This window comes from Nyctibius grandis, chromosome 9 (genome assembly GCF_013368605.1).
Source record: "Nyctibius grandis isolate bNycGra1 chromosome 9, bNycGra1.pri, whole genome shotgun sequence".
NCBI lineage: Eukaryota > Metazoa > Chordata > Aves > Nyctibiiformes > Nyctibiidae > Nyctibius > Nyctibius grandis.
The window spans coordinates 27895496-27967584 of NC_090666.1; the positions used below are offsets into that span (position 1 = coordinate 27895496).

Genomic DNA, 72089 nt, shown 5'->3' on the forward strand with positions numbered 1-72089 from the left:
TCACTGGAAGGCCACACTAACCAGCAAGCTCACAGTGGTTGGCTCACTGCTGTGTTTTATTGAAGACCTGAATGCAAGCAGAAACACAAGGATGTTTCTAAGCCTGAAGCCTCAGCCAGAGCCAATGAAGCTAGAATTTCCATGGAAAGCTTTAGGTTGAGGGAGGGGAGCAGGGTGGAGGGAATAGTATCAGTCACTTATTTAGTGACAAACTCCTGCCTGGCATTGCCTCCTTAAGACATGAGCCAGCTGCAGTCACTTCTACCAGCCTTCAACATCATCAACCCAACTGAAGTGGCTCTATTCGTATTTGAGCAATACTTATTTCAGCTAGCAGATTCAGCTCTCTTTGAGGACAAAGATACGCCTAGTAGGATTTAGCCAGTTAATGCCCACCCATTTCACTGGGTGTCCAAATACCAACTCAAAGTACAGGACAAATATCCTTCCACTACATCTAGGAAGATTAACAAGTAAGCAGACCATCCTCATTTCACAGATATGGGAAAAGAAAGAAGAAAAGGACTGTGGCAAGAACACCACTCTTACCAGCTCAACATATGGCAGAAAGGGCTATCAAGACCTATACCTTCATCATTTATGTTGCAACAATAGGGTTTTTTCCCATCACTTCACACCAGCAAGAAAACCACAATCTTTTTCTTTCCAGGCTGTACTAATGTCAGATCACAAGAGCTTCAGGTGTTACCCAACACTCACACCTAGGTCCTTTAAATGCTCTGTGCCAGTAACACCACCATTACCTGCCTTTTCTCTACGCAGTGAGCTCAAATAGTTACAGAGAGAAGAGAATATCTGACTTGATGCTCCCTGTTTTCCGAGGCTGAGCTTCCATCCCATGAAATATCACAGATTCAGACTGGTGCCCTGTTCTGAGACTGACTCTGTGCCAGAAGATACTCCATGTCTGGCCCAGCAGAAGGGTTCAGATCCACCTTTGTAGCTTCAGGCTTAGGGGCTCCAGATTGTGGTTCTCCACACATGTTGCTTCCACCCTGGATCTTGCGCTGCTGCCTCAAATCATCAGTGGTACAAACAGCACTCACCTCACCCCCTTCACTGCCCAAGGGACCACAGAAGGAGTTATCTGACTTGCTTACTGGACACTATACAGTTTGACTTCCGATAGTCAGCTCTGTGCAGACCCAGGAAGCACTTTGCTCTCAGACCTGTCCTATCTTTAAGGAACCCAGATTTTAACCACTCATATCAGCAGCACAAACACTACAACCTGTTTCACTGAGTACAATTTTTCTAGTGTCTAAGAGTTCAGACAAATGATTTAATGGGTCCTATCTGGCATCAACACACATGAATCTGAAAATCAGATCATTTTAGAGAGTCTTATGCCAGTCAGCACATGCTTTAAGGTGCTTAAAACAGGTCATATTGCAACAAATCCCTGTCACTACATAGCTAAAGACCCAGAGGAAATATTCTTTCTGGCTTACTACTAAATACACATCCGATGAAGGATTAGCACTGAAAAGCTAGCAGAGCTGAGAAAACTTCTCAAAGCACCCACTGGTGATGGCAGCTGACAGCAGGAACAGAAGAGAACAGAAGTCACTAAGGTAATTCAAATGTCTGATGCAGGCACACATGTACTTATTGCTTCAGGTCAGCCATCTCTCTTCAGAGAAGCCCCAGAGTCTCTCATATCCTTTATGCAAGACAGTCTATAGCAAGGATGGAAAAGATTCTGGACTAAAGGTGGTATCTGGGGTGAGTAAGGGTGTAAGTATTTTGGCTGGGAGTTAGTGGGTATGCAAAGGCATGGGAGTTGTGACTCACCAAATGCTTCCCTTCCCCAGCAGTTCCCCACCTTGCAAAGAGCAAACAGTTGGCGCTCAGAAGCAGTAACTCAGTGGCAAGGCATTTGTCAGAAGCATTTCTGAAGCAAGAGCCAAAGCTTGAGCTGCGTGTCAGCCAGAGCGTCTCCTCAGAGCAACTCTGATGGAGCATCACGAGGAACAAAACAACTTTTCCTGAAACTACTGCAAAGGAAGATAGAAAATTCATCCAGCCCTCGATCCAAGAGCGTGTAAAATGCAGAAGGATCATGCTTTCTCTCCACTTCCAAATAAAATCCCCAATACAGATCTGCTGAGTGGTCCTGAGGAACAAATTCAGCAGTAGCCGGGCCTGAGAGATCGCAAGCATTAGAAAACTAGAGTGCAAACTGAGCTGCTCCAGCACAGAATTTATTTCTCCCTGACATCATGGGCTGTACATGCCTTTAGCATAAGACTGGATAGGATCTTTCCCAAGTGCACTAGTGTTTGTCCTGACCTCAGTTCCCCTGCTAGGAAATACATATGCAAAGGGCATGCTGAGTGTGTGCTTCACATACGGCCTAGATTTTAACCACCAAAGTTCACAGCAGAGCCATTCCATCTGCCTGAACTTCAGCCCAGGTACTTTCCTCTTGTGTAGACAACTTAAGGATGAGCACGTCAATATTTTAACCAGTCTGAGCAATATTCAACATCACTGAATGTTTAGAATTGGCACAGGGAACTAAGCCAACAGCACCCCGCACAATGTTGTCAACTTTTGCAATACCTAATATTTTATTCAAGATGCTGCTCTGGCATTCATCTTATTTTGTGAGAAAAAAAAGAGTTTAGCAGTTACAGTTCAGAAAGGCCTTGGGAATGGGAACTAACAAGCCCTAAAAAAAAGATGAAGAAAAAGGAATTTTGTTTTAATTTGTCAGCCTGATGTTCTGACTTATTGTTTCTAAACCACTAGGGACCAACAATATTCCCTTAAGATCTTGTCTGATTAGAAAAGTATCAAAGGCAATGTCAAAGTTACAGTATCAGGAGTCAGCTTTAATTGTTCCTAAGGGGAAACTTCAAGTCTAGGAAGGAAAAAAAAAGTTCCCTGTTAAGTGAGGGAATGATCCCATTAAACATTGGTAACTCTGTAAAGCAGATCATGAAGCAGTGAAGCCAAGCAGTTTGAATGGGGAATGATGGGTGATATGCACTACTTCGCACAATTTGAAATGTACCCAGTTCTCAAAGTCTAGTCAAATACAGACAAGCCGTAAGTGCAATATTCTCTTGCTTGGCTTCAGAAGGAAATACGTATCCACTGTTCTATAAAGAAACAAGATTCCTGCAAAACAAGAGTTCACATCAATGCACAAATACTAAGTTCCATTCTCCTGAGCCACTGGCAAAAGGACTAACCTTCCATGCCCAAACTAACATTTCCCCTACCATGCACTCTTACGGTCCAGCACACAAGTGGGAAAGCCACAGACTCACGGTCAAAACCAGAACCCAGAGATTTATCTGTGGAAATTACCGCTCCCATCACTATGAAATTATCTGGGAATCAATTATTCTTTGGCATACTTTACTCCTGCAAGGCTGGCTGTTGTACAGAGTGAAGTGAGGCTGCACAGCTTTTGCTGCACAAGAGATGGGTCTAAGAAAAGGGAATGGTACCGCTCTCTCCTGAGCCATGAAGCTACAAACTATTGAGGCAATCTTCCTTCCTAGTATTCTGGCAAAGCAAGTGCAAAAGCAATCACAGATGTGTCCTGAGCACAGGGCACTGCTGTGGCTGGCACTACTCTTCGCCAAAATATTACTAATGCAAGTGTGCTGAGCAACCACAAGCCTTTGTTGGTAACTGATTCATGGGTGGGCAGATGCTGGAGGAAACACTCGTCTACATCTATGCAGAGTGGAAAAAGCAACATAAGTGTCATAAGAGCAGGGAAGATCAAACAGGAGTAGAAGTACTTTGATTATTCATTGCTTCTATTTTTTGCCTGCTTTTGTAGTTAAGCTGCTAAAGCCAGAAGATCCCAGAAAAAGAACCTATAGATTTTAGCATCAGTCCTTCTCTTTCCTCCCAACCACTAGCAAAAGGTTTTGCTGAATAACGAAGTATTTATGTATAAAAGAGTTAAAATGCCATTATGACTATTGCTGGAAAGAATACAGCAGCTGGATCTAAATGAAGCATCCTAGGAAATTTGAGGCTGGTTGAGAGACCAGAGAGGGGATGGAGGTGGAGCCCTCCCTTCTTCTCTGATGAAGAGGAAGTCCACATGACATGGGAGACCTCTCAGATTCAAACTCCTCCTCAACTTGATATAAAACTAAACTTCAAGTAGGATTTTGTGTGTCCTAGAAGGGCTGCTCACACACCTGATATTCTGGCTAGGGTCTCTTTCTAAGGCTCCTGGTCCTATACAGTACAAAAATCCCCATACCCCAGGACTATGTTTAACTAGTAGGTTAAAAAGAGCAGTGGCACCTTCTTTCACAAAGTTTGGGCTTTGCTTTTAGCTTAATATACTCTCAAAATGGCTCAGTGATCCATTTTGGGAAGAATTTATTTCAGTTCAGTCACCATACAAAGCCTCTGCACCAGTCATTCACACTATCTGCTGCTTGTGACCAACAGTTTTGCTCACAGTCACAAGGTAGTTAATGGTTTATTGGCCCCCAATATGTATACAAATAGGACCATTAAAATAAATCCCTTTGCCCTGTTTTCTCTGCTGTTCTTACCCCACAGAAAGATCTAGAAAAAAGCAAGCTTGTCAGTGAATTCGTCATAGTATCAGTGACATTGCTAGGAAATTGGCCTAAGACAACTGCCACAGTAACTGGCAATCAGCTCCAGGGGCAGAAGGTTTTATCCTTTCTGTTCTGAAGCCACCGGGTAGATGCCTCACAGTAGACTGGTGTTGCAAGGTTATCAGTTTCTCTTCAAACTAGAGGGTAAGCTTCTCCTGAGCTTCCCACTTCTCCAGAAGCAAAGCAGAGGGTGCACCCAGAGCCAAACAACATATGCTAATGAATTCTTCCATATGCTGAAACTCAGTTTGAAGGAGCTGTTAGGGCTCCTAGAAATAGAAAGCAGAATTACCTGCCTTGGAAAACTTTGCTCTGTGCTCTACACTACAGTTCTGCCCATGTTTGTGAGGACACTTGAGGTCATGAACGGAAAACATCAGTGCGCTTTCTATTCAATTCTGTGAGAAGGGAAAAAGCAATGTTTAAAGCAGACTTTGTGGTAAGAGTATCATGCAATCCCTGTGACAATCTTACCAGGGCAGAATACTTCCAACAGGGTAAGGTGTACAGAATATATTCAGTATATGAACAGCCTGACCAAAGGATTGCCACAACTCTGACTGCAAAACTACTCCATGTGTGTCTCTAAGTTAAGAGTGCTACATGTTCTAAATGGGTTGAAGTTTTAAGTGGTAGCAGATGTTGGCAGTATGCCAATCCAGACCTTTGTTTCATGGATTCCCAGATAACTGCTGCTTTTGTGCTAGCCCTTTTCTAGTAATAACAATAATTAAGTGCCATTTATATAAGGTCTTTCATTCAACAATCCCAAAGGGCTCAATAAATTTAACAAACCATTAATACTCAACAGATGTATCACTTTTTTAAAGAGGCTGCATACATCCCAAGTAATCCTCCCCACTCCCTGAAGTGGTAAGTACCATAATTACCTTCAGTTTGCAGATAGAGAAGCAGCAATGCCAAAGGCTACACTGCACTCAGCTAATAACAAAGGGATTTAAACAGAGTTCCTGGCTTTTAACTCTATTCCCATTGCGAGCAGGGAACCACCCTGCCTCCATAAATGCACATGCCCCAATAACTTCAGCATTTTATCCATAACGCTGAACAGAAAAGCAAGGATGCGTTTCCAGAGTACAAGAAAAATCACACTGGTTAGAGTGAGTCAAGTCCAATCAAATCAACAAGAATTTTTTCACTAGCTCAACTTAAGCTATCTAGAAGTTCATTTAGTGGTCCAAGCAGGACATTGGAGAGAAATCCAATCGTCACCAAGTAACTCTAATCTCGCTCGTACATCCCACCGGGGGGCAGAACAGCAGAACTCCCTCTAATCACACAACACACATCACAGGAGACATTGCTTGGAAGAATCATCCTTGCCAAATAGCAATGCCATCCTCACATCACCTAGATTTCATTTCCTTTAGCTCACAATATATGCAAAGTGCATGCAGGCAGTTGTTCCCAGTGATGAGAACCAACAGCACAAAAATGAAGCAAGCACCTGATGGCCAGCAATACTTCAGATTCAGACAAGGAAGGACTTTGCCATGCCTCACATCCACATCATCTGGCTAGTACAAGCAGAGTGCAAATGCACAAGGATAATACCTATCTATGAGCCAGTGGCCAGAGTACAGCACTACCACCCAGGCTCCCCAGATTAGCTTCTCAGTTATGCAGCTGGCTACTCTTTTGATTTTTCTGCATTGGCAAAGGAGACAGGGTTGTGAAGTGGGCATTCCTACTCATTCACAAGCTTCATTTGTATTGGCCTAAGCAAAACCAGCATCCTCTGAAGCATGAAAGCCTTCTTTGGAAGTCTCCATCCGTGAAGCTATTCCTGACATGAAACCTTCTGACAGACAGTAGCTGGACTTCAAGTATTCCAGTTAGTTAGCTAGTGTATAACTAGGTCATGCTTCCACCTCATCAAAATGGCATCACTCAGGACATCCTACCATTCAGTGTCCAAAAAATCAAGTTCTCTCAACAACTTACCTCCTCATCAGCAAAACCACAGTAGCTGAGCATCCACACCCAGACCACACAAAACACAAGTAGCAGGTTTCAGCTAAGGCACAGGACAACTCACACAATTATCAGCTCTTATGGTGTGCACTAGCAGCAGCAATTCCTTCAGCTGTGCCAGTGCCTTAACATAAAGCAAAGCATTCCTTATTTGTTCTTGTCAAACTGTCTGTTCACCTTTTACTCTTGCAATGCTGCTTCTACCAAAGGCAGTTTGTGGTCTTTTTACATAATTTGAATTATACTGCAGTTGTTCGTATTTGAGACAACGTAAAGAAGCATTTGCAGAAGTCTCAGATAGTTTGAGACCACAGCTCATCTATGGTCACAGTAATACAAACCATAACTGTGTATCTCAGTTCACTATTACAAAAATTATTTTTTTTTTTTTTTGCCTGAGCTTTACCTACTTATGAAGAAAACTGCAGACTTAAAACCACATTGAAATCACTTTGTAACTGACCATGCAATAAAACCTGGTACTTAAGTAGTGCACTTTATGCTGGACACAAAGTGAGAATACTCAAGTCCTCTCCTAAGCTTCCTTGCTTCTAATTATCTGACACTACTTCTCCTGTTAATATGTTACACTCTTGCTCCATACCCGAAACGGGAATTAGAAGTGGGAACCATGGCTATAGAAGTGCTTCCTTCTCTAGTTTCTGCCAAGCATACCTTGGACAATTGATCAGCAATACAAGCATCTGAAAACACAACCACGTGGAGAAATAGCCAAGCTCTTCTCAGCTGAATTAAAGTAGCAGCAAATAAGTAACATGGATTGTATTTAGAAAGTCACAAGACCAGTGCTTGGCCCTGACTGGGGGTGAGGGAGAAGGCCCATCCAAGGTGACGCCCAATTCTTTTCAGCTGAAATAAACTGAATTTCTACCAAGGGGAGCCAGGTTTCATAACCTATAACAGGGAAAGCGTTCACTGGACAAAGATTGTGCGAGTGCATAAGAAAGGCTAGACTGGGGCCCGTTTTTTTCATCATGCAGAAATGTAACAGCTTTTTATTTCATTTTATGACTCAGTGTTCCCAATGGAAAGAGCACACACATCATGGGTTTGGCACTGCACACCACTCAATTTCCTACCAGCCCCATCCTGCAATGAATCCCACACAGTCATATCTTTAACCTCTTCAAGGAAGCGTTTGTGCCAGTGGTGGTCTCCAGTAGCAGCGCAAGGCAGAGATGTGTCAGAGGAAGACTGCTCTCTACTTGCAGTCCATGCAGCATAAACCACCACTGTAAGAAAAACAAATGAGCCCAAGAGACACTCAGGGGAAATTAAAGAAAGGCCTCCTCCTGGCATGAGTCAATGCAGCTCCAAAATAGTTGAAAGAGCTATTCTGTTTTGCATTGGGTAAAAATTGTCCACCATAACCTATTACAGCTCTTCTCCCCACTGATTCATTCCCAACATACTACTGGGCTACACAGACACAAGGATGCCACAGGTAAACTCAGCATGCAGGCTACAGCCAGCCTTCTCTCCCTACCTCAACATGAGCACAATCTAGACTTTTAAACAGAAAATTGCCTTTCATGTTTCTCTGTGTGTTGCAAACATGGCAAAGTATCCCTGAGCTGCTAAACTTCAAGGGTTTCTATTTGGTCCACAATGTGCACCTGGGAGGGCTGCAAAACTGCAAAAATCCTCATGACCTAGTTAAGAAAAAAGTAAATCAAAGGAACCAGATCTAAACCAAATCTCAAAACTTAATGCAAGCCTTTGCTGAGTTAATAACCTTGCCAAGAGATTTTTGGGTCCATACTGTCTTACCTTCTTCCAAATTCTGAGCTCCTTTCCCAGGATCTTTTGGCTAAATCCATCTCACCTATCATCTCAGGTGCATCCTTCCATAGGATCCAAAGCAATTAGGTACACAAAAACATGCCCTATCACATTAAAAAAGCGGGGGGGGGAATATTGGGGAAATGCTCTAAAATATGGGATTTCTTAACATCTCCTTCTGCCTCTTCTTTCCCTTAGTCACATACTTAAGTTGTGAACATACTAAGTGTCAAAGCTCATCCTCAAAGGCCCAATCTCTTTGCCTTTGTCTGCAACTACTACTTTTTACAAATTTTAGTTAATTGGGGCTACCTGAATAAGTGATTTGCCAGGCCAAAATGCTAAAACTATAACACTTCGTATGTGCTGAGGACGCTCATTTCCCCAGTTATTCCTCCTACTGAATGATTTTGCTACTATATATCTGACCACTCCAACGCGTGCATGACAACACCAATGTGGCAGTGGCAAGGGCTGATATCATCTCCACCAACGAACACAGGAGAATACAAACAGCTAAAAAACTATTAGCTTTCAAACATGCATGTTGAAGGATGTCAGAGCAGCATGTCAAATTCTATTACAAATGCTACAGGGACAAGAAGCTGAGTTGTTTAGGGTTTGCCAACTCTATCTGTGACATACAAGGAGTATCCTCAAGTAACTCTGAGTAGAAAGACTTTCTGGAGTCAAGACGTTTGTTTTTGTTTGTTTGGGTTTTTTGTTTGTTTGTTTGTTTTTTGTTTGTTTTTTGTTTGTTTTTAAGTCACCCCTCCCACTGCATGACTGATGCCCAAGGCAGCTGTTACTGGGAAAGACATCATTTGCCACTGTGTTGGATACAACACAACAGGGAAGAAAGTGGTCTTGTGGTGTGCTGTTAAACTGATCAGACTCTGGATATGCCAGTATTTCTGGAGTTCACCTTCCCCCACTTAATATTCTTGGTGCCTATATCTGGGAAATTTACTCATTTAATAGAACTCAAGTTCTGTACTAGGTGCCTAAAGACAGCACGAAATTTAGAGACAAAGGGGAAAACAGCACCACCTTCTCCCTCATACTGAAAAACGGAGAAATAAATTTGAATCGAAGGTTAAACATGTCCTTATCTTTTTCCTTCCCCCTTTCCCTCTGCTGTTTTCTATGCTTTAGGCAGTCTTGTTCTCAGTGGCTTCCAAGCAGAGCCTGCGAAGTTCCTTACCACAGTTCTCCTCTTGCCATCTGGCCAGATGTGCTCTCTAGATGTTGTGCTAGACTTGAGATGGGAATCCTTGTCCTCTCTGAAGTCAGTGGGAGATTTCCCATAGGCTTCAGTGGGAACAGGACTCCATCTTTTGTCTCACATGCTCTCAAAGATGTATTGTTCCTGCTATCTGGTTGGGTCTCAAAATACAAATGGTGAAGCCAACTCCCAATTCCTCTTCTCCCAAGGGAGGGCACAATAAACCACATCTATTACAAACATCATAGCATTAGTAAACATTGGATCATTTTTCTGAAACATTGATGCTGGGTATCCAAATAGCTAAATATATTATATCTTCCTTAATTCCTGCCTAGGAAGAACAGGATTTAGTTTATATCCATGCACAAATCAGGACACTGCCCCTTACACTTTACCTTGACTGTGTTGATGCTTGTTTTCTTAAAAAAGCTTTGAGTTAAGGTTTCTTGACTTTTGTTTATAATAGCCTAGATCACTGTAAAAGAGTCTGGAGAAGATCCATGTTTCTAACGGGACACATCTTACAAAAGTCTGGGAACTCTTAACCACAGGAAAAATGACAAGGCTTCAGAATGACTCATTGTCGATACTTGCAAACATGTTGGAAGAAACTGGGTAACAGACTAATCACTTTAATGTACTTTCCCCATCTTTTGCAGATTCCCATCTGCTCTGCCTCACTTTCTGAAGACCTCAGCATACACATAAGCGTGCTTTTCTGCTTGTAGACAAGCTGCCTAGCTAGGACTGGTGCCACTGTCGCTCCTTTTCTTTACCAGTGTGGCACTGCGAAATCAAAGCAACCTTGGGTCATCTGAGGAGATGAGGATGGCCACCCATCTGGTAGAGGCATCGCAACCAAGGAAACTCAGTGCCTCTTCCAGGACAGGCACTAGAGCACGCTTGGGGTCACAGCTTACGAGCAGGCCTTCCTCTTTGAACTCTCTTAAACATAGCCCCTTGCTAGATGCAGTGCACTCCCACCATAATTGTGTCTTTCTGGCCTCAAGACACAGTAACCTACGGAACAGCTGAAGAGCAGGACACTGGAGCCAGATGCAGGAGCCATCTACCCAGAGCACACTGGCTTGAGATCTACCCTCCAGCTACCCCCTAGTGAATCCACTTGCAATACAAGTGTCTGGTAGCTTTGCATACTTTACCACTTAGTGGCATATGAGTTAAAGCTTATAGATGAATATTGGAAATGAGAAAGGGTGTTTTTCAGTGCTGATGAATACAGAGAAGCAGACACAATTGTAGATGCAGATACGTACGTTATTAGCTGGTCTTCAAGACTTTCTTTGGAGATACTGCTAACAGGAAACACCTTGCCCTCAAAGGAATTCACCAGACATCCTACACTTCCTGAGGCTTTCCCACCTTCTTCAGACAGATCAGCTACAGCAGTGACCTTCCTACAGTCTGGTATTCCGAGTACTAACTATGGAAGGTGGATAAACTTAAAATAAACTGGAAATTCTTTCTAAACAGCTTTTTCTTGAGGCTATAAGAACATTTTTGCAAATGCTGCAGGTCACATTCTAGTGAAGAATCAGTTATTGCTTCATTAAAAGCTCTTCAGATACCAACAAAGACCTGAAAATTGGGTAAGTACAAGTTACAGTAAGAATTTTCTAAAAGGGAAAAAATTTCTCTCTGAGCCTAACCAGAGTCCCACATCCTTCCTAGCTTGTCAGCTCTGGAGCAGTGTCTCATAGGGGGATCACTCACCCTGAAATGTTTTTTGGTTTTGTTTGTTTGTTTTTTTTCCTAAACAAAGTAAAGCAGTGCCTCTGGTTATTAAAAAAAAAAGAGCATTGGGGTAACAATTTATACCCTTCTATGGGAAAAAACAGGGACATGATTAATTTCCCAGTGGACTAAACCAAGTATTAAGAATCTGATCATCTGTCACTTCTAATGAGGAGAAAATGCCAACAGTGAAACTAAGTTTCAGAGTCAATATTACTGCTCATCTTTGCAGCAGCTGGAAGAAAAAAAAAAAACATTTTACTTGCCACAGCAGAGCCCACAGTGCCCTTGTTTTGAAGTGTTAATTAGTCAGTTCTACTAACCTCCTCCACATTGTAAAATCCCATATCTTGATCCAAATCAACTTGCACTGAAGTCAGAAGACTCGTAAGCGACTACAGTGGGAACTGGATGAAACCCTTAAGAGATAAACTTAATGGGAAATGATTTTTAAAGAGAGACCTCTTGCCCCCAAGGCAAGACAGTCCCAGGGAACTACAGAAACACATTGTTCTTTTTAAGCCTTTTGCTGAGGCCAAAAGATTTAAAACAAACATGGATCTAAGACAGTAAAGGAAAGACTTCCATTCCTCCCCCAGACATTAGCTCAGTTAAAATATCCTACTGACTTTTTGCTATCATGGCAGAGTATTTCCAGATTCAGCTAATAGCACAGAAGAAATGAAAACTTGTATTTCACAGCATGTCTGGGAATGAAATCCCTAATGCTCTACGTGAATCGGTTATTCACAAAAAGGGTTTCAAACCTCTCAAACATCTACTTGGCACTTGCATTACATTGTGGGGAACTATCTTCGCTTCAGAAAAATTGAAAGACTTCTAAGCTTATGAGAACAAAAAAAAAAATGGAAGGTTTCCATGAACACAGTGACAACAAAATCTCCAAGTAAATATTAAAGGATCTCTCAAAACGGAAGTAAAAGCCATGTGAGCATGCAGATCCAAGAACACAAATCTTTCCCATTTCTCAAGAAAAACAAGTGTTCAACATACTAACTCTGAACAAGGCAAGCATGTGAAGCTGCTCTCCAAAGAAGTCCAGAAAGAATGCACATTAACTCTACTGATCTGAATCTCAAAGCATATAATAAATTCTCACAGGACCCTGCCTTTCTAGCTGCACAGGAACAGGGAGAATCTGAGCAAATAACATTTCCCAATGCTAACACAGAGGAGAAAAATCTCTACACAGAACTAGATTGCTCTGAATGTAGCCAAGCTAGGTCTTGTTTCTATAAATTAACTGCATTCCCAGAACCACACTATAATCCACTGATTTGCTGTTCAGTCTTTTTCTATTCTACACCATGTTTTCACTTCTCATTTGAAGTCAGATCTCCCTCCGTTTCCTCAAGCTGGGCATGGTTTTCTTTTACATCAACATCTCGCAGTGTGAATGCACATGCTGCAGGATGGATGAGGACTCAAAGATGTGGATGCCCCTAAAGATTTCTCACAGGGAAGAATAAGTTGGGTCCTTGCAGTAAACTTGCCATCATCCAACTGAGGGTTCAGAACTAACTTCTTGCTTAGACAAATATCTGGGTACCTGTTCTCCAGAGCTGAATATAACCACTCCAAAAAAGACTGCTTGAGGGAACAGGCAGAATTTTGAACAAAACAATAGATTAAATTCATTCCCTCCCTGTCCATGAGTATATAGACTCTCTTGTCATGATTTTCCTTTTCAGGTTCACCAACTCTACCACGACTTTTCTCCTTTAGCAGCATCCAGATTGAAACCATGAACTCCCTACCACCATGAAATTTCTTCTGATTCTAATCTTGCTATCTTGGCTCTTATACATTGGAGCTGCTCCAGAAAATGTCTTGACAGCTTGCAACTCGCACCTGGGCCTTTTCTGAGCATCCTTTCCATCCATGTCTGCACATCCAGGAACAAGATTAGAAAAGGGTCTGCTGAAGTGCTTATACTCGCGTTATGATCACTAAGCACGTTGTGTCAGGAAAGAGTCCAAAAAGACTCCCTGACAGCTTGTCTTCACAGATATTTAGCAAGAGAGATTTTGGCTGCTGCTATCAATCCTCCCAGTCCACACAAGAATCACTGCTTGTGTGACAAAGAGCCACAACAGAACCTGCTCCTACACCCTGCTCATACATTAAGCAGGAATAAGCACTAGACTTGATGGCAAAAAAATGAAGCCTTAACTATAAAACTACTGACTGCAATGATCAAAAAAGACCAACTTCAATCATTAGCAGGAAAGGGAAAATGAGTAGTGAGTGTACATTCTCATTTCCACAAGCACATGGGTAAACATCTGTTAAGACTACGCTCAGAAACATCCAGTATAAGCCAGTACTTGAGGAAACCAAATTTAGAACATAACCTTCTGAACAACAGTTTTAGTGATAGTGGTGTGATATCACCCAAAGATACTTTTTTTAATATTGGAGCAATATTCATTTACAGGTGTGATACCATGGCATTTGCCAGTCATCTGTGGTTTCTGATTATGCGAGCACATACGCTCACTCAGATCTCAAAGGTAAGACAAGAGTGATGCTGTATCCTGAGGAGATATAAACTGCTTGAGATCAAAAAAAAAAAAATCATACAGCCAAGAGCAAAAAGTGCAAAAAGCCCCATGAACTACATTTGATCTCTAGCCTGCTTCCAGCTATTACATCTGGTTGTTCCCTTGGCTACTAGGCTAAGCTAAACAAACATTCACTGATCTCATCCTCAGGTAAATACTCAAAACTCACAGCTTTGGTTTTTGTTTTAAAAGCCAACTTACTCGTGACTCAACTGACTAGACCAAACTTAGTGAGGCTGCAGATCTCACATCTTCAGGTTACCAGATGTCCTCCAACAGAAATAGCACTGTTGCCCAAGTTCTTCATCCTTTACTCTGTCGGCTCCCATTGAGCACTCAGGAGGGAAGGACCTTCAACAACTGCAGAGAACCTAAACTTCATTCCACCTCTCCTTTCTTCACCTTTCAGCTCTTACTCCTTTGAAAAGGAAGCAGGTGGTAATAAACTTTGCAAGCCATGGTTTGCATCACTCTGCCACACCATGCTGTACACGCATTGCCTCATCACAGCTTAAAAATAACCCATCCCCACCCTGAGATGTCTGCATATGTACTCTGCAAATTCAAGGAAATGCTGCTTAAAGGTAACATTGATTCAAGGGAAAGCCTGAAGTACCCTTGAAAGAGCAGCAGACTAGCTGATGTTATTTATAGCACTTAGCTGGCACACATCTGCAACCTCCCACAAATCAAGGAAAGGGACACCCTCTGTGGAAGGGGTAGCATGCTGCAGAAAGACACGAGAGAGCAGTTAAGGCACATAACTCAATGTCCATTTGCTTCACGCACATAGCCAGACTCTCCAAGGCCATCTGGGAGTGATCCATTAAGGCAGGTCGTTAACCACTCCACAGCTAGCCCTTGTGTGACGAGGAAACAGCATGTTGTCACCACCTAACAAAAAATGGGCACAGGTGAAAGCCTCAAGAGGGTACTCAGAAAGCTGTTGGTAACACTACCTGTCACTGCACTGGGGCCTGTGGATTTCTTTGCAGAGCATACAGGCTCACAAGCTACCAGAAGAGTGCTGATATTTTTCCTTTCCCCAGGCTTTGGAGTCACAGGCACTGATCCATAGGGCAATTTGAAAGGATACCATTTAGTGCAACCCTACCAGGTTTTATTTCTCAGCCAAGAACAACTTTTTCAGTCTTTTGCAACAAGCACTGAAGATCATACATCTCTCAGATTCACAAATCCAGACTGAAGTTTGCCGAGTTCTGAAAGCCTTGGCTGAACTATGGCACTTGGGCAGCTCAGGAAGATTGTAAGAGCTACCTGTTTTGCATTATTGTAACCCCCAAATCAACCTAAACTAGGCACTTTTTGTTTGCAGATGTTTTTCAATCACAAATTCTATTAACAATAAAAGCTCTGAAGGGATGAAATTTGACTTAGTGTTACAAAAGCACTCCAAACTAGGTGTATTGCAAAGACATTAATCTTCTCTCTCTGGTACAAAGGTATCTGACTGGCCAATAAAGTACATCTCTCCCCTCTTCTTCCCTGGCTGCTAACAGAAAGTCTCATAGATATTCTTTATGCACTCCATAACCAAAGCTGTGCAAAACTACAGGTGCTGCCTTCAACTGCATCAAATTTCAGCCTAGGCCTCTCACCTTCCAGAGATCAGCAAATCAAATCTCCCTCCCCAGGTCAGAGACTTCCTACAAACTGCTCATAGTAACAAGCTATCTTTACTTCCATCCTCTTCTTCCCTGATGGCTGGCTGATTTCAGTGTCTAATTTTAAACTCCAAGTTGGGGCCAAAGTGCTAGTTAGTAGATACTACAGTGATGATACGTGTGTCTTAAGGTAGACAAACATCCCTGACTAAACTTTGGGGAAAATTAAACCATCCAGTAATCACATAAGGTGAGTGCATCCCTCTCTAGGCAGCAAGGATGCATCTGAACTGAAATACAGATCAAAACAACCACCTGCCAACAGGCTTATCCATGTTAATAACCCTACAAGATTTATTCTCCAAATCTGAGTCCTAAAACTTTCACTCACTTCTAGTACTGCTGGTGGTCTTATCAGCTTTTCTGGCACATGCCTCAAGGCAGTAAGATAAACCCCCATTCTTGTTGAATGAGAAACAAGTTCTGAAAGAGCACAATCACCTCCTCACTTAATCCTGCTTCAGGCAACTTCAGACCATCAACTAGCTGATAGTCTAGTTTCAAAATTATGCATCATCTACCCAGCCCTCAGGTCATTCCTACTGCAATCTCCAAGCCAGCCTTTGTACATTAAAAAAGTAAAACTCTTCCTCTTTTCTGTTCCCAAAGGTGTGCTCACCCCCAGCATCCAAAGAAATCTCACAATCAATTAACAGCTCAGCTGTGCTCTGTTAAATCCTTAAACCAGCTGAGAGACCTGGACAGGCAGGCAAAAAGCATGGAAGAATGAGTCTAGATAACCCCCCCCTCAGATGATTAGCATTTCAGAAGGATGTCCCATGGAAATCAGCTATTGCAAAATCAAGTAACAACTGGACAAGCAACACGTGGTTTGGATGAGTCACTGAGCAGCAGGGGAAAAGATCAAAATTTTCTGGCGTATCAGACAATTCTTTCCACTCCCAATTCTACTCCCACATGCTTCCTCACTTTTTATAAAATGTTAATTGGAACCTAAGCAGCCCAGGAGTCAACTACACTATGCTAGACACTAAATGCTGTACACACATGTTACAAAATGGCTCATTCCCAGGACACATATGGTAAAAAAGAGGAGAGGGGGAAAGCAATAGAAAGGAGAAACTGGTAACCCCTGACAAACAGCCCAAAAACTTGTGTGTTAAAAGGTTAAATAATTTCCTGTGCTCACAGAGTTTTCCCCAATGCTAGGACTTTGTAACAGAGACACTCCAAATCTTTGGATGGTATCCAAGCAATTCCCTTTGACCTAAATTTTCCTCTCCAAATATCCAAAGTAGCATACAAAAGGTTCTCACACTGACTGTACTTGAAGATACACAAAATAATCTGCAGTAATGAGACTGGGCTGGAAATCTAAACCAAGAGAAGACCTTCAGCATGGATCCAAACTGGTAACAGAAGTAGGATCTTCCCTCATAAGACATTTTTCTTGTAATCAAATCAGCTAGTATTTTAACATGAAAGCAAAATTTGCTCTTCAGGACCTCATGGGAGCATCTACTAATCCTGAGCTTTACTCACCAGATGTTAAAGGGCCATGAACCTGTGAGGGCTGCGGGAGGCAAACAAAATGCTGAGTTAAGGCGTGCCACGCAAATCAGGGAGCATTCATGTCCTTTGGGTCTGAATGTTCTACACTAAGCTTTTCATCCACTGACTTGAACATATAGCAAGATAATGCTTTTTGCCCAAAATTTAGAAAATAACCTCTATTCTGCTTCGAAAACAAAGGAAGTTCTCAGATCTGACAGAATGTGCACACTTCATTATATACAATATCCCCACGGACATTAGAAATTCACAACTCATATTTCAATACCAGTTCTTTCATAATTACACCGAAAAATTCACAGGCCCTCACTCACATCATCCAAGTAAAATGTCAAACAACGCTTGGAGGTCAGCAAAAGATGAGAAAATGAACATACTACCTGTGAGAAAGGGACTTAAAGTTAGGAACATACAAAATACCACACTGGGTCAGAACAAAGGTCAATGTAGCCCAATAACCTGCCTAGCATGGTGGCAACTGGAGATGTTATTTAGGCCTGGCTCTTCTCAATAATCCTTTCTTTCCTCAAGACTCCTCTAGCATCCACTAGAACAAGGATGTTAGAAGGCATATCTCTGCCTATTCTTTTTATTATCTGTTCACAGATCTGTTACCTGTGAATTTGTAACCCCTTTGAGAATACACAGATACGTTCTGCCTCTACCTCCTTCTGCAGTAACAAGTTCCAGAAGCTCACTATATGCTATAGAGATGTATGCTCCTTCGTCTGCTTTAAACCACTGTCCAAGTGTGCCCTACCTCTAGAATTGTGGGATTTGCCAAATAAGCTTTGCATTCAGCTTATCCACTGCCTTTGTGATTTTGTAAGTCTCAGACATACCTCCTCTACCCACTCTCTCTTGAGGGTCCCAGCATTTTCATTCTCTACCTAGAAGTTAGCTGCTCTATCCCTTTTGTTATCTTACAGGTACTTTTCTGCATTTTCTCTAACTCTATTCTCGTTCTTGAGACATGGAAGTCAGAACTATAATACTCAAGTGAATTTTTGTGCAAGTGCACTGAAGTTTTACATAACAAGAAAATCACTCCCTCTTGTTCTTGTTCCCCTCCTTGATGATATTTAGCACTATTGGCTTTTGTTACTGTTGCACATTGATAATGATTTTGGACAGCTGTCAGTCAAGACTCTCCTAACCTCCTTCCAGAGCTGTAAATGCCAGTTTCAAGTTCAGCATCATGTAAACACACTTGCAGATTATTTTGCCCCTGGATGCACTGTCCTACCTTTACCTACAGTGCACTGAAACTCACCTGCTACCACTTTGTCCACTCAGTCAGTTTTGGGAGATCCTTCCAGTTTTTCTTGCCATCAGTGCTGCAATGACTACCTAAAAGAGCTTCCTACCATCAACAAACTGGGAGATTGTTCCACATGTCCTCCTCTGGGATATCAATAAAAAACATTCAATGCATTAGTCCCAGCATTTATTCCTTGGCCCCCAAAACTGATTCATATTCACTGCAAGAGTAGCCAGTGAGCCTTACCCATTGCTTGCTACCCTTTAACCAGCTTTCAGACCTTAAAGGACCTTTCCTGTGATCCTGCACCAATATTATTTCCTCAGTGTTTGGTGTGGGACATCAAATCTATTACATTCACTAGGCCCCCTTTTATCCACATGCCTGAAGACACACTGGTAAGAGTTCCAGCCCACGACACAAGATTTTTTTACAGAAGCCATAGTGGTTCTTTCCAGACTGTTCTATCTATATGTTCAGTCGTTCATCATCTTTACCACTAATATTTATTCCTAGCAAGATGTCCAACAGTTCGTAGTTCCCAGGCTCTCTCTACAGACCTTTACTTGAAAGAGTTACACTGACAACCTATCAGGGCCCCCAGCACAGTAACTGTTGGCAAAGTTAGTCACCATTTGCCTGCAACTTTCCATTTTAGTATCAGAGTTCCTTTAGGACTCTGACAAATACTGTGGTCTTGGCAGCTTTCTGGTATCTTACTTGCATATAGAGTCTAATGTTTCCTGTATATTTACTGTAAATTGATCCAGGAACCCTGAGCTACCCACTGTGAAGAACATGTTGGAGTTGGAATCTGCAGCAAAGACAGATGCAAAATCATTCAGCATCTTGTCATTTTCCCCATTGTCAAGGACAATTTCTACCAATTCCCTTGCTGACTTCCCACTTGCAATACATGTAAGTAACTGAGCCATCAGTTTGAGCACCCTTTGCAAAATACTCCTTGATCCTGGTTTCACACTTTTCATTTCCTGTTTACATTTGATCTTCCATGTTTTACAGGCTTTTCTACTCTCCTTGTTTGCACAACTTTCTACTTTAAGTGCCAACCTTTTCCCCAAAACACCTCTTCAGTTCTCCTATGGAGGCACTGCAGGGGTGTTAGGCTTCTGCTTGCAGTGAGGCATGTTTTACCTGGGCTTCTAAAGCAGTAGGTGTAAGTCTCCAGGTTGTACATAGGCATTGTAGGCATCTTGCTTTGATTGTTCCTTTTGCAGTTTTTTTGGGTTTAAACTGCCTCTTTTTTTTTTGCCTCACTCCCTTTCTTAAAATAGAATTTTCATATAGAGAATTTGGCCTGCTCTCTCCAACCACATGTGAAACCTAATCATATTGTACTTGTCCCACGTTTATTCATAAAAGTCTAAAACCAGATCCCAATTAGCAGAGGAAAGCACAGTGTGCCATCTTCCTGTCTGAGTTTGTAAAGCCCAGGATTTCTGTAAGAGCTGGTATGCTCTACCTCAGACAGGCTCAAGTCCATATGAAAAGACAAAGCAATAAAACAGGTTTCATACCTCAACCGTCTGTCAGATTTTAAACACTTACAAGAGTGTGCCCTACCTTGTGAATCAGAGGCCAAGTCCTGCTCTCAGTGCAGTCAGTGATCTACAAGTCTTGTCACCTCAGATGGATTCTCACATACTTTACACCAATCTGGTCTTTGATGGGCTGTTACAATACAAAGTAAGATGCTAGTCATGATTCAGCACTGCTTGTTCTGTCACTTATCCTAGCATAACAGAAGGCTCACATGGAAGAAACAAACTGGGTTCCTACTTTTAAAAATCTTCATTCCTTCCCAGTCTCATATTTTTATTACGTGAGCACACATCCAAGAGAAAGATATCCGCATTTACTGCAATGCTTCAGAATTGATAGTAAGCATTCTAATTACTAATGCTTAACGTGTTCTCTGACTTTATTTACATTGAGTTGTGCCACACAGCCCTAGCATCCCACCTGAAGTTCTTTGCTGTGGAAGCACAGAAGAATCTAGCATTTAATAATCAATCCTAAATTCAGGAAACTAGGAATGCACATTACTTTCAGTTTAAAACAGTTTAAAAAAGTTGCAAACTTTACAAGCTAATTGGTATGACCTGAGAAGGTAAAATATTTCTAAGTTTGCTTCTCATCAAACCAGCAACTCATTTGCCTTTCACTTGTCACAGTTCATTCGGAGTCAATTGCAAAACCATATTTTGTTTGACACTAGACAGAGGCAAAAGTTCGTTGGTTTGGGGTTGGGTTTTTTTTGTTTGTTTTAAATAAGCATCCACAGATAGCCAGGTGAAACTACAAAACCTCAGTGCACTGAATTGTCTGAGGTGGACAATAACTCACATAATTTCCCAGTGCACCAGCTCCAAAATATAAAACCACAAGGCCCATCATCAGCATTCAGCAGTATTTCTCAGATTTAAGACAGCTGCAAAGTACAGTAGACTATTACTTCAATACTTAGGTACTTTGAGTCATCCTGGTAGAATAACAATTTACTTTGTTTCCATTGCTTCTGACAAATATTCTGTATTACAACAAATAAACCTAGGCTCTGATTTTAGCTTTCTTAAGTGGACTGCAGGAAGCTTGCCAATCATTTACTACATTACAAAAAAGTTCCAATAGATTACTTATTAGAAGATTAGCATTTAAGTGCATTGAAACAGATTTGTGATGTCAACTGTGACCTGAAGAGGAAAACTTGACTGCAGACTTTTACACTGACTTGCAAGCCCTACTCTTCACAAGGTTAAACCGATTTAATCTTGTGAGCCCTTTCTTTTTACTTTTATATTTTAGTCACTCTTGGACTTTATCAAACACATAAATAAATACTTTCAGGCACCTTACAAAGGCTTTGGGACTGCTTCTCTCAATGCAGGAAGCCAGGCTCTGTGCAGCAGATGCTTTGAATTGCTTGTGGCTCTGGAACTGCAAGGGCCAAGGCAGCCAGCCCAGAGAGTCCTTCCTAGAAGTAAGAAAACACCAACATGCTGCCTAGATGATGGCCCAGCCAACTCTAGCAGTGTAGCACACAGGCAGAACAAACCACCCACCCAAGATCTTTTTCCAGATTTCCCCTACTGTCTTACACAGGGTTTTATTGCACATACAACAGGTTACTGGAATACAGACTTAATGACACCACTATTAGCTCCCTCCTTGCCTAGGCAGAACTCTTATGACTAACTTGAATAATCAATCTGCAGCATTCACTTTGGAATGTCCTGCAAGATATTTACAGTGAGAGGAAAGAAGCTAACGAGGTGTACAAAGCACAGTGGTTTCTATCTTGTGCCTGCTACTACTGTAGCCAGTCACCTGAATAAATGCAGGCCACTAGAAGAATAATTAGCACCAGACTGAGCTGATGCCTTTTTCACCCTTAAAAGGAGCTTCTCAAATGCTCAGAAACTGGACTGGTCAGTTTACGCACATACTTTACAGATCAGCAAAGCAGAAAAACCTCCATTGGGTTTCAGAATGAATACAGATTACTAAACCAAGGAATATTATCTAAGCATGGTACCTGCAGCAGGATCAATCAAAATGCTACAGCAACACCATTACCCTTCTCTCTTGCAATGTCTGGTGAGATGTTTTTCTATATGTGCATTCTGCTTTCATTTTCTTACCTGAGTTACTGACAGCTCTGATCAGATCCTGGAAAATCTGCTAGGCATTGTTATTAAAGCCTATGGAAGGTTTCCACGAGGATCTTCAGCAGGGAGGCATACTCTACTGTTCTGCCTCCATACCCAGTTTCTACTTTTTTAGCCACCTTTGAGCTGAAACAGCTTTCTCTACAGAGACTGAAACTGCAGGTAAGCTAGCATCACTGACCTATATAGGAGAGGCTAATAAAATGCAAAGAAACAATGTCCAACTACATGAGTGATGCAGATGAAAACAGAAAACAGTAAACTGAAACAAATTTCTTTTTTCAAATCCTTCATGAACCTCTGCTCCCAACTGAATTCTCAATGGTTTCTTAACCCAAAGGTTCTCCCACTCCAGCACAGTGCCAGCACTGTGGATGGAAAAGCGTTTGGAAGAACTCCAAAACCCACACCAGTTGCTTCAATTAAAAAAGCAAATACAACCACAAAAATACTTACTCTTTTGTTGAATTGAAAGCACAGGGTTAAAGCAGCCCGAATAAGTATTCAAATGCTGAAAGATCTCACTTTAGGAAATAATTTACACAACCTGTTTACCAAGGCAGGGCTCTGGACAGGGAAGCAGAAAGCTATGCTAAGCTTGCCAGAGCAGTGACATGTAAACTGAAATCCTTTAACACATATCACATCTAATAAATGGACGAACCTTTCCGATCAGCAGATTTTTGTTATTGACCCCTTTGAGACTGTAACATTTTAGCACAAGATAGGCCCAAGCCAAAACACAAAAAAAACTTTTCTACAACTATGTCTGATTTTGGCTTCTGTAATGCCATGTGTCACAAAGTCGTTTACAGTTTTCCGTAGTATTAAAGTACACTCAACTGAAGACCATAATATGAGTTAGAGCAAGCCTAAAAATAGCTACCGTACTGAGACTTCCCACTGCCTTCAAGAGAACTGAACTCTCCTATCTTTTCTATCAAGCTCATCTTACATCTTTGCTTGCTAGGTTAACCACAGCTCTGTGGACAGATTTCCCTCTACGTTTCAGAGACTGGTTAAGTTGTCTTCATCTAATTAAACAAACTATGCTATACATAACATCTGTCTTTCTGCCTAGCGACCCTCTGCTGATATGGAAAAGCTGCATTTGTCTTCAGTCATTAAATCCAATTGTGAATTTCATTAGTGACCTATTGTAAAAATTAGATCAGGAAGTCTGGAGTTAAACAGAAGCACATCATTTCATAGTACTCGGAGATGGTCCTCATTCCCATTTTAAGGATCCATGGCACAGTGCAGCTCAGGAGCCAAATCAATCATGACAATGTATCACACAATCCCCACAAAGAACTACAACAAACTTGCCACTGGATGTAAATTTCCCATTTATAGGTACTGTGAACCAGCTGATAGTCCGCTGCAGAATAAAAATCATTCACTAATTTTAAGAACATGTTGGAAAAATAAAAATTTGACTTTATTAGCTCCATACATGCCAAACAAGTCCATTAAAGGTCTCACAACAGTTACCAACAACATTCCTCAAAGCCGTTTGTACCAAGCTGTATCATTGGCAGTAGATTAAGACCTGTTCCAGTGTTACTTCAAATTAACACCAATAAAGCAACTTGTCCCATTTCCATTTCCCAGACATGAAGCACAGCATTCCATTTGGCTGTAATACCCCTACTACTCCAACATTTAATACCTCTAGCTCCCTTACCAAGTCTCGAACTCAGCCAGCTCCTCACCCGCCCATTTAAAACCTAAAAAGCCCAAGAGTGTCTAGACAGGGGAATCAGGCACTGTTTTCGTTAGTAAAAGGGAGAAATACTAAAAATACACAGAAGAGTATTTGAGAAAGTGTGGTTCGGTTTTGTAGGCAGCTTCAAATGTACTAACTTTTTTTCTACAAAGATTCAACAAATGCAGATTAAGTGGTCTACTTCATATACAATAGATTTTTCCCAAACTACACAAACAAGTAGACTAAAGGGGAAAGGACTGGCTGTGGGTAAAGTAGCAGGTAGTCAGTTTTCATAGTGGAGAAGGCTACCATAAATTACTGTGATACCTGTTACATTCAACACTGATAAAAGTTCTTTCGGTTAGCGACGCAACAATGCCAAGATTATAAAGTTATTCAAAAGGCCAAAAGCAAGCCTAATGACAAAGACCAGAAGTGTCTTACAACACTGAAATGTCACCCACCGTTTCACTGCCCATTTGTTATCCATGCATGCACTGCACTAACCAGAGGTGAAAACCCTGAATAAGGACATGCAATGATCCACACCAACCTAGTTACCACTGCTGATCAAAGATACTCAAAGTCATTGCCATTACTGCACTGAGAACAGCGCAGTGCTTAAGAGATGTTAGAACAGAGCCAATCTTAGAAAGGATCAGGAACAAACAGAAAATATTTTGCTGTTGTTACAAGCCATGCTATGTCCACTACATGACTAGTAAGAGTGGCAACAAGCAACCCATCTGAAAAAGGATATTTGTGAACCAGAAACCACAATAAAGGGCAATGAGGATGAAAAGGATCTGAAATAGCTTCGATTCCAAAGAAGTACAAACAAAAAAGCATGGCTGGGAGCACAGTACTCTTAACTCTTAACTTAAGTTATGAGTTAACGCCATACCCAAAGCTAAAACCCAGCTTAAATTTTACAGCAGACCAGAGATGTCAAAATTATAAGCTTGTTAGAGCTGGACAGAGAAGAGTCAAACTTACTATATTTGACATAGATTTGATACTAGATTTGAGACAGATTACCAGTGTTCACATTGCTCCTCTCCTATCAACATTTATTAAGTGCAAGTGGCTAGTAATCCTTTAAACATGTCTAATGTTCATTGCTGCAAGCAGGGTTGTCCTTGTGTGCTACAAACAACTGTAGAGTTGCACAATACGTACCCAGAAGGGGAAATTTTCACTTAGCTCTTCGAGTACTTTACACCTTTGAATATTTTAAGACATCTGAATGATACCAGTGTTTTTTTTTAATATAAAACCATACAATTGCTGTACCCAAAGCTGTTCAAAATACCTGTCTAGGCATAATGTATCGCACTAATCTTTAACTAGCCCTATCCAAATCATACCAATAAGAATTCATTAAAAACTAGCCAAACCAGAACAACTGCACTCTAAGGAAAATTAAAAAATCAAGTACACAAGGTCAGTGTAAACATGTTCTTTAATATCACCGAAGATAAATTTAGAAACCAAGTCTTAGGTGGGTTTCAAATAAATAATCATTTTGAGTAAGTGTTTACATATAAAAGGAGCTCTCAAAGCAGCAGTGCACAGTTTATAATTCCTCCCTGCTAACACATCCCAACAAGAGAATGTACAGTAGGTAGTGCACACTGGAAAAAACAATCACAACATATGGCACACTTGCCATCTTTGATGAAACCACTGAATATGATGTTGAAAAGAGGGGAGACGCAAATGAAGGCATGCACTGCCCTTTAAAGCACCGCTGTTTTCCCATAGCCTTTTTACCAGCATAATACAAATACGAAGCCTGGGAATACAAGTCATCTTTCTGCTTCCAAAATCCACTCTCAAAGATTAACACAGCAGTGCTCCAATATAGAAAATGTATTCCTCAAACTGACATTGCAGCATAACATACCATCCCCATCCCAACTGGTCTCTACTCAGGGACACCTACTCTAATTTTTAAATTCCTCTCCAATAACTGCAGAGGTAATCCAGAAAGCTTAGACAGGTAAGAATTGTTGTTTCTTGTAGATCCTGACTCAGTGTACTGAAAAGAACCAAGACATGACAGGCCTCAAGAAGGTGTATGGTTACCCAGCAAAATATCTGGTGTCCTATGCCACCCAAATAAAACTTTACTTCCAAAAGTAAAAATTCTCCCTTAAAGTGAAGATTTGCCTTTCTTAAACGACTCCCAATTATTCCCCTGTAAAAATATGCCCAATGTCAAATTTCTCACACCAAAACAAGAAGCAAGACCAACAAGAAAAAGAGATCAATTTAAAATATGCTAATATACTTGCAAAAGAGATACTGTAAATTGTTCTCTTCTTTAAGTTAGAGTTTTATCAAAACATTTTCTCTCTGCAGATATGGGTAGGGCAGTCTTCCACACTTTGTACTTTAAGTTCAACATGCAATTGGTCTGTGATAAGCACTGCAGTACTCACCATAAAAGTACTCACTCACTACTAGCATAAATTCCTCACAGTTAACCTACTTCATTACTCATTTTTTCCTTCTCCATTTTAATATACCTGAAAAAAGTTCTACCTCTCTCTGCTAGGAGTCATTAAAAAAAACTTACTCTGTAATACTGCTGTGTACCTACTGAATAAATATTACAGGATTTAAAGGACTGTTTCAGTTGCTAGCTTGGCTTTGGCAAAACACGAATTGGGCTAACAGACACTGTATACTTCACACATGTGAGTAGGGGATGCTGCAACATTTAACAGATATGAAACAAAATAAATCTCAGGTTTCTAAAACTGTCAGTACACAGGATTCCCAAGTTGTTCTGAATACAGGAGCAGGGCAATCAATTTTCAAGGAAAGCCACATAGTCAGTCAATCTGGCCAACTGCTGTTCATTCGGAATTGGTGGAACAGGAGCAGGTTCTACAAAGATAAAACAAATGCATCATTAATGAAATTAAGAAAGCAAATCCATCCACAATACCATCCATCACAACAGTAAAGAATAAAATAAATGCATCAGACTGTTAAACAGTCTTATATGGGCATATCTTAACTGTATCTCCTACCTACACAGCTTTAGCTGACATTACTTTTCTGTTACCTGCAACATTAAGTGGTCCAAGAGTTACTAACAGCAAAGACAGCTGTAACAAGTTCCAGTTGTCAACAGTCTCCAAATCTTTTTCTGCATACACTGGCATCTGAATAATGAAGACTACAGTACTTTCACTTGACAAAAAAAGCTCCTGGAGCTCTTTAGTTGCTCCTTTCCTTAAAAGTTGCCATACTGAAGATACCAACAAATCTACTGGGTTATTTGACTCAAAACACAGCAAAGTACTGCACAGGTTGCAGGAGAATGCAGGGCACATGCAGATCCTTATATAAATGCGGGCTAACCTGAGAGCACAGTTTAACAACAGGCTGGAAGACAAGTGACTAGATCCAGGGAGATAAGTTAGCAATTAAAAAACAGAAATAAAAAATAGCAGGAAAATTTGCATTTACTCTTCCTGAAAAGTTAACAGACTTCAGGATAAAGTTAAAGCAGACATACTGCTTAGGGCTGAAAGTATGTGATAGAGGAGGCTGACACGCAAAAGAATGTTTTCAAAAAGCAAGACCTGAGCTCTTAAAATTGGTTTGGACTTACACTTGTAAATTTAAGAAACTTTTGGCAACTGTGTTAGACACAACAATCCATCAATTCAGATCTGCTGTCACTATCTTGTGAACAACAGAGACAGTCTTTTGAGAATCAGCATGACATAACATATTACACCTCAGTCTATAGTTAAGCTCTGAGGAAATCAGAAGATTGTTTCCTTCTACAGGGAAGACTTCAGAAGTCCCATATCACACAAAAGCAACAAAACCTACTCAGAGCTGCTTTGTGAAGAAATTGCCTGTCAGTCAGAAGTTTTCACTAAAATTCTTTGTTTTAGAGGGGCTGCATACCCCTGCTTTGGAATCTGCTCCCTTCTTCAGCTACGGAAGTAGGAATCTCAGGCACTCCTTCAAATGTGAGGGGAAGAGAACACAGAGGAAGAAACATGTTTACACAGCACCTGATTGGGGTTTGTTTGGGCTTTTTTTTTTTTTGAGTGTGGAATGATGACATTCATTTGTCTAGGGCTCAGTTCCTATTTTGTGGTGCTGGTGAAATTGTGTTTTTATTAATTACTCAAGTTCAAGTAGATTACATATAAACAGGAAGTACCTGATGAAGGAATAAATCTGTTAAAGGAAGCTTCCAGCACACCTGAAGAAAAACACAACAGAAGTTAGCCCAGTGGACCAGTTTTAAACAGTTCTATACATCAAGCCAAAACTGGATAAAAAGGTAATTAAATTAAGCCTGTTCAATTACTTGTTCTACATCATAGCTAAAAAGCAGAATACCCAAGGCTTAGCTGGTTAGACTGGCAGCTTCAAAATAGATTACAACCTCCTGTCTCTTTTTTTTGCCTCTGAAATAGTTCTTACACTCGCTTTTGGAAAAGAACCACATGTAAATAGCTCTCAGTACTTGTAAGCACTGCCTATTTTGCAACCCGTTGGTGAAAAAACTGATCACACACAAAAGCTCAGGACTCTGGTCAGTTATGTGCCCCAAGGGATAAATTTCAACACCCTGCCTGGTACATGTTTGTTATAATGTTCTGGGCTCTGAACACCTAAAAGTTCTACCCATACAAACAATCTGTTTTTTCTTTTAGCCTAATAGATGTTGCCCTTTTAGATATGCTATGATTTGGCTCCTTCCAGAGCTGCATCGTGTAGTTTAAGAGCAGTCACTTCATCTCTTCCTTCATAGCTTAACATTTATTTTTTCCTCAGCCAGCCATAGATACTGCTTTAGCAAAAAAAAAAACCCAAGTATTTTTGCAGGCCGAGCTTTGCAGGAACAGATATTCTGTTATCAACATCATGACAGTGAAGAAAAGATCCAGTATAATAAGTTTTAAAAAGCCAAGGAAATTATACCAACAACTTGAGCTCCTCAGAACACAAAGACCCACTAGATCCCTGCCCAAAGAAGTTCTACTTCTGAAAAAAATCTCAGGTTCAAAACGGTATATTTTTGCTCATCTTTATTAGATTAAGACATGTCATTTGAGGTCATACAACTTATGTTCCACTGAGTCAGAGCCAGCAGCAGAGGAGGAGCAGGAGAAATCACAGCATATCCTGTCTGCTTTTGTTTAAAAAGTTAATTTGAGGATGTCTTTTAATCCAAACTTCTTGTAACCCCAAATCAAACCCACTACTTTGTACTTCCTACATTTTAAAAACATTCCCCGTTTTACAGTGGCATAATTCCCCACAAAAATATCTAAAAGAATACTGTGCAAAATTTTAATTAAAAACTAACACCTAATTACTAGAAAATGCTAAGCTCATTGTCTAATGAAATAACAGCTCCACCTACCTGGCTTTTTAGGCATTACCATATGAGTTGAAAAGTCCGCTTGCCAGCCCTGTTCTAATACACCTGAAAAGGCATTTTTACATTTGTAAGAACAAGTATCTTATATGATTGCTAGAAATGCAAAATAAAGATGCACACAACAGTTGAAAAGCATCTCAGTATCTCCCTGTATGCCACAACTTGAAAACTATTTCCTGTAAGCATTTAGACATTTAGTTCAACAAATAAGCTCATGAAAGTAACAGCAGCACACAAAACTAGGTTAGCCACTACCTTCAGTCTTCCCTCATTGCAGAATTGCTTTAACACTTCTACATATAGAAGGGGAGTATAACCAATGGTAACTAGTGGCAAATAATAAAATCAAACACTGATCCAGAACCAAGACATTTATCTCTATTCACTGCCTCATCATTTCTCTTTATAATAGCCTCAGAGTTTGTATGCATGTGTCTATTTACCATCACTTACAGCTCTCTGATCTCTCATCTGTAGGAATACTATTCAGTGAAAAAAATGCAAAAGTACCTTTCACAGCTTCTTCTACAGGAAGCCCGACAAAGGCTGCAAAATCATCTGCAACTATTGAGGTATATGCCTGAGAAACCAGTCCAAAGGCTCGTCTCCTAGTTGCATCTAAGAAGAGATACACACTGTAAGCAAACAGTAGACTAATCTCCATAACTAGGAAATCTGAGGAAATTTTTCCAATTGAACACATTTGGAAAGCCACTACCACCCTTAAAGCTAGCACTTTAGAAGTTCCCCCTCCCTTCTCACAATTCACTGAAGTACCACAGTCAGCAGCCAGAGACAACAGCTTGCTCTATGCCAGGACAAAACCCCTCAGAGACCACATTTATCTTCCAAACGCAATTCACAGCATCTTAGGTACTACCACCAGTATGTAACCCAGTTTAGGAAACTCTGCTTCCGATGGCATTCTCCATTTGCAATAAACTTGTGTAAAATAGTTCAGAATCAGAAAAAAAATCATGAAAAAAGTAGTTAGTCAAACTATTCATGCCTTTTTAACCACATCTGCTTTGATACCAAGGCATCTGCAAATCAGTTGTTCCTAAAGCTACAGAGAATGTTATTGCAAAATACCTTGGAAGGCTTTTTAGCAGTCTGTACTGCCCTCTAGTAGTAAAACTTTGCATGTTACTATTGTACAGTCTATAACTTTGTCTGAAGCCACATTTAAAGGAAGAACTTTTTCATAAATATCACAAGGTTTTGAATTGCCAAGCAAGTGCCCTAGATTACTGGTTAACAGTCCAATAAAACTGGATAATTAATGGTCTATTTTGCTATTACAGAACAAAACAGACTGCATACAAAATTCCAATATGAAAGAATATACATCACCCACACAATCCTAATAAAAACATTTCAGTTTGTTTTGACAAGTTTTTGTATTGTCTATTTGTGTTTGAGTACACAGAAATAATTTAAGGCAACACAATTCCATGCTACGTACAGAAGTCCAATTTGTACCTCTAAGCGCTTCCATAATTGGTTGTATAGTCTCGGACCACTGATGTGCACTGATGGTTGTATAGATTCCTGGAAAGTCTCTCTGCCAGATTCTTTGTCCTACTGACCAAACTGCACCAAGTTCAACATTTGCCTGTTGCAACAAAAAAACCCTACAGTTAATCCAGAATTGCTTATCCTCTACAGTCACCATTCTGTACAAACCCATTTCCACGCCCCTCCTTTTCCCATTGCTACAGTATATCACAATCCCTGTCAGACAAGCATGGGGAAATCTTGTTCTAGCAGGTATCATTGCTGCAAGTTCCCTGATCCATCCTCTTGCCAAAACTTTATCACCCATGTAGGCAAAGTCTGCTCACATGTCAGTTATACCGATCCAGGCTGACATACCAGCTAGAACTATCATGGAGGACAGTTTGCACTCAGGCTACTGACTGGAGTTGCAAAAGGACAGGCACAGCTTATTTCCTGCTTAGAAATATGCTTGCCTCTTCAGTAGAGGCTTTACATAAAGTACAGAAGCTGTCTGCACAGTGAAAGCAATTTTCAACTGGAAATTTCATCTTGCAACCTTGACAGTAGGTCACACTTAATATGGTGCCATACTCAGTACAACTGCTCTCCCACTACTGGTTTTAAGGGCTACTTCAAACTGTGTGGCACACTGTCATTTGGTCAACTGGACTCCAGAACAGCCTGTTAGAACAGCAACCAATCACCAAACCACGTAACAAAGTAGTATTTCCAACTGTAAGAACTGATTTGTTTCTGAAGTTAAAACTCTTACTAAGCAGGAGATTCATCAACACACACACATGAGAAAATACTATGCTTTGAGATGTAACTTTCCAAAAATAATTCATGCAATGAGTTTCCCCCACTAACAATGTTGTTTCACATGAAATGCAAGTTACACCAAAAAAGCCAGATTGATTAATCAGAGAATATTGCCATGCAACAAATACAGCAAGTTTCAGAGAAAGCCCAAGTAAAATTTGGTCCAGATGATTGTTGACTCAACTGATATAATTAATTTTCTTTCTCTTTCAAGAAAAAAAAAAACAAACAACATTTCAGAACCATCTGACAGGTCTCATCTTGACCATGAGATTTCTTAATACAAGACTACAGAACACTTGTTTCCTTGTAAAATGTATAATCTCAAACCAAAAAACTAACAACAGTAAAGTCTGGAAGCATTTCTGGTACTATATTTACCTAAATCCTCAAAATGCATCTTTGATTCAAATGCAGTGCAAAACAAACTGCCTTCAGAAAGTTAATCAGTTTGAAGGTGCATCTTATCCGAAGTCACTTTTCACTGCACAAGGTATTCTGCACCCTCATATGGAATGCAGCCCCATCCCAGAGTCAGATCTATTGCTTTCCTCCAGCTGACTACTCTATCACAAGGCTTTCTACTAAAAAGTCTCCAGATTTACAGAATTCTATTGCACCAGATTATTGGGGAAGGAAAAGAGGTAACAGATGAGCAACTACGAGATCTTAAAGACCAATATGCCATCTGCTGGGCAAGCAGCTCACATCACAGAACTGAGCCCAAGGCTACTCACTAAACAGAATCCTTGGGGGGAAAAGTCATTATTTGCAAGCTTGTATCTCACCGGTTTAGTATCAAATGGCATTTTACAAAGTACTTACAGATTTGATAGCAGGAGGGATTCTCTTCCAAAGATACCGCGCATTATTCCTAAAAAATTAAGTCAAAAATACTCCTCAGTAACCAAATGTTTGCTACAAGGAGACACCACAAGGTTTGTTGAGATACTATAATTAACACAGTCTCAGTGCTTTAAAACATTCTTTCTATGTCTACTGAAATAGAAAAACAAAGTTACTCTCAAGTATACAACATGACCTCCATAATGCAACCAATAATTCATTAACTGCCTCATTTAACACCACTTTAGGAAAGGTCTTTCACTTATAAACACAATTTTAAAATATTTTTATTTTACCTATTAATAGTACAAAAATACTTTCTTCATGTGCCCACACTCCACTTTGCATACCAAAGATTTAGACAGTTTTGTGAACGTTCTTCCCAACCCAGCTTTGTCACATATGTTCTGGAGATTTGGACACACTGAAATATTTAGTCATTGATCTTCAGAGCACAGAAATTAAATTGAAATGGTTACAAATTCTCAGAAGGATTTGAAACACAAAATAGAGAAAAAGACTCACTGCTTTTCATTAAAGCACAATTCTAAAACTCCACAATTCTAAAACGCCAAATGAATTTGAACCAAGGATATCTGCATTAAACCTAATACTCAGTATCAGCATTCAAGGAATTTGCCCTGAAAGAATATACACTTATAATGCAAGAAAACACTCAAATCCTCAAATCCCCACACCAATGCTTACTTTGGCTTGATAATCAAACATGGCAGTGTAACTTACACTGCCTGAATAAATAATAAGCAATTTCTCAATAAAACCCTAAACATAGTGAATCAAGTTCACACAGAGACATGATAATGTCAGTTGAATTTGGTCGGTTCACCAGACCAAATTCGAAGGATTACTGCTTCATGCAGATTTAGCTCATTCAAGCCAACATTTTCAACATGAACAGTTTTGAGTTATCCTGCTGTAATTAGACACAAGGAGTTTTCCTGACAGAACAAGAAGTGAGACTTAATTCCATTATTTTTTTAAAAAAAACCAGCACGGTCTACATGGATTTTGGTAGTCACACAACCAATTACTAATATTCTAGCAACTACAGCTCAAACTAATAGTGACAAACTCAGTATCTGAAGTTAAAGATTAATACAAGCCACTTACATGTCATTATGCAACAGGTATAAAGCTAGAAGTTGACCATAAACAAGGGGTGTTGCAATTCCTCCAGGGGCCTAAAAAACAAGTACAAATAACTTGGTTATATATTTTAAGAGCAAGATCCCTTACAAAATCCAGCAGGTAGCCATGCTTAATGAAATCTGAACATTTCAAGACAGCTGATGCTTTTCACATCACGTAATAGGTCTGGACAAGTTGTCAGAGTCACAATGTTATAGTAATATGGTTGTATCTTACGATGAAGAGTTAACTTGCACATGCCAGAAATTTTACTTAGAAAACTCAGTTTGCTTTGCTGCATGAACAAAGTAAGGTTACATCTTTCATTACTCTATAATGTTCTAGCTCATGCTCATGCAAGTGGGAACCATCTTGCTTTACATTTCCTCACAAGCAGCTGGTTTTAGGTCTCACGATTTCATCTGTCTTGAGCTGAACTTAAGTTCAATTCAGGGCACTCCACCAGAGTAAAGTTTCTCCACTCACTTGAACTGCCCTTCTTAAAAATCCAAACTAAGCTTTGACACTTGCCACACTTCAGCAGACCTCACAAATCATACAAGTAGAGAAAAATTAATTACAATAAAGTTATAAAACTTTGAAAGTCTACAATCCTTTGAAAGCTGAAAAGATTTCCAATAAGGTTTTAGCAATGTATCAAAGGGTAGAGTAGCAAGCACTCACATGAAGCCAATCATGCAGCTATTTGATTTAGTTACAGGTGTGATTTATAGGCTCATCTAAGCCAAAAGCAGGTGATTAGCTGTGTCATCAAGCAGATATCATCATCCCCAGCCACTCTTACACTGTTTCCAGGGCTCACCACCTACATACAGAAACAATAGTTTCTGCAACTGTTCCTTGGATTATGCCCAGTAAAACAAAGCCAGATCAATTAATACCACCTGTTTGAACTGTACAAGTTCACCTTTGGTGTTCCTCTGTACTAAAAAGAAAATTCTTAGTTTGCCAGGAGACTAGCGGAACAGAAGGCAAAGCTAACTCCCACCAAAACAACTAGATTTACAACCTACAGTCTTACTGAAGGAAGCTCTGTGGTTGCATCCAGCCTGCAAAAATATCAGCCTACATATCAACTCATGATCTGAATCACAAAGGCTGTCAGCAGATAGGAGTGTGCCCACAGGAATCTTGACGTAGATGCAGACATACACAGTAAGTAACTTACCAGCTTTGTCAAAGCATTTGGGAACTGTTTACCAGGGGTGCATCTGTTGCCATTTATTCTAGGAGACTCTGCTGACAGACACAGCAGAAACCTCGGGCAGAGCAAGCACAGTAAGTTCAGTGGCTTTGTAACAGCTCTCAGAGACCCAATGAGGTCTAACACCACACACTCTGCAGCAGGGAAGTGAGGAAGATACATTAAAACTTCCTGAGACAGCTACAGAAGCAAAACCCAAAGCCTGCTGGGCTCCATCCCTGCCACTCTTCCCTAATACACACCTTAGCAGTAAGGGCTGTACACATGTTCCTTTCAAGCCTATGCTCCTCTAAAGGACAGGAGTACAAAGCAAGTACTAAACAGCTACCAGCAGGAAGGGTTACCCACATGGTACAAGGGCACTCTTCTGCTTCTCTATGTTCACATGCCCATCACTTGAGGCAGCAGGTAGCTCATACTTTCAGCACAACCACCTCCCTCCAGCTCTGTAACACTCTTCTACAGAACTCAGGGCATACCAAGAGCATCATGCTGAGAACATGAGGGGCACCTGGGTTCAGCACAGAAATACTGCACAGAAACATCAGCTGAAGCTTGATGATGCACACCCATAAGTAGGGACCCCTTCCATTTAAGGATTATATTTTCCACTGCAAAGCTGTGTGGTTTGTCAACACCAAAGCTCTGCTGGGGCAAGCGATCACACCCTGGAACAGCTCTCTCCCCCTTCAACTGCTAGGGTAGCGAGATCTAAAAATCAGAATCACTAAAGAGCGCACGAGAGGGGAAAATTCAAAATTTTCCCTTCTTTCAAATGGCTACAGTAGGATGCACAAGCTTCACATTTAGAAAAGCTCTGGAAACTCTGCTAGACAAGAAAGGGTCTAGGGATATCACCGAGGAAGATCTTTTAGCATTAACATGGTGGCACTTAAATTTACCACAGGCCGGAGTCTGGCACACTAACAGCGCACACAAACTTGAAAACTCCTCAATCAACAGAATTTAAAACAGCACGGAGTAAGCGTCCAGTGTGAGCTCCTATAATAAGTGCACCACTGATCTAAGAGCAATGCTCTGAGCCCGGTTCAGTCCTCCGCTCCCCTTTCTCAACCACGTGAAACACATGGAGACGTATGAACTTCTCTCTCGCACCTCTCCCTCCAAAAAGACCCTAATAATTACACTAAAATGCACTTATTAGCCTGTTTGCGAGTTTTTGAAACGCGTTTTGGCGGGATTTTGCACAAGCGGCAAGTTCAAACACCAAACCCTCACCAACACACGCAGAGAGCCACGAATACCCTTCCTTGCAGGATCAGGTTAGGCTCTCAAAACAGCACCATCAGGCAATAGTCTCCGACCCACACTGCACCCCGCAGCGCCTGGAAACGCTTGTGCCCACAACCACCAGCGCTGCGGAGCGGCACCGAGCCCCGAAGCCACGCCGGGGCACACGGGGCCTCAGCCAGGCCCCTAGCACCCCCGGGCCCGTCCCAATAGCGCGCCACCCCACCGCGGTACCTCAAGCTCCTGGGTCTCGCACTGCTCCAGGAGCTTCTTGAAGCTGAAGGAGCTCTCGGCCATCACCGCCACCGGCATCTTCCCCTCACGGCGCCCCGCCGCCGCCAGCCACCACCGCCTCCCCTCAGGAGGCGGCCACGCCTATGACGCCACTTCCGTCCCGAGAGCATGCACTTCCGCCCGCGGCCTAGAGAAGGCGAGGTCCCTCTAGCCCCGCTCTTTAATGCTCTGGAGGATTGCGGGGGCGGGGACTCAGGGCCGCCGGAACAGGAGGGGCGTGGCCAAGGGTTGAGGGCGTGGCCAAGGGGGCGGGGCCAGGAGCGCGGCGGGGCGGGGGGCGCGCTGGGCAGACACGAGTGTTTTACATTGTGCATTTTTCCCCCCATTATTTCTGTATGTTTGTGTGTAATAAACAGATTTATGTTTAGTTTTTTATTTGTATATATCGCTTGTTGCGTGACGTACAAGATACATGCTCCACATCCTTTATTACACATTACATACACAATATAACGTAGCGTCTGTATGCATACATATATCCCATAAAATAGCACGTATGTCAAACTAACTATGCTAAAATGGCGCATAACAGCATATACGCTATTTTATAGGGAGGAACATCCCTCCACTGCAGCCTTGCCATGGCGCTGGTTCCCACCCAGCATGGTCCCGTCTGCAGGTCCCATCCCAGTACCGGGACCCCCCCAGTCCTGCCCGCCTTTCCCCAGAGTCGGGCTCAGGAGCCATATTTATGACTTCATCTCTTTTTTTTTTTAACTTATTTATGCCTGAAGGACAGGGTTTGAACACGTTTGCGGCAGGGAGCGTGGCCCCGGTTTGAGGCAAGCTTGTGCACGAACTGGTAGAAAATGGTGGGATTGTCACCAGATCTTTGCAATTACCGGGGCCACAGGTGGAAACTTTTTCTTAGGGTAAAATTAACCTGGCGGCTGCTTTTTCTGCAAACCCTTGCTTTCCGACACAACGAATTTGCTTTCCACCATCATCCGCAGCCCCACATTCTTTACCCCAGCACTCCCCCTCCACCTTCCATCCCCAGCACTGCCCCAAAAGCCCTCCCCAAAACCATTTATTCTTCATATTCAGCCAGGGACCCCTCCAGCCCTTTACAAGAGAGTTTCCACCTGTCCCAGCCATGCTCAAGAGCTGCACCACCTCATTGCAAAATCAGGGTCCCCCAATGCAAACCTGACCCAGCTGTGACAGGGTGCTCCTCGCTGGCGTTGCTGCTGCCGGCACCGATGTGAGGGCTGCCCAGCAGTGTTCCACGTGCTTTTGGGTTGAAAAAAAGGAAAGAATAAGGATGCTCAGCTCCTCGATGCTTTGGCATTAGGGAAGGCTGGTATAAAGCTTGGCCCCTTTGCTGGGGAGTCTCTGTGCTCTGGGAGAGGTCTTGGCTATAGAAAAATAAAAATAAAAATAGGTGTTTGTGTTTGCTTTTGGATTTGCCCGGAGGAGAGCATCTTGGCGGAGGGCTCCAGGCGATGGCACTGCTGCTCCACCGGCTCAGGCATTGCTTTTCCCAGCAGCCAACCTTGCATCCCGCTCCTGTCCCCACCAGCCACGTCCATCCCGATGGCTTTTTGTTGCCCCCAGCTCCACGCTGGTGTCTCTTTGACTTTCAGACATCTGAGAGGAACATTGTCCTCACCTTTTGCTCCCGTTCCCAATTACCTTTTTGGGAGGCGAGGAGGGGAGCAAAGCGGTCAGCAGCTTGTGACGGTGCCGGCAGGAGACCTTCCCTTAGCACCGGTGGGGCTGGGGTCAGACCATCCTGGATTGCCACCATGGAACACGTTGATTTGGGAAGGCTTCATCTCGTGGTGGGATGTCATGGGGTTGCAATCCTCCATCCCAATGTGATCCCCCTTCCCTGTACTGGGTGGAAAGGCACGAGCCGGTTCCCGGCATCGCCAGCCGTGCTGGGCCGGGGCAGAACCGCAGTCTCTGTGCATGCTCCTTCTCTCTGTGGGGCAATCGTTTCATTTTGGGGAAAAAAAAACAGTAAAAATGGGGCAGATGAGAGGTTTCCGCAAGAGGGCACTAACTGCTTTAAAAAGTCCAAGAAAACTGGAGGAGGGCCTTGCCTGCCCCCAAACATCCCACTGTCCCTTCCACGTGAGAAATTCTTTCCACTTTGGGGCAGTTAGGCATTTTTAATTTTTTTTTTTCAGGATTTCATTGAGCTTTTGGGACAACAAAGGAAGCGTTGCTTTCCAGTTTGGTTAGCTGAGCCTCCCAAAGCCACCAAAGCAATGTCTCTGTGTGGGGGCAGCCGGAGAAGCTGTTTCCTCTCTCTTTTATCATTCTTCCCTCCATCCCGCCCCACTCGCCTTTGTTTAACACCCCAGGGGACGTCTCCCTGCAAGCTGGGGGTGCTGTGCTCACCGCACTCCGTGCACGCTCTGGCTCAGCCAGCATCATGCATCAAACCAAGCTCCACATTTTGGTCATCATGGGGGATGCACTTCCCTGTGGGGTCTCCTACCAAGCTAAAGAAATCCCTCCACTGCTGGAAACTTGCTCTGTGCCACCAATTTCAGTGCCCCACGTTGGCTTACCACCGTATTTTATTTCCTCCATGTGCATGAGCTGCGAATCCTGTGGTTGCAAGAGCCAGGGATGCTGCCAGAGCAGCTCAGAGGGGTCTTCAGACCCCTTCCTTGCCCAAGAAGAAAAGAGGAAACCAAGCATCATGACTGGGAGGTCAAACCCCTTGAGCGAGATGCTCTAACGGCCTCTCTCGCCTTCCTGTCTTGAGCAAGAGCGATTTCCACACCCCCCACCAATACAGCCCAGGGGCAGAAGCTGGTTGCAGATGGCAGGGCATGGGGATGTCCAAAGAGCCCAAATATTTGCTGTGGGAGAGGCTGGGGCTGGTTAATAGGTGAGCACAGCTCCCAGGTCCCCAGCTGGAGCAAGGCAAGGTGGCACAGCCATACCTGGAGGGGTGTCACCGGCGGGCTGGTTTCGGCGTTAGGAGCTAAATTCAGTAAGAAAATTAGACTGTGGAAGTTTGCGTTTTGGTCACGGGCCGAGAAGTCTGAGTATATTTTAATTCTGAAAAATTAAAAGTGTTATTAAATTAAAAAAATTAAAAGAGACTCAGCTTACAACAAAACCAGCCCTTTGCAAAGAAGAAAACTTCTGGGTACCTGGGCAAATCATGGCTGCTTGCTCCAACAGAGACCAGATCCCCATCCCAAAGACGGCACGGAGCCACTCTGTCCATCCCACCTGCAGTCCCATTTGTGTGGATTTACAAAGCCCGGAGCATGGCAGGCTTCAGGACCAGAAAGAGTACATAAAAACACTATGCCAGCACCCCGACATCATTGCATCATCCCCTTCTCAGCAATTTTCCTGCAGAAACCATCAAGCTACATGGCTCAGGCTGCTGCCCCGTTGCCCTGCCAGCACCCTTTCCATCCCATGGAGAATGGCTTCAACAAGAGAAAAGTTTCTTGAAAAATGCTGAATTCAGCCCAAACCTGCCCTTTTGCATGCACGTGCTGCATCCTCCCTCTTTTTCCTCTTTTCCAAAGCTGTTTAAGCCTGTGATAACATTTTCAACAAGAAGATATGCGAAGGGAATATGCTTTTTTTTTTTTTCATCTTTTAGGCTTTTTGCATCACAAAAATAAAATACAGCAGATCTGGTGTATTTCCAGGATTATTATAAATCTGGGAGGTTTGGATGCTGTTCCTGGGGTTGTCTGGAGCTGGTGCAGGATGAGCTTGGCCCCTGTACGGTGGCATCACCCAGCACCTCCAGACTGTGACCGAATGGCTGAGCTAGCATCCTGGGATATCATTGTGCCATTTATGTTACTCTGGAGCTTCCCTTCAACTCAGGCACCAAAAGAAGAGGCCAGACACAGAAAACAGCCGAGCACATTGAAAAATCTGTCCTGCTGGCAAAGCCAACCAGGTTAAATTAATGGCAAAACTCGTTGGCTTGAAAGGATCCTGATTTTTCTTTGGCCCACAGGATTGAAAAGCACTTTAAGACGTGGCTGCCAGCTGTTGCAGAAGTATAAAGTGAATTTAATGTGATTTTTATTCAGCTCCCGGTGGCGGTGGCATGAAAATCTCAGCAACTCATTTGTGCCTTGTATGAATTTTAATGCAGTGACAGTCTGCTAGAGAGAGTCCAGCACAGAGCCATGAAGATGATTAAGGGGGTGGAACATCTCCCTTATGAGGAGAGGCTGAGGGAGCTGGGTCTCTTTAGCTTGGAGAAGAGGAGACTGAGGGGTGACCTCATTAATGTTTATAAATATGTAAAGGGCAAGTGTCATGAGGATGGAGCCAGGCTCTTCTCAGTGACATCCCTTGACAGGACAAGGGGCAATGGGTGCAAGCTGGAACACAGGAGGTTCCGCATAAATATGAGGAAAAACTTCTTTATGGTGAGGGTGACTGAACACTGGAACAGGCTGCCCAGAGAGGTTGTGGAGTCTCCTTCTCTGGAGACATTCAAAACCCGCCTGGACGCGTTCCTGTGTGATATGGTCTAGGTGATCCTGCTCCGGCAGGGGGATTGGACTAGATGATCTTTCGAGGTCCCTTCCAATCCCTAACATTCTGTAATTCTGTGACAGAAATGGATGCTGGTTCTGCCACCCTGGACAGTCCCAACGAGCCATCGGTTGTTTTCAAAGCAATACCAAGGCATTTCCCAAGAAAGACTAGCAGAGCTGTTGTGACCAGGCTTTATTTTCCCAGTCGTTTCCCTGTGCTGCCTTGTGATCTGGAGGTACCCTCTGCAAAGACGATTACAAGAGGTTTCCCTTTCTCATCTGCTTCAAAAGCTTTGCAGGGGAACAAAAGAATCATGACGGGGAAAATAAGATGTAATGCAGTGATATGGAACAATAGGAAAGTTAATTTAATGTGAAAGTTAAAGAAAACGGTGGTAAAGGGTCAAGTTGAACCTCTCCACACCCTTCCCGATCCCCTCAGCACCCTGACTTATATTAGCTCTGAGCAAAGGCTGTTATCTAAATACATTATTTCCTTCCACGACATCAAAGCTCGTTTTACACCAGCCATCAAAGGGGACTAACGCCTCGGTTCTAGGAGTTGCACCCAGCAGAAAGGAAAGGGCTGAGCGCCTGATGGGAAATTATCATTTCTTTTTCCCCAAACAATTTTTTTTATTATTATTTCATTTTGACAGGGGCGTTGGTTTCGACTCCAATAAACAAGCAGCTTTTGGGGGGAATTACTTTTTTTTTTTTTGCCTCCCTCCTCCTTGTTTTATCAACTCCAACCTGAGGTCTCAGTTATATGGTGGTATAATTAAAAGAAAAAATCCCTAAATCAGGGAGGCTGGGGAGCTTGGAAGATGCATAGGAGACTACAGAGACCGTAGCAAAGTGACCGGTGTGTTATGAGGTGCTGAGGGTTGTCCTTGCCTGTTGAGCTGCGTGTCCTTCTGCTGCCGCTCCAGAGCAAATCTCCCCCTGTGAGCTGAGATCTGCGGGTCGGCTGAGCCCCTTTCTGCCCACCCTGAACTCCTCCATCCACCTCCTCTTTTTTTTCCTGGGAATAAGCAAGAGCAATGGCTTCTGCCAGCGGCTCTGGAGGCACAGATTGCCCTTCCTTAACCTGACAAGGGGAAAAGAGACGCTGTGTGTATTTAAACTAAACTTTGTTTTTATGACTTTCTAGGCATGTCTATGCATTTTCCTGTTTTTCCTTTGTTCTGTGGGATCCTCAGCCAAGTTTCTGTCCCCTCCCTGGCTCCCGGGCCAGTGCTTCTTGTTCTCCGCATACTTTAATCCTCTACGGCGAAGACCTTCGCTATCTTTGAGCAACGTAACAGCTCTTCTCCACACTGCATCTCCCACCATGCTGCTCCCTTGCTTGGAAATCCCTGAAATCCTCCAGATATTGGGGGGGATGAATTGCGGGGGGATCCCCAGTGCAGTGTAGGGTGTTTGGGGGGATCAACCATCCAGCATGGGACATGGAGTGGGAAGATCCCAGGTAGTGGGATGGAGTGGAGTGTCCTTGGTCAAATATGGGGCATTTAGGGGATGGAGCAGGGGGGTTCCAACATGGATTTTTTGGGGGTCTGAATAGAGGGTCCCTCCTGCAGAAGGGAGCATTTGGGGGATGGAGGGGAGGACCCTGGTCCAGCTGGAGCATTTGAGGGATGGAGCATCCCTGTGCAGGAGCCCCTCAGCAGGCTGCAGCCCCTCTCCTCCCGATGCCCTTATGAGCAGGATGGGATGCACAGGGCATCCCAGGAGTCCTGCTCACACTGTGAGCTCAGGGGCTTCCTCGAGGCCTCCTTTGGCCTCCCACCTTGGGCTGGGGCTGGCCAGGGGCACATGTCTGCCCCAAGCTGCCCCATGGCATCGGCCACCCACGAGGTGGGATGAGCCTCCAGTGCCAGGGAGGGAGATGATCCTGCGGAAACCTCCCTGCCCCGCTCAGCATCCCCCATCCTAACAGGAGCATGATGCATTGCCGTGCCTCCCAGGGCACGCTTTTAAAGCTGTTAATCTCCTGTAATCGCACGCGTGTTAAAAAACACCTGTTCCCCCCGCAAAGCCACCAGGATACCAGGCGAGTGTTTGGGTGAGTGTAATAAAAGACGCAGTTAGAAAGGTGGGCTTTGATCTCCGGGAGGTAAGGAGTTCAGGCAGCTGTGCCAAAACCTCTCCCGCAGTCACTCCTACTTTGGTAACATCCTAACAAAGATGATCTTGTGTCCCCGACGCCTCGTTACGGTCCTTCTTCCCAGCCCATGGCCACCTGTCCTTCCCCCCCACCAAAGCCTTTGGGGTCCCTTCCCCATCGCTGCTAGCAGAGGGGCACGAATTGGATTTCATGGCCCCCGATGCTTGCCGAGAGCTGCCGGGCTTTGCTCTTGATGACTCAAAGCCCCCTCTGCAATGGCCTCTTTGTTCCCGCATCTCTGCCTGCCAACAGCTGGCTCCTCCATCCAGCTGTGCCTCCCGCACTGGGATGCAGGTGAGGCAGTGGGGAGGCAGCCGGGACGCTGGTCGCTCTGCGCATCCCTATCCGCACCCCAAGGGAGGGATGCTTCCCATTCTGTGCAGGGAGAAGATCCCCAGCTCTATCCCATCCGCATCCCGTGCAAGAATGCTGTCAGCTAAAGGAGGTGGAGGATTAAAGCTGCTTCTGATGAGATGCTTTTGTGGAAGAGGAAACGTGTTGCTTGTTTCCTCTTTGATTCCCAAGGATCACCTCAAATCTGCGTCCTGTTAACAGGAGCAAAAAGCCAGAACATGGTACCGTAACTTCCAGGGGTTGTAGGAATCGCTAGATCAGACCCTGGGTATCTCTGGGTATCGCAGAATCACAGAATGGTTGGGGTTGGAAGGGACCTCTGGACGTCATCTAGTCCAACCCCCTGCCAAAGCAGGGTCACCCAGAGCACATTGCACAGGGTCGTGTCCAGGTGGGTTTTGAGTATCTCCAGAGAAGGAGACTCATATTGAGATGGAACTACTCATGTTTCAGTTTGTGCCCGTTGCCCCTTCTCCTGTTGCTGAGCACCACTGAGAAGAGTCTGGTCCCACCCTCTTGACACCCACCCCTAAGGTATTTGTAAGCATTGATAAGATCCCCCCCTCAGTCTTCTTTTCTCCAGGCTAAACAGACCCAGCTCCCTCAGCTTCTCCTCGTAAGAGAGATGCTCCAGTCAAGGAGCAAGGGTGAGATCCTGACACCTTGCTGCACCCAGCAGTTTGCTGTCCACTTTCAATATTAGCTTTTCCCTCACAGCCTTTCCAAGGTTATATAGTTATATCACAGCCCCCTGGACTCTTGGCCCTCCCCTAAACACCCCAGGCTGTCACCACAGGGTCCTGGGGCAAACCCTGCCTTGCAGCTGGGCCACTGTGGGGACCATGCATCATGCCAAAGACTTTTTATTCCCCTATTATCTATACTGTGTCAGCATCCAAGGATATGCTGTCCCGGGCTGCAAGCACTTGCTCTGTCAAAGCCTGCGGCGAGAAAATAGAGCAGAAATTAAAGTCTTATTTAGCGTGTTATCAGCAGAGTTGGGGCACTTGTGGCCCAACTTCTGTTCTGCAAGCTGAGAGCTGGAGAGGGACACGGCAGGACAAGAGATTTGATTCTTCATCCAAAAAGACTTTCTCTGGCTTTACATCAGCATCAGTAAAGCAGAATTTAGCTTTGGGGGAAGGTTGTGGATTTCTGTGGTGGCTTTCAGCCTGAGCCAATCCCTTTGGTGGCCACTGTGTTCCTCAAAGAACCAGAGGACAGCAGCCCAAAGCCAAGCTCATGCCACCAGCCTGCCTTTAGGGCAGGAGAAGACACGCTTGTCTGTCCCCATGCCTGTCTGGGAAAGCCTCAGCTTTTGTCTCTGCCTCAGCAACACACCTGGGTCTGTTAAACCTCAAATAACCCAAGCACTCAAGATTGCATCGTGCTGGAAATTCTTGCCTTGGCAGGAGCACAAACCCCAACCTCACAAGTCCTTTCCATCCCTAATTTCCACGGGTCTTTGTCAGCAGGACGGCAAGGGGAAGTACTTCTTAAAACAAGGACAGGGGGGAAAAAAACCCAAAACTCTTCTGGTCTTTTGCCATGTATTTCCTATAAATACTGGAATAAGGCAGGTCTGAAAAGGAAGAGAGATGGATATAAAACAAGAGGGGGAAAAAAAAAAAACAACTTGGAAAAGAACTCAAGGATGCCACACAGAATAAATATTACACAGCGCAGGCAGGCACGCCCCAGGCTTTCGGTCCGAGCCCCTGCGATGGAGAGGTCGCTTCCCATCGCTCGGTGGCTTCCTGCACTGGGAGGAGATGATGTCCCCAGCGAGATGTTCCCGGCACTCCCCTCCCATCTCCAAAGGCAAGGTCGTGAAAAGCCCACACACCTCAAAGCCCATAATTTTGCAGTATCTTAGCTTCAAGCCTGGATGTGCGTGGTGGGAGGTCCTCCTTCTGTTCCCTGGCACCTGCGCTGGTCTAGAGAGTGTCCTGCCCCATTTCCTTGCTGGTGGGGATCTATCACCTCCATGTGGATGTGGGGATGGGGATCAGAGCTGCCGTGCTTCACATCTCCAAAGGGACAAGTGGCAGGGGAAGGGTTGGGGCCACCAGACCCTTGCAGCTCCCCACCACCCTCTCGCATGGTTTGCTCAGATTGTCCCTAAAGTTTGCTTCAGCCAGCACATCCCAGGTAAAAGCCCCAAAACCATTCTCTTTTTTTTTCCTTTTATTTTCATGGAAAAAACCCAGAAGAAAGAGAATCCAAGAAGGAAAGACCAAGACACCTTCCACTCATTGGAAAAAACATTTCTTACCACGATCCAACATGATTTTCACTGGGCACCTGGTGCAGAAGAAAGGTGGGATCTCCTCCCTACGCGTCCCAGCCACACACCCTTACTCGAGGTGATGCTCCTTGCTGGCTGTGGGAGGAGAGCAGAAGTTTTTCATTAGAGAATTTTGGCATTTATAACAAACTTCATACATTTTTATAAATATTTGGTATCTCAAGGAGGGCAAACACGCTCTGGGAGAGGTTTTGTTTAGCTGAAAAGCAAGTCTTCCATCAACCGCCGGGGATCTTTGCCCATTACAAGGGATGGGAGGTGTGAGTGAAAAAATTTCCGTGAACCATCCCACTCTTCGGGGCCATGTTTTTTGTGCTGAGCTGGGAATTTTTCCTTGTGCTCTGCAATATCCTCTGCAATATCTCGGGCAAGGGCAAATCTCCCCCTTGAAACTGGAAATGCTGTTGATTTCTGTGGACATGTCTTTATCTGTGGCACAGCTGGGTTCTATTCTTTATTAATTTCTCCTTGGAAGGACAGGCCAGCCAGCTGGTCCTGGGTGAGATCAGGATTTTGTGTAAAATGTTTTCTTGGGAAAAAAAAAAAAAGACTGAGAGTGAAAGGAAAAGGTGCAGACACAGAGACCACGAGCTGGGCAGACCCTGCACCAGGGGATGTGCACCAGGACCAAAGCCACCTTGGCAGGGCTGGAGATGCTGCTCTACAAGCTGCTGCTGTTGCTGCAGGAACATCCTTTGATGTGGGAGCATCATTGATGCCAGTGATGCAGGACCATCCCTCCACCTCCTCTTGATGTTTCCTTGGGATCTTAGGTTTTTGCCCAGGGCTCTGAAGCAGGCAAAAACAATCTCTAAAACAAGTCACTTGAGGAGCGTAAAACCTGAGCCTTAAAGAGAAGGCTGAGCCAGAATACGTGCAATTCATCCATGGACTAAGCATCATGAGATGCATCTACTCATACATGGACTAAGCATCATCAGATCTATCATTAGATGCAGATGAGGAGCAAAGGGATTAAAAGCAGTTAAATATAGGTCTTTAAGGGTGCATTTCCCATCATTAGACAGACATGAGCCTGCTAGTGCTGCGGGACGCCCCGCAGGAGCCGTTCACAGAGAGCTGGCAAGGGGGGCAGTGAGCCGTAGCCAGCATAATTCCCCTTGTAAATCTGCCTCTGGGTTGGAAAGGATAAGGCTGGACATAGCCAGCTGGAAAAAAAATCCCTGGAGCATTGAGTAAAAGCTCGCTAGGCAATTAGCATCACTCGTACACATCATCTGCACTGACATAGCCCGGTCCAGGTGCATGGCACTGCCTTGGGGCGAAATTGGCTCCTGCCATCACCACCCTTTGATGGAGGGGAAACTGAGGCACAGCCACTGGCTCACCTTGGTCCAAAGTCAGGACTTTGCTTTTCTTAATAATTTCCAAATCAGCCTTACAGGAGAACGTGTGTACGGGATTTTGGGAATACCGACCCCGGTCCTGCTCTCTGCTTCTTGCTGGAAACTGCTCCTTTTACATCAGTAATGTGACAGCTGTGTGGGGAGATGGGCTTTTAGCACAGGCTGGGCCACCAAACATAAAAGGAATACCATAATCAAGGAAGGAAAGTCAGTTGTTTAAGAGACTGAAGCAATATCAGTCTTGAAATAATTTTCTAAAAAAATTATTTTGAAAAATAATCTAAAAAAAATATCTAAAAAAAAGACATGCACACACCATAAATGAGGAACTGGAAGCATTTATGACAGTAACAGCATCAGGAGTATAATCGTTTGATCAATTTTCCTCGAATGGTTTCCAGACTAATGGCTGGAGCAAGAGACCAATAAACATGATCCCTAAATTTGCCTTTCATTTCTGCCTCTGAAGTGGCACATAACATCACATGAGCCCTGCAGAAAGGCCCAACCTCCAGAAAAACTCAATGTCAAAGTCCACCCGCCCTCGGCAAAACCAGCTAACGCCACCCCAGCCTCCACTTTGTCACAGGGGACGTCTCCCAGCCGTCATCGGGGACAGCTGAGAAACGAAACCCTTTCTTCACCTGCCAACTGGTGCGAGCAGAATTACCTTTCGATTGCAAGCATGTCTGCTGAGGGTTTGGGGTTTTTTTTTGTATTTTTTGGCTTCTAAGAGCTTCCAGAGAGCAATGCCAGCGGAAAAATAGCCACACACAATGAAACAGAAAGTTGTTCTGCTTCCCCTCCTTTGTATAAGTTTAGCAAATTATTACTAAATCCCCACATCCCCACCTTCTTTGTTTTGCCACTGCGATATGGTTTAGCCTAGCAATACCATACCCATTGCACCTTAATTCCGACAAAGCCTGCTCAGAGATGGCAACAAAGCCACTACCGTTAAAGACATGAGCGCTCCCTGACAGGGATTGCTTTCTGCACCTCCTGTCCCGCTCTCCTCCCTCTTTGCGCCCTTTCCTTCATAGTTACTGGCACTTAAATGCTCTGAACAGGGAATTTCTTTACGAAAAAGGTGTTCAAAACTAGGCTGAAACCACCCTACGAGTGCACCCATCCTTTCCAGAGAGCTGGGGGGAGCGCAGCAGGGAGGACCAGCCCCACCGCTGCTCAGGATGGGACCCTCCGGGAGCTCTTCTCAGGGTGGGGATATTTTGGGATGCACCCAGCATCTCCATAGTTCACTTAACTATGTAAGTTAAGCCGTGGAGTTATTTATTCTGTGCTTTTATTAGCCATTTATTTACATTATGTGGCATTCCTCACGCACACGAGCTGCTGGCGAGCAGAGGAGGCAGCTATTTATTTTGGAGCCTTGTCCGATTTACTAACCACGGAGCAGGGTCCCACAAAAAGGCTGGTGAGTGGAGCAGAGCCAGCCCACGAGTTCTGACAACACGGCCATTATAAGGTCCTACGCATCCCTCCCCCATAAACTCGCACTCCGGATGATCGAGACGGACGTGGTTTGTGAGCAAAGCTGATTTAGGTGGGTCTTTTTTTAATGTAAGGCATAGAGCTGGTGACCCCGCACCACCGGTCCCCATCGCATCCCTTCCCACAGGGAATGCAAAGCTGGGGGAGAAGAGGTGCAGGCACATCTCAGCGGTGGCCATCCCTCAGGAGGGATCCGGCTGTAGGCACATGGAAAACACTGCCTTAGGGATGGAAAAGAAGAGTCGAGCCCATGTTTGCGTTTGTCTGGCACCATAGGATGTCAGGTTTCCCTTGACGTGCCTCAGTTTCCCCCTCTGTGAAGCACGGTGGTTCTGCTTTGCACAGAGCCCCGTAGACAAAAAGACACAATGCAAATGCTCACCAAATGCTCAGCAGCACCGTCGGCTCTGGTAGAAACTTGCTGCTGTTTCATCCCATTCGCAAATACTCATCATTTTGCTTTCTGAGGACAAAACAAAGATTTAGGAATGGTTTTACAGGATGCATTTCCCTCTGTGGCACCCCAAAGTGCTTTAGGGAGCCCCACAACACCAAACATCTGGGTGCAGCAACAAATAATAAGAAACAACAGTATGTTCATTGTTTAGCAGCCTTTTATAATCCGCCCAATGATTTTTAAATAAACTGGATGGAAAATAATGGAAATTTCAGGCCCTGGAACCCATTACTCCTGCATGCCAAGCCCGATGCCACTAAGTGCAACGAGGACCCTGAAGTTAATGAAATTCCTGCCTGAACAAACTTTTATCATGCTGTTTAGTAAAATGACTCGTGCATCATAAAAGCAACATCACTCAAGCTGTTAAAACGTCTTCTGTGGAAAGCAAGGCAAAGGAGCAGGAGGAATATATGTGTTAAATTACATATAACCAGTAATATATATCTAAAATATATCTTTATTAGGTTACTGGAGGTTGTTGAGTTTAAAGCACGGGGGCGAACTGATCAACTGCTGTGCCAGCAATTGAAGCCTCCTGTTTGAATGGGAGGCTGAAAAATTTTAACTGATTTTCATACAAAATACCCATCCATCATCCCACCACGCCTGGAAAGGCTCCATTTCTAGAGCAGTTCTCCGTAAAAAAATGTTTCATTGACAGTCAAATGAACAAATAACCAAATCACTTCAAAGTCCCCAAAGGAGCATTTTTTTGAAGAACGCATTTTAGATGACAGCATCCGCCTCATTTCTAAAATTCCTAATAATCTTCCCGTTCTAACCAAAGATCTGTTTTGCACAAGAGGAGCTTTGGAGAGAAAAATGTTTCCAGCCGGCCCTAATTAAGTTCTGCTTTGTCCTGATGAAGCACATTTCTACAGCTGGATTTTCAAAGCCCTTGTTATCTGCCCCAGGTTCCCTCCAAATGGCTGGAAAAGACCCTCCGAGGGCTGCTGAGCCCTGATTGCTTTTGGAAGCCCTCACAGATGATACATATTGATTATTGACAGGACATCATGTCCTGCTCTTTCCCAGGGGACACATGGGATCAATTTATCCTTTTTCTGCTGGATAGGAGTTGTACAGGCTGGGAGCGTTAAACTCAGTTTATTCCACCTCCCCACCCTCCCTTTAAAGGTTTTTAAAGAATTTAGCTGGAATTTATTTTCAAGGTCACTTCTGCACAGTGCCTGTGAGTAATCTACCCTGGCTGGATGGATAACTTTGGGGGTCATTTATCATTTTCCCCTCTTATATATAGAGCTGATTACAGACATGCATCCAGAGCCAAGGGCTGCCTTGAAGTCAACAAGGCGGTGCCAGTTTACACTCACAGAGGAGGCGAGGAAGAAGACATAACCCCAACACATTTCCAGAAGGACTAATTGATGCCAGGAGCCTTCTGCAGTGAAAGGGCATAGCAGGAGGTGGACAACACCCAGCATCACCTGGCTTTAAGCATGCCCCTAACCCTTAATGAAGCATGGGGGATTTAGACCCATGCCCACGTGCTCTTTGAATACAGGTGAGCCTGTGCAAGCCTGGATCCAGGCTCAGAAGAGATGTAAAAGCACTTGCTGCATGGGTAAGATTGAAGTGAGGGTGTCCAGGAGCCTGGAGATGGTACAAGAAACTGTCATCTCCCTGACATAGTTTTCATCAGGGTGCTAGCAAGCTTGAGGGCACCTGGGTTAGGCAATGGGATGGTATTTTGTGTGAGATGGGGTTAAAAAATTTCTAGATTTCAAGCTGGGATAGAGACCCCCACTCCTTCGCAAACACCCCCAAAACCTGGCTGTCGCCCACACATCTCCCTTCCCTGTGAAACCGCTGCATTTCTTGGGAAGAAAACCATTTCCCCTGGAGAACGGTGGTCTGCTGTTGAGCAGCAAATGCACAGGAAGTATTTTGGACTGCAGGCTTAAGGGAGGTTTCTTGGAAGAAATCACTTTTTCTCCTTCTGCTCTACTGACATAAGCCTGGAGGACTTGCTGCGGTTTCCCCCCACCACCACTTAGCATCATTGGATTTGTCACTTCCAAGCCTGTGCCTTGGAAGATCCCAACTCTGCACACTCCCGGATCCAGCTCCATCCCATCTGTGGGTTATTCAGGTCTCTGGGTGCCCCAGCAATGCCCCATTACTCTTCACATCCATCCTACAGCTCAAAAAATATGAGCTGTTGAGCACAGGCAGAGGGAAAAACACCAGGAGAAGGGTGGTCAGTTGATGTCTTTAACACCTGCAGAGGCTTCAGCCTGGAGGACAGGTGGAGGGATGAACACCTTGTGCCATTCCCAGGTGGAGGGGAGGATGGAGCATGCCTAAGATCAGAGCACAGCCATCTCCCAACAAGTCCTGCTCCCCACGCAGGCGTCTCTCCAACACATCGTAATTTTTGCCATGGGCTTAAGCCACCGGCAGGTCTTTTTACAGTCTTCTCCATCACCTCTGAAACTACCTGAGGCTGATATTGAGCAGTCCTCTTTAGAGAATAATCTTAAAAGTGAGAGGAAGGTCTCTCAGATGATGGGAGATCGTCATCTCCCAGATGATGTCTGTCCAAAAAAAAAGAAGAAAAAAAGATGGGCAGATGCCTCCTCCAGCACTTCTGGAGGAGACTGCTCTCATGGGTGGTGGCAATCCCAGGAGCCCTCACTTCACACCTAAATCCAGCACCTTCTTCATCAGGGAAGAGGGAGAAAATATAATCCCATGGTGAGTCCTTAACGGGGCTGACACACCAGATCCTTTTGGGGATGGATGGATGGACCCTAATCACCTGCTGTGCATCCTCCTGCTAGTCTTGGCTCTCTGTGCAGATGTGGGCACCTCTGGGTGTACCTGCATAGGGCTCATGTCCCGGTGAGGAGTGCCCTCTGGGATAAAATGTCCCAGGTGTCCCTTCTTTGCACCAAGGAGCAGTCCTGCTGCCCCAAGACCTGTCCTGCTGCTTACTGGTGCCAAGGGACAACATTTCCCCTCCTCTAGCTCAGTGGTACCACCTGAGTCCACCTCAAACACTGACCACACGTAGGTATAAAACCTCACAAAACAGACGGCTGAGCACAAACCTGGAAATACAGTTGCAAAAACCCCTCCACAACCATATGCAAAACTAACCCAAACCATCAGCACATACATGAAACTTTTCTCCACTCCCAGCTGTCTCCTAAGGTTTCTGAGTCCCATCTCCCTGTCCCCCAGTGCTGCCTACGTGAACCGACCCCATCCCTGGGTTTCTGTTCCCTGCTTCTCCCTAGCACTTATTGAACTTAAATAAAGCCTGGAGCCCCCTCCTGCGATTTCCCTTCTCATCAAGAGCTGTGCCTGTCCTGGAAAGGCAAACAGGGCCACTTTTTGTGTGCCCAGCCCTCCTCAGCTGTGCAGAGCTGACTTGCAGCCCCAGCCATCAGACACACTGCAGCAAAGGAGCTGACTCTGTAGGACTTTGCAAGACATTATCTCACAGGGGGTTGTTTTGCCTTGTTCCCTTTTAAAAACAGAGAGCACATGTGGCATTTAATGAAACAGATGGCTGGCTTGGCACTTGGACCACTTCGTCCTCACTGTTGCCCCCCGGCATGTGGGCTTGCAGCAGTGTTGGGGGTTCACGACCTCACAGATGGTCTGGGTAAATGCGGTCCAGGGAAGCAAGAGGGAGGGATGGATGGACGAATGGGATAAACACTCCAGGTCCTCCCTGCCTCACACATGGTGGCCAAGCATTCGGTACTCCATGAATCTGGGCAGAAAAAAGGTCTTAATCTCACAAGGACTTGTAGGTGAAGCAGGCACCATGCTGCACCTTTATTTTACATGAAGGTAGGAGTTTCAGCTGGGATGTTTCATACCTGCACTGAAAGTCATCAGTGTCCAGACACTGGAAGAGTCTCCAGAGAGGGCAGAGGAGGTGGTGAAGGTACTCATGGTGGTCCCAGAGAGCATCAGGTTCATGGATGGGAACCTCCTCTGCTTTTCTCCTCCATTCTCCCTTTGCTGTTGAGCTTGTTCTCCCATAGCAAGCACATCCGACTGCAGCCAGGCAAAGATCCATCCTCAGACCAGATGTCCAGGGCTTCCCAGCCTGACCCTGGGCTGTGCCAAGCAGCTCTCTGTGCTGGCTCCAGGGCAGGTGTGCTCAGACAAAACCACTGACCCTACACTCTCCCTGCAGTCCCCAGCAAGCAGGACCTGGTGTTCCCCAAACAGCATGTTCCCTGGGCCAGGGTCATCCCTGGTTTGTCCCAATCCAGCCCAGATTCATGAGGCAGGTCCAGAAAGAGGGGTCAGCACGGGAAGCAGCTGAGTGGGCTTGTTTCCAGACCAGCGCAGCTGGGGAAAAGTTTATTTTGCTAAGCTGCTACTGTCCCAAGGTTATTAAAGGCACGCTTGGTGCATTAGCCCCTATTTAAGCCATGCTGGATGGGCCAAGCATCACGGCGAAGACAGGAGGAAACGCTTTTTTATTTTTGCTAAGCGAGCCTCAAAAAGATGTGCTGCCCCTTTGCCCCGAGGACTGCCGCATCTTAGACCCGTCACCACATCCTTGCCCCTGTCACCGATCCCAGCAACCCGAGCAGCTGACTGCAGGGGCTGTGCCCTGCTGTGTGGATGGCTCAGCCCCGTGTCCCCGGGAAGGGGCAGCCCCACGAGTGCCATGCTGGGAAATTCACAGCAGCAGCCTCCACAGGTGGGATTCCAGCCCCTGGCACCACTGTGTACTGGCCCACAGACTAAAAGCACGCATCAGGCTTTAATTAATGTAACTCGATCCCAGCAGGCTCCGGCGCATCAGGAAACGGCATCTCCTCCCTTCCCACCCCCTTCCCGCAGAGTGATTTACAGTGGGTCTGAGCAAAACACGATCCACCCTGGGAAACCCCTTTACCGGCTGCAGCATCCCTCAGGCTCACAGCTGACCCCAGCAGCGGCCGAGACCTTGCAGAGGCATCGCACTCGTGGCACTGGGAAGGAGATGAGTTTGTTTGCTCCGGGCTTCCTTATCTGCTGCTGGCAGCTGGAAGTTCCTGGTGCTGGGGCCACCGTGGTACATGGTCTTGTGGCTGCCGTCACAAGCCTCCTCAGACATTTTTTATGTACTTTTAATGTCTGTGTTAGGACATGCTGGAGTAGCTCACCCTTAGCCCAAACTTTTGCAAAATAAAAAAAAAAAAAAATCAAGATTTTTAGTGGCCTATATTTATAAGCCCTGTGCATAGGGCTGATGCTGCCTTCATCCAGAGGAACACTTGGTTCTCTCCTCAAATATGCTTGTACAAACCCTTGGGTACCTTATTAACTGTGAAAAAGATTAATAACAAAGAGCAGGTATCAGCCCAAAAGGCCAGCCAGATGCCCTCTCTGATAACCCCTGTATTATCTGCGGTTTAATCAGCCTATTTACCAAGTCAAGCACCTCCTACAGCCTACCCCAAAGTAACACCAAGAGTGAGTACAACCCCTTATCTCCATGTAGCACATACTTTTAATCCTTATTTCTCAAGTATCTTCAAGTGCATGTGTTCTCCTGCCCTCCACGGTCCTGCAGCTTTTGTATTAGCTAAGGGCTGAACAAAACACATCAACCACGCTCAGATCCAGAAGCAAACCACCATACAAGGTCAGATACTGCAAGAACAGTTCTTCAGATGATGGATACCTTTGAACCAGGATGGTGATGCAGGCAGACAAGCAGATAGATAATAATATTTATGGAGCCACAAGCTTTTGAGAGGAAGAAAATGAATGCTGGCTGACATAATACATCTTAGACTGTCCGCATCATGCAAGGAGAGCAAATCCCGCTGCAAAGGGGGCCTACAGGAAAGCTGGAGAGGGACTTTTTACAATGGCATGTAGCGATAGGACAAGGGATAATGGTTTTAAACTGAAAGAGGGTGGATTTAGATTAGATATGAGGAAGAAATTCTTTCCAGTGAGGGTGGTGAGACACTGGCACAGGTTGCCCAGAGAAGCTGTGGGTGCCCCCGCCCTGACAGTGGTTCAAGGACAGGTTGGATGGGGCTTGGAGCAACCTGGTCTAGTGGAAGGTGTCCCTGCCAGTGGCAGGGCGGTTGGAACTAGATGATCTTTAAGGTCTCTTCCAATCCAAACCATTCTGTGATTCTATGAAAAAAAGCGGCTATAACCATGCGACAGCAGCCATTCCCCCGTCATTTCCAAGGGTAACCCTGAGAAAAGCCCCTCAGGTAAGTATATCCACTGCCAGAAATGGATAGCTGGATACGTGTAAATATGTGCTGGGATTACAGGTAAGTCTCTCTGTCTATATATAATAGTTTCATAAATCACTTTGTTTTCTTGCTCTTGCTGCCCTCTCCGTGTTCATTCATTGCCTTGTTTCCCTCTCACTTTCTGCCTGCAGTGGGGCTCCAGCACCACCTTTACCAACACAATAATTAGGAAGCCTTTTCTTTGATAAGAATTTAGACATATTAAGTATTTTACCATTGCTGCTTCAGTATATAATATTCCCTTTTTGACTACATTCCTAAAAAAAAAAAAAAAAAAAAAAAAGAGTAGTCAAAATCAAGCACTGCAGGTGGGTGGGAGACAGCATCTGTCATGGCTGGTGTAACATGCCGGTCCCATCCTGGATGCGGGGAAAAAAGGATTGCAGGAGCTGGCCGGAGGCCCAGCTCCAAATGTAACTTGGGAATCAACTTGAGAAACTCCTGTAAATGAAATTCAGGGAAGAAGGCTGCCTCTGAGTCAGGCCTGGCAGAGAGGAATCTACCTCCAAATGGGGCTTTTTCTCCCCCGTGTTTTCCTTCTGGCATCCTTCTAATATGACAGCAATTAAAAGCCCTGAAGAATGGATGGAAACAATTTGGAAGAGGTCTCTATTAGATTTGCTCTCATTAGCACTGCAGGCTATTTTTTCAGCTGCTAATTGACAGCTGCCTTCCACATGCAGTGGCAAAAAACAGAAGCCCTGAGGCATTATACCAGGGTAATTTTAACCAGGGTCATCTCGTCAGGCATTCGAAGGAGCACAAGAAGGGAGACAGTCATACAAGCCCACCATGGCCAAGCTGATGTCGATCATCTCCGATTTCAGGGATGCCGTGCCCTGGCAAAGCAGTGAGATGGGGTGTGTGGGGGGACTCAGGGCATGCCAGGTCCTCCCACCGCTTGTAGGACCATGCTTGGGGGCATCATGTGTGTCCACAGCAAAGACAGGATGCCCCCTCAGCACCCAGAGGGTTTTAGAGCCTGGATATTCTATAGCTGCCATGAAAGCACCAAGCATCACTCCAGGCATTTGCCTGGCTCCCCTGGGGCTGTCAGGGCAAGTTGTATCGTGGTGACAAGAGCTGTGACCACTCTCTGGACTTGCCCTGCCTTGCAAAAAATGCAGGAGACCTCCAAAGCCAAAGGTTTTCACATACAAAGCAGCCCCGAGGGCAATTGCTGCATCCAGGCAAGTCCTTTGAGCTCTGGACCTTGCAGCAGTAGTACCCTGCCTGGCCCCACCACCCCATGGCCATGAAACCTTCCCCTACTCTGCAGCAAGGGCACAGCACTTTGCCAAAAGAGTGCCCACCCAGCAGCACTGTACGGTAAGGTAGAAAGCATTTCTGAAGTAGCCCAGCTTTTTTTTGGTCACCTGAAAAAGAAGTTAAATTCTTGTGCTGAAAGTCAGAGTCAGCTAGAAACATAGTTTTACCAAGAGAGTGGTGGAAGGACGCCTACATTACTAAGCACTGCCACCATTTCTCAGTGAGATGAAGGAGGAGAGAAAAAGGATTAGCCCTTTCTGGCATGCCTTTTGCCCACTGGTGTGCTCTCTGTGGGTGTCATGGATGATCTTCCCCATTCTGAGAAAAACATAGGACTACACTGAATACAGCCAAGGGATGAATTGCCATAAATTTTTGTGAGGGATGCTTACTTTGCACTGAAAATTCACATAGGTGGGTTAGCCAGCAGAGCTGGACCTGACGGGGAGATGGAGGCACCTGGATGTATGTCCAGACTCTGGGATGCCACACAGTGAGCAAGTGGGTGGTAACACGAGAGGTTTGCTCAGCAGATTTACACAGCAACAGCCTTGGAAATGACTGGAAAGCCAGGAAACGGAAAAATGACTGTATGCCAAGGTGGGCATTGCATTTGTTTAAACTGATCACTCATGAACTGTTGGTTTTCCTTTAGCAGCACTTCCCCAGCACCCAACCCAGACTTACTGCTTGCTGAGAGCACTGACTGCAAAAGATTTTCACAGAAAGGGCTGAAGGTGTTCCCAAATTTCAACATGAGAGCCCACACTGAGGGTCTCTTAGACATAAGAAGCTCCTGGACAGCTGAACTTGGACTTCCTTCCTTGGGGCAAGGGTAGCCCAGCTATTGGGCATGGCCCTGCATCTGGCTGACAGACCCTCAGCTGGAAACTTTGCTTTGGCTCTTCTTCTAGCTGAACTGCAAAGGTCAACAGTGGTAGGAACAGGGAGGGGAAAGACATCAGTTGGGGATAGCCATAATCCAGCCCAGCTCTGGTGATGCCCTAGAAGATACGTCAGGTCAGTCTGCCTTTTCTTTGGAAAGAAAAGAGATTGGTATGGGAAATGCACGCTGAAATGCTCTGACTTGGTGTTAAAGAGCTGCTTTCAACTGTGCCTTTGATCTTCAGGAAATGACAGGTCTGACCACAGCTGCTGGCTCCGTTAAGCAAATGCCAGCATCACCGCATGTCTCCCATTTCCCCTTTGAGCTTTCTAGGTCACCCCCAAAAGGGATAGCTCTGTCCCCAGGCTATGGGGTGACCCCCAGGTGTCCAAGCCACAGCACCATCACTTGTCCTGGTCCTCTCCAGACAAGGGATGACTAAAGGCAGATGAAAACCTGGAGGAGCAGGGGGACACAGACAGTGAGCTGGAGACCACCATGCACCTAAGTCATTGCTTCATCCCCAGCCAACGCATCCCGTGCAAATTCCCTCCCAGATAAGTGATGTTTTCAGGTGCTAGTAGAAGATTTTTTTTTTTTTTTCCCCACTAGAAACTACAGTGCCACCAACACAGAAAATCAGGTTACTCAACACTTGGGCATCTACAGACAGGCTTTTTTCATCCACTTGGAGTGACACAAGTTAGTTTTCACACTCTTAGCACTCACTTCTTTTGGCTCATCAGCACCGATAACCACAGTCTTGGTGGGTGGGAAGAGCCCTCCAGCCTGGTGCATGGAGCTGGCTGTGATTTACAGACAGCCCGCTGAGTGTAGATCTCACATCACTTCAAGTAGGAATATTTTTTTACTGTTGCTCCACATTGTAAATTTGTCTTCACGTGACATAATTAACAGCATCACCTCACGCAGGCAAGGTGATTTACAGGCATGGAAATAGCTGCAGTAAGGCCATGGCTGGGGAATTCGAGGAGAGGCGGCGCGAGGGCAGGAGAGCAGCCTGGACCGCATGGGTGGCTGGCTGTCCACGTGCTGCCCCACGCTGTGCCCAGACAGCCACGATTTAGGGCCGTGTCCCACAGCACAGCGAGGAGAGGGCTCGCGAGACATGGATACAGCCTCTGCAACCTCGATATATTATTTTACGGTAGTTATCAGATGGAGAGACTATTACATTAAAGAACTCTTTCCTTGGGCATAAGGGAACAATGAAGGTTTTCCTCAAGCCGAGGGCAGGGATTTATCTGAAACATAAATAACCACTATGTCTCTCGATGGCTCCATTTCTATTAAAGAGGAATATGTAAGAGATCAAATTCTGCAGCTAACTTAGCTAATAGCTGGCTGCATCACTGAAATCTCTACATAGGTTTGCCCCTAAATAGCAGAGCTCCAGAGCTGGCTGGGAGTTCTCCACCAAAATAGCTCTTCCGGGCAGGCAAATACAATTTCTGCAAACTTTGAAATTTCTGCAGGAAACCATTTTGGAGAATCCATTTTCCCTTGGGAGCAAACAACAAAAAAACCTTGCAAGCCAAGCACTATTTAATTTCAGTTCAGTTTCCTTGGGATGAAATCCCCGCAGTTTGTGAAGTTGAACTGAGATGCTAAGTTTCATCTATTTGGCATTAACCAGAATCTGTAAAAATTTTGCTGTGGTGCCATTCATGAGCTGTTATTTGGGCTGGGTTTGCTATTTCCACAGCCCTATTTACCAGGGGTCCTTGTGAATTAGGACAAACATAGTATATCCCAGGAATCTGAGGTATAGGGGATATTTAGTCAGGTTTGCCGGTCCTTCACTGCTACAGCCTGGGGATACAAAGGAGCTCATCAGACCCTGAGCAATGGCCTTGAGGCTCCCAATTTCCTAATTGCTAAATGATACAGAATGACAAGATGTGATGCAAAGAGCCACAAACCATGGGAGTGATGGGACAGAGACCATTTTATTGTATTTAACTAGACCCTCAGCCTTGAGAAAACTATGTAGATCAGTCAATGGCAACACTGTAAAACTCATACACTGGTCCCACAGGCTGCCAAGTAGGAAATCACCGTTATTTAAAAAGTTATAAGCAACGAATAACAAGAAGAGGAGCCGTGAGACACTTTTTCAAATACAGGTAGCCTCAATCAATGTACAACAGAGTGCATGGGATGTCATCTCTGTGTACTTGTCTAGACGGATTAGCTAAATGGATCTAGGACACAAGTTCTTGGTCATCTGGATGTACCAGTGTAACTTCCCACATGGACACTTTTATCCTGGTATACAAATACCTATTTTCATGCCGATGATCTCAGTTTGAGGGAGTTTAAAATAAATCTCTATTCCTATCCTGGAATGAGTATTCCCCTGTGGGCCTCTACTCACACAATTGGTCTGGGGTAGCTACCAGCATAACAGAGAAAAGAGGTCTATTTTGGTGAGGAAAACATGTTACGCTGAGCACCAATATGAGTTAACATACCTATTCTAATTGCTGCTTGTTTCTCTATCATCCTCTGTGAAACCAAGCTCAGGCCAGCACCTGACCTATCAGTCACTAAGGTTTAACTCTCTAGATAACAGGAAAAGTGCTTATCCCTAACACAAGAGACAGAAGTTGTGCATCCTCTCTGCAAAAGACTGCCCCACTAACAGCGTTTGCTGAAGAAGCAATGAGAGAGCAGCTTGCATCAAGAGCAGCTTTTTCCATCCATGCCAAAAGAAACCTCACTAACTCCTAGCCCACAGCACAGGCTGCCTGCTCACTACTAACTAGCAGTGAGCAGCCTATGCATTAAATAGCCACCAACCACCCCCAGGAGTCCCACCACCCTGGGCATGTGTTGTAAGGTCCCTAAAAGCTCTGCCAGCAGAAAAAGCAACCTCATTTGGTCAAGCCCCAGCTCAGGCCAGCACCCTGCCTAGCATTTTTTGGTAAAGCAAATGGGAGAAGACCCAGGAGAAAATTACTGCTCCAAGCTCATGCTACCCACCTACTTATGTCCAGCTGCCCATCCATCTGTCTATGGTTGGTTGGTTGGTTGGTTCCTTGCTTCGCCAGCCAGCCTGCCTGCCTGCCCAGCCAGGCTTTCATAGGCAGCTGCAGCTGCCTCATTGGCTCTGTCCAGCCCTGCCTTCATGTAGAGCACCTGTGTGAGGTTCAGCCACCTCTTCCCTTGCAGCTGTAGTAGGGTTTGCTGAGTCAGACAGCCACCTAAGAAGAGCCCTGCTCACGCTAGAGTTTCATTAGGGGTGTATGTCTACAGGACAGGTACCAACAGTCTCCCGGGGACCTGTTTGGCACACTCACAACTGCCTTTTTGGTGCTTTGGACACTGTGTTTTGCTCCATGGGAAAAAGTCCTTTCATGGCCACCATGAGACTGGTCAGCTGGAGAGATGAAGCAAGAATGTCCCTGTTTGTGGCTTCAGAGAGACCTGTCACGCTCAGAGGCCACAGTCACACCAGTGTCGCTAACCCACTGGATTGGTTGCATCTACTGTCAAGGTTAAATGCACACGTTGGAAGAATGATATTTTTTCCTTTAATAAATAATAATCCAACAGCCATAAGGCTGTAATGGTGCTCTGAAAAGCCAGCCTTCCCCTTTGCCTCTCCATCCAGCTTCCACCTCCTCCCTCAACGCCTGTCTTCCCATACAGCTCTCTTGGTCTTTGCATTGGCCACTCTCAGTTCTGCAGAGAGGCTGTGAGCTGGTGCCACCCTCATGTTGGGTTAGTGTGATCAAACACACAGCTGCAACGGGGCTCGATCAGTAACAGGCTGGTCCGATTTGCCACCCCAGCTGCTCATTCCAACACAGCACACCCCAAGCAGCTGCTCAAAAAGCGATAACAGAAATCCTCCAGAGTCATCTCCCTCCCATCTGCCCTATGAGCCAAGTAGCACTCACCACCATGTTGCAAACTTGCATCTTCCAACAGCTGGCAGAAAGAAATCAGACCTGATTCTCTTGATAGTGATAGATCAGAAAGGGGCTTGGGGCTCTTTGTTCCTCCAGCATGATGGTGACATTTCCTTCGTTCCGAGACTTTGGGGACTGGGTCTGTAAAGGCTAGCGCACCAGACTTCCCAGGCAAAGGACTTTGAAAGCGTGACTTCATTGGGCTTTATGTAATTCTCAAACCATGAAGCTTTGCAGCACAGGCCATGGCATTTGCAACAACACATGATAACTGGGTGTAGCCTGAAGATTTTACTAGCACTCGCTTGGCACAGCTAGCATCAGTGAGTGCTGCCAGCATGCAAATAAGACTTGGAGCCTTGGCTCGTATATTTGCAGAAACCGTCTATTGTCAAGTTGCTGCAGCTGCATGGTTAGCTCTGCTTGTACAGATTTCCTCTCTAACTGGGGAATGTGGGTGAGGAGGAAAACTGGAAGGTTTCCCACTTCCCTGCAGTTTCAAAATTCCTTACAGACAAAGCAGAATTTCCCAAGACAGACATTTCTGACCAGGAAAATGAGGGCTTCCCATGGAAATTTCCATGAGAAAATCCCTAGTTTTCTGGTGTGCATTAATGGAAAAGCTGTTGTGTAAGAGGATGATGCATTTTATCTGGTTCAAGTAGGTCAATGGGCAGCAGAGGAAGGACTGGGCTCTGGCCGCGACTCCGCTGTTGGGTGACCTTGGAGAATCACTACCATGCTGCGTTCCCATCTGCGAGACAGGGATAAGAAAGTGTCATACAAGTACTTGCCACGTTATTAATAGAGGCCTCTGGCTGAGATTTCGAAACAGCCCAAGGGGCTGAGAAGCCCATTTATTCTTTACAATTCAAAGCAGGCAAGTGACTCACATTTCCTTGACACTTTTGAGCACTAAAGTTAGGAAAAAGATGCTCTCAAAAGCATTTGTCTTGAGGGAAGCAAGCGTACGAACATGTGACTTTCTTTATTTTTCCAAATTCAAATGAAAGCAAATTACCAATGAAGCTGAGATGTTTGGTTTGGTTTGACTCTGACACTAAAAAAAGGTCAGATAGAAATCTGAACATCAACTGCTCTGCGTGTTATAGTCATGGTAGAAAAACTGCCAATGCAGTGGTCAAAAGGAAACATTTTGAATATATGGAAGGCAAATGTTTCCATAATTTCCTGTTGAAACTACAGGTGAAATGGATACATTCTCCCCAAATGTTTGGATTTCATTAAATTGCCATTTTTGGCCAGATTCAATAGGAGCAGCGGTGTGGGTTTGGTTTAAACATCTCATAGATATAAAGGAATTTATCCAGCATTGCTATAAATTACTTCCTAGGTCGATTGGCAAAACCCTGCTTAGAAAGGGGCTGACAAAGGTGCCACGGAAGCGTTGTGGCAGGATCTTGTGTGGGATCGGGACTGGAGCAGGGCAGGTGCCTGTGCAGGGACCAGAGGAACACCACCGGACAGCACCTCGTGCAAGGGGCTGTGCTCCGGGATGGGATACTCTAATATATAATCGTGATAATTCAGGTCAGCTAAAATCCAGAGGGAGCAGAGGGCATGTAATGTGCAGTAGCCAAGTGATGTGAAAAGGGAGACTGCAGTTTGGGGAAGGGGATGAAAGCAAAGCAAAAGCAATGCCAACATTTCTTGGCGTTTTATGCATATCCTGAAAATATTTGATCCCGTGTAGGGTCAGGGGAATGGGCTGTATAATCTTCCTCTCCAGCTCCGTTTTTAATGGTGAAATGGATACATCTTGTTTTCATTCTGACTTTTACAAAATCAGATATGGCTCTACAACTTCATTAAAAAGACATTTGGAAACAAGCAAATGAAAGACTTGACCAAAATCTTTGTAAGATGATTTTTCTCCTGGAATGTTTTAATTTTGACAAAGAGGGGTTTTCCACAGGGGAAAAAAGAAAAATCATTCCCATGGACAGCTTTCAGCCACTTCTTGTTTTCCTCAGCTCTGTGTTTACTGCAATCTCAGACACAGCAACATAGAGCCAAGATGCCAGGATTAAGTATAATAATTAATATTGTTATTATTAATATTAATAAATATTTTATAATAAATATAAATATCTTATTAGTAAGTAATACTTTGAAGTATTAAAGTCACTGCTGTGTCGGCCCCTTATCTTACCTGTAGATCTACATCCCTGCTGCCCCAGCTGTAAAGACAGTCTTTAACCTAGGCTGGGTGCAATTACACTCCACCCACATTTCCATGCCTGTGTTCAGCAGATGTGCTGCTGCTGCTTCCTAATCGAAACCCCACGACTAAGTGGAATTCAAGGTAAACATTTCCTTCCAGCCAGAACAGGCACCGTGATAATTGGTTCTCGCCTGAGATAATTTTTGTTCTGCAGGCCATTGGGCTGATGTATCGGAAACCCTAAAAAAACAGACGAGAGAGAAGAGGAGACCAAGAGCTCCATTTGCTAATGTTAGAGAAGCCAAACTGGGATGGATTACTTTCGCTTGGATGCAGCATAATTAAAAGGAATTTGCAAAAGAGAGACACACGGGGAAATTCCTAACAACATAAAAGGGAGGAAGGGAGGCTCATAAAGAGTGATTCCCTCTGTTTTTTTTGGCAGCCCAGCCAAGCTCCTTAAACACGAGGTTGTAAAAGGACTCCACGCTGAGCAGAAGACAATAACACGCAGGTGTTATGGAAAATGACCCTTCCCTGAGCAAACAGATTTGATATTCCTGCCATCTTGCTGCATCCTTCATCTGCTTCTTAAATCTGTTTTCAATGACCAGATGCAGCCTTCACCTCGAGTCCAATAAACGCCACGCTCAGCTGCTGTGGTTTTGCAGCAGAGCTCGTGTCTCGGTGCCTGTGCTGCTGGGCACCACACCATGGATGTCTACCCACCATGGCTTGGCCAAGGTGCTCACCACCTGGGAAATCCATACAGCAGTCCATGCTCCAAGCAAGGGAAGCTTTGTATCTGAGTGTGCACCAAAATCAGTAACTTATAGCCAAAAAAAATGATGGGTCGAGCATGAGTTCCCCAGTTCTCATAAACATCTCAAAGCATACAAGGATTTCCATTATTACATTTAATAGAGGTTGTATCAGCACCTGCCCTGTGTCAATGTAAGGTGAGTTTAAAAATGCTGAGGTTTCTCCCATGAGGAGGCAGCTGACCTCAGGTAGATGTTGGGTGGGAACATGCAAAACGTGAAACTAGTCTTAGGCTTAATTTGACTAAACTCAAATTTTGAGGTTTGATTTTTACTCTTCAACCCAGTATCACTATGAAACACAGTTCAGTATCAGAAAAAAAGACAGGAGGAGGGGGATATCCTGTCCTTGCAGAGCTATGCAAAACTCTGTTATATTCAGTCATAGTAGTGAATGCAAATCTTCATAATCTAATTCAGTTTTTTCTTATTCCTGCATTTCCATGTTTTTAAGCAAAAATACCAAAAATGTAACAGCAACTGGAATCCAGAGAAAAGGAAGACCGGCCAAAATTAGCAAGTTTGGCTTGGATTCACACTGCTACTCTCTTTTCCAACAGTTTCTCCTGAAAACCACAAATTAGCACAACACGACTTGAAAACACACTCCGCAGACGGGATCCCAGTGGTAGTGATGTTCATGCAGCCGGGGGTGAGCTTTTGTGGCAGAAGCCCCAGTGGGTGATTTCAAGTGTCTCCAGTCCCAGAAGTCAGCGAGTTTTGCTTCCAGCTTTTCTCCTTCCCTGCGCCAGCTCTCCCCAGGGCAATAACATAAACCAGAGGGAGAAATCTTCCCTCGCTTCCTTCACTTGCTCTGGCGCTGTGTTTTGTTCCACTGCTGCATAGACAAGCCTTGATTTTATTTTTGTTATTTTTATTGCATCTGAGGACTTTGAAAAGCTCTTCATCCTGAGCCTTTGGGATGTTCTTGTCTGCCACTGAGCTCCTAGGAAAGGAGGACAAAAACTCTGGACTGGATGGGAAGTCCTTGATTATTTAAAATGGGAGTTACGGGACATAGAGGTGGAATTTGCCTGGAAAAAAAAACGGCCTTTAGTAAAAAAATTGTGGGGGGCGGAAAAAGGGCTTGAATAAGCCCCACACTGCTCCAGGACTGGGTTTCTCCGAAGCTCCCAGGACTGGCCTAAGCCTGCTGCAATCAGTGACAGCCCAGCTATCAGCATCACTGGGCGCAGAGTCAAGCCAAGGCTGAATGCTTCACTTCTCATTTTTCTGGGTTGGGTTTCCATCCACTTCCTACTCAGCCTGGGCTGCTTATTGTTTTCCTGTGGTCTGTAGAGGATTTCTTGTACATGTGCAACATCCCTCATTCTCCAGCTGAGCAGCGGAAATAATAATAAAAAAAACCAAAACACTAAACCTAACAGCGAAACACTTCTTGGAGAAATTTGCTGACCTGCTGAAATCAAAACATTTGAAACTTTGACAGAGGTCAGAGGTTCCTGCCCAAATGGCCTGGTGGTACCTGCCCAGCAGCCAAGAAGGGGAGATGCCAGCTCCCCTAATGGGGATCCTGCATGTCACAAGCTCTACAGCTCCCCATACGAAAAGATCTGGGGACTGCATCAGATCTGGGCACTGCAAAGCAATTCAAACTCTTTTTTAACTACTGTGCTTCAAAGGTTTGTTCTGGTTTGGGTTCAGCTGCAAACCGGGTTGTTCGGCTGTGATCCTCTTTGAGTTCGGTTTCCGTTTACGGGGGGAAAACCCCAGTGGTTCAGTCTGCATTTGCTTTGACTCATTGCATTGACTTGAGTTTCTGCGTAGGCAGGAAATCATGGCGAAGCAGAGCTGAACACGGGTGCTTGGGTATTCCCCACCATGACTGCACCGGCTCCTGTCCCAAACAGTGCTCATAACCCCTCCTGCCTCAGGTGCTTTTGCAGGAAACAGCCCTAATCCTGCCTGTGTTTATTTGACACGGTGGCTTAGATCACACTGAAGTCAGGCTTAAGCATGTGCTTAAGTGTACTTGAATTAAAACAACAACAAAAAAAGAGATTGTGCAAGGACCACTCACTCCAGGTCCTGCCATTCCTGGGAGTTCATGTGCTGACAAAGGTTAAATAGATGGAAAATAAACCATCGGGCCATTGAATCTAGAACAAAACAATGAAAGCATGTAGAAACTAGAGCAGGAAAGAATTTGGACAGAAACAGCAATGTTAATTGCAGTCAGCTTGGCTAAAGCACTTAGATGTAATGAATTTTTTTTTCCCCTTGTAAAAAGCAACCAATGTTCTGAATTTGCTTTTACCTGAAATGGGTAAGAATCGTTTAAAGCAATGAGATGGTTTCGCTATGACTAATCTTTTAAAAAAAACATGGAAAATATTGTTCAAATAAACTAAAAGGCTATAGTGAACCTTCAAAGTTGAAATGAATCTGTCAGAAATGGTCTCTTTGGCTCCAAGAACTCACAGAAATGAGGAAATTTGGAGTTTGGAACAAAAGTTGAATTATTAGACCAAGGTAAGTGGTTAATGAGTACTAAATATACATGCCAGTGAAAGATATACAAACTGTAAGTGGCACTTCTCTTCTCAGAGATTATGTAGGGCAGGAATAGCCATAAATGAAATCTATCCAGCTGCCCTTTGGGATAGATTGGCAACTCAAAGAACAGAAACTGGAGTCTTGGTGCCATTGCTTTTCCTATTCCTGCCTCCCCTCCGTCCCCCTGCACCCACGTCCGCTAGGTCAGCCCTGCCCTACACCCACCCAGGGCTGAGACCCACTTCTGATGGCTTCTCCGCTCCCCTTCTGTGTTTTAAGAGGGCTGAGGGATAGGTTGGAAACACACGCCTTCCTCTAGCCGAATACCCCAGCTGCCGTGACGCCAGCTCCTTTGAACTGTGATTTATTTGCGGAGGAGGATGGGGATGCCTCGGTCGCAGTGTTTAACCCAGAGCTGCCAACCAGCCTTTCCTTTCGGCTCGCTTTGCCCAATAGACTAAACAGGTTAGGGCTCAGCTGAAAGACATTGCCCGTGCCAGGTGATTTATCATCGTCTGTGGAGCCCAGGAATACAGGTCCCCCCCAGCACAAGCACAGCTCTCATATGAAGCACCGTGCAGGGTAAGGGGTAGAAGGACCTCAGGCGTTGTTTATTTTGGATGTCAGGCAAGAGTAATAAATAAGGCCAAGAAGCAGCACGTGTTAGCACTGAGTCAGCTTTGGACACTGGAAAAATAGATGATCTCAGAGCTGGAGAGGACCTCATCAGGGTGGTTCTGCTGGTTTCTCTGGGGTGGGACATCATGGCAGCCTCCCAGGACTCTGCCCATCAAAGCCATGGCCACAACCTCTGGAGACATAAAACCCACAGTCGCAAGAGCCTCACAGGTAACGGGATAAAACACGGAGGGTGCTGGATTTTGGGACACTGATTTCTGCCTGTTGGTGTCTTACATCTCTTCTGTGTTTGATTTTCAATGTCGTCTGATGGACATGGTGAAAATCGCTTTGCCTGCCAGCAATTCCCAAGCTAGTTAGGATGCCCTCACATTCCAGGGAAAGGCTTTTCAGCCTTCCAGACCTTGAGATGGCCAACCGTATCCCGGGCTGCATCAAAAACAGCATGGGCAGCAGGTCAAGGGAGGGGATTCTGCCCCTCTACTCCGCTCTCATGAGACCCCACCTGCAGTGCTGCATCCAGCTCTGGGGCTCCCAACATAAGAAGAACATGGAGCTGTTGGAGCGAGTCCAGAGGAGGCCAGGAAGATGATCAGAGGACTGGAGCACCTGTCCTATGGAGAGAGGCTGAGAGAGCTGGGGCTGTTCAGCCTGGAGAAGAGAAGGCTCTGGGGAGACCTCATAGCAGCCTTCCAGTACCTGAAGGGGGCCTACAGGAAAGCTGGAGAGGAACTTTTTACAAGGGCATGGAGTGACAGGACAAGGGGGAATGGTTTTAAACTAAAAGAGGGTAGACTGAGATTAGATATGAAGAAGAAATTCTTTCTGGTGAGGGTGGTGAGACACTGGCACAGGTTGCCCAGAGAAGCTGTGGGTGCCCCCTCCCTGGCAGTGTTCAAGGCCAGGCTGGAGGGGGCTTTGAGCAACTTGGTCTAGTGGAAGGCGTCCCTGCCCACGGCAGGGGGGTTGGAACTAGATGATCTTTCAGGTCCCTTCCAACCCAAACCATTCTATGATTCTATGTTCAGTTTGAGGATGAGAGACTATTTGTACTACCAACCCCTTGGAAACAGAAAGGGAAAAACAACATTTACAGGCAGAAAATTATGACAGCAAAATTTTTCCAGCAGCAATTATTTTGTTGGGAAGTCCATGGCTACTTCCATTTCCAGTTCAGACTCATACTGAAACATGGTATCTCAAATTACCCGAGATTTTAAGATGATTAGGCCTAGCAAAGCGCAGATTACTAACTGTAGTAAACAAGCTGGAAATCAGATCTGCCCAAAAGCAGATTTTCCAGCTCAGTTTTGAAACTGATTTTTGAGCTCTTTCAAAACTTGTGCAAACTTTCAAATAAAAGAATTGAAAACCAGAATATTTTCAATTAAAAAAAATTACATCAAGCCATCAAATGAGAGGGGCTGGAAGAGGGTCCCACTGAGCATCACCTGCCCACCTGCACGAGTACTCAGTGTGTTGAGCTTTGCCAGCTCATCACAAAAACATGACCTTGCCAGAAGGGAAAGTCTCCAAAGAAATGTTTCCTCCCCAGAGCACAAAGCTGTCACTCCTGGGAAATGGTATGGAAAAGCCTCCCCTGTGCATTAGAGGTTTCAGAAAGAGAGGGTGCAAACAAGGATGCTTTACTGCCTGGATTGGGAGAGACCTTTGGCGCTAAACATCCCAGCTCCAGTCGTATGGCTGTAAATAGGAGCAAGGAGTTAAAGCACAGCGATTTGACTTGCTCCTGCTTTATTTGAAGGGCAGGCATGCCTAGGAGCAGCCTAGGAAGGTTTATTTTCTTTTTTTTTTTTCCTCCTTTTTTTTTTTTTTTTTGGAAAGACATGGGTGAGGAGTAGTATTACTCACCCTGGGTAACTTGACACAGAAGGGATGCACTGGAAAGAGGAGAAGAGCACATCTGGCGAGGAGAGACCACAAAACACCCACCCCTCCACCCTGGCTGCCTTTGCTGCGTGGGAAACCTCCCGCTCTTTTTCAGAAAACCCTATTTACAAACCTGGTGTGGGATGTCACACATAATTTATTATGCTTACACGAAGGAAGGGAGCCTGCCAGCACATTGTCATTGCAGTGGGTATCGATCCCTCACCATCTACGCTATGACACGTCATCTTGCCCATGACCACGGGTCTGGGCTGCCCTGGGCTGTGCATGCTGTGCACGTTGCACATGGGGCAGAGCTGGGGGCACGCAGAGCGCGGGCGGTGACAGGCAATCCCCCAGCAGCGATGAGGAGCCCAGCAGCATTGCCTTCCTGCAGCGTAGTTCAACATCATGCGGTGCCAGATATGGGGCAAGAAATACGATCAAAACCCACCTCACGCTCCTGTCACGTGTCCTCTTCTTTCCCCATATTAAATAGGATTTTGACATTCTTCTAGCTCTCCTACTAGAGCAAGAGCCTTTAGCAGAGAAAACAAATGTGTTTAGAGTTTAAAAACATGAGCTGAGAGCCTGAGCTTTTAATTGATGGAAGGGTTTTTACCAATTAAATTAGCCCATATTTTCCTGCTCTCCCCTCCAGGTTGAGGACACCCAGTGTGCGGCTCCGCGTAAAGGGCTGTAAACTCAGCGAAGGGGGGTCAGGCAGCCATCCTAATAGCAAAGGGAAGGAAAGGGTGAGAGAAGGGAAATGTTATCCCAGTTTGGAGCTGGGGGGATTAGCAGCTGGGTAAGATTCAAGAACGAGCTTCAGAGCGCAAGTAGCTACTTGCCTCTCCTGTAAGTGTCCGGGGTGCCTGAAGTCCCACATCCTCCTGAGGGGATAACGCTGGGATGCTTTTCAAAGGTTTCAGGGTAGGGAGACAGATAATTCGGGTAATACGCAGGGCCGTTGACTTGAGCTGATGTGGAGCTATGCAGGCTTTAGGTGCTTGGGGAGTGTGTCTTAAACCAGCTGCTGAGAAACAGCATCCCTGCCTGCTTCCCTCCCTCTCCCCCCGAGCTTAAGCAGTTTGGGGACCACGCTGTCCTGAAGGGACCACTGCAATGGAGAGGGACAGAGAGGCAGTGGATACACCTACCTGCCTGCCCAGCAAAAGTGACTATAACATGGTCATGCGCTCAGCCTGGCTTATGTTTCCTAGCAGAGGGAACAAGAGTTTACATCACATATGTCATAGGCTTTTTGGTCACTAAAGTAGAGGTTCCCCACATTGGCTGTATTAAAGCATGTTGGCTGTGCTGATATCACTTTGCCACATTGAATAAGGCTCAAGGTCTGCAAAGACGCCTAGGCTGCAATGCCAATCTAAGCCCAGATCTCCTGAGGTCCACTGTGGTGGCTGCAATTTATCTTCTCATTCTCTATCCCTCTGCCCGTGCCACCGAGCCTCGGAAACCACTCCTTGGAGCAGCCCGGCAGTCACCAGCGCCACTGACCTGCTTCCTGCATCTCTCTGGGCTCACGTCTTGCTCAGCCTTGTTACACTCCATGCTGGGTCCTCTCCTTGGGAGCACTCACCCAAATATGCACCCAGCCTGTGTGTCCACTAAAGGACATTTTGTCATCAGTAATAAACAGCTCAGCACCGAACCACTGATGGTGACCAGCCCCGGAACCTCTCCTTTCCTTGCAGACGATGTGGCCGCAGCAAGCAGAGCAAGGCATGCATGAGAACTGGCAGAGGCAAGGGAACAAAGCATGCAGACCTTGCATCTTTGGAGAGGCTGAATTTCCTCTTTAGCCTTAACTTGGCCCCTGAGCCATTTTGGTGGAGACTGCCATCACAAACAACATGCTCTGTTTTCCTGACCAGGGTCCAAGTGAGAGTCGAAATCCCCTTCGTTAGCAAGCTGGGTTTTCTCATCCTGTTTTCAGGAAAGAAAAAAGTCAAGGAGCCCAAGGGCAGACGACGACAAACTGAGTCTCCTCCGTCTCTCTTCCAAATCCTCCAGAGATATTATATCATCCTCATCATGATATAGAAATAATATTTATCTCAGCTGCAGCCAATATATGGCATCTGTAGCGTGGTGCGTGTGTGTGTCTGTCACACATCTGGATGCCTGGGATGATGAAGATGAGTTCAAACACAGCCCTGTAACATGAGTCTAGCAGAAACTGCTGGCCATCACCCAAGGTAAATGGCCAGGACTGTCCACACGTGGAGCGAAGGTGGTCGTCAGCTGCTCATCTAACTATGCTCACGCCACACTTGCCAAAGCAAACGGGCTGCTTTAACCTCCAACTGAGATTCCCAGCACAACCCTCTTCAAGCAAGCCATGGCAAATCTTATCATAGAATCATAGAATTGTTTTGGTTGGAAAGGACCTTTAAGATCATCGAGTCCAACCATTAACCCAGCACTGCCAAGCCCACCACTAAACCATGTCCCTAAGCACCACATCTACTCGTCTTTTAAATCCCTCCAGGGATGGTGAGTCCACCACTTCCCTGGGCAGCCTGTTCCAGTGCTTGACAACCCTTTCAGTGAAGGGTTGTAATATACTGATCTTGAGTTATCCCAAAATACAAATAAAGTCTGTGAGATGGGAATGCCCCAGGAA

At 44.8% G+C, this 72089-nt stretch overlaps 1 protein-coding gene across 1 annotated transcript; it reads right to left on the reverse strand.

The window, feature by feature from the left end:
* Positions 1-25317: 25317 nt before the first annotated feature.
* On the reverse strand, positions 25318-36482 carry COPS8 (COP9 signalosome subunit 8). Its single transcript, XM_068407572.1, has 8 exons — positions 36326-36482; positions 33598-33668; positions 32446-32494; positions 30781-30913; positions 29809-29916; positions 29281-29343; positions 28069-28110; positions 25318-26768 (listed from the first exon to the last, which is right to left on the reverse strand). The coding sequence occupies exons 1-8, from the start codon at positions 36401-36403 to the stop codon at positions 26689-26691; spliced, it is 624 nt and encodes a 207-aa protein (XP_068263673.1). The 5' UTR covers positions 36404-36482; the 3' UTR covers positions 25318-26688.
* Positions 36483-72089: the final 35607 nt, after the last annotated feature.

What these genes read in the sequence shown, in the direction of transcription:
- COPS8 (XM_068407572.1), bottom strand. Translation starts at nt 36,403, where the DNA reads ATGCCGGTGGCGGTGATGGCCGAGAGCTCCTTCAGCTTCAAGAAGCTC. An exon ending in TCCCTCCTGCTATCAAATCT is followed by an intron (nt 30,914 to 32,445) that starts GTAAGTACTTTG and finishes TTGTTGCAACAG; the next exon opens with GCAAATGTTGAACTTGGTGC. An exon ending in CAGATTTATTCCTTCATCAG is followed by an intron (nt 26,769 to 28,068) that starts GTACTTCCTGTT and finishes TTATCTTTGTAG; the next exon opens with AACCTGCTCCTGTTCCACCA.